The 61,127-nt window shown below is 35.1% G+C and overlaps 7 protein-coding genes and 1 long non-coding RNA gene across 13 annotated transcripts in view; 7 read left to right on the top strand and 1 right to left on the bottom strand.

Moving 5' to 3' along the window:
• The first annotated feature begins 1,693 nt into the window (after window positions 1-1,693).
• LOC125190936 (B3 domain-containing transcription repressor VAL1-like) lies at window positions 1,694-10,814 on the top strand. 4 transcript variants are annotated; one of them, XM_089059383.1, is made up of 15 exons: window positions 1,694-1,730; window positions 1,919-2,102; window positions 2,214-2,385; window positions 3,131-3,212; window positions 3,293-3,400; window positions 3,868-4,475; window positions 4,579-4,675; window positions 4,771-4,945; window positions 5,301-5,377; window positions 5,466-5,546; window positions 5,642-5,851; window positions 5,988-6,037; window positions 7,117-7,230; window positions 9,149-9,216; window positions 9,905-10,814. In XM_089059383.1, exons 3-15 carry the CDS (start codon window positions 2,273-2,275, stop codon window positions 10,519-10,521), a joined length of 2,400 nt encoding a protein of 799 aa, XP_088915509.1. In that variant the 5' UTR covers window positions 1,694-1,730; window positions 1,919-2,102; window positions 2,214-2,272; the 3' UTR covers window positions 10,522-10,814. The 4 variants fall into 4 exon arrangements, with proteins under 4 accessions (XP_088915509.1, XP_047944317.2, XP_047944318.2 ...); XM_089059384.1 differs by lacking the exon at window positions 1,694-1,730 and adding an exon at window positions 1,815-1,833; XM_048088360.2 differs by lacking the exon at window positions 1,694-1,730 and having other exon boundaries at window positions 1,759-2,102; window positions 2,229-2,385.
• Window positions 10,815-11,718: 904 nt separating this feature from the next.
• On the top strand, window positions 11,719-12,636 carry LOC148926434 (uncharacterized). Of its 2 annotated transcripts, XM_089058146.1 has the most exons (4): window positions 11,719-11,852; window positions 11,931-12,156; window positions 12,247-12,350; window positions 12,420-12,636. In XM_089058146.1, exons 1-4 carry the CDS (start codon window positions 11,719-11,721, stop codon window positions 12,634-12,636), a joined length of 681 nt encoding a protein of 226 aa, XP_088914272.1. The 2 variants fall into 2 exon arrangements, with proteins under 2 accessions (XP_088914272.1, XP_088914271.1); XM_089058145.1 differs by having other exon boundaries at window positions 11,719-12,156.
• A 5,327-nt stretch (window positions 12,637-17,963) lies between these two features.
• LOC125187481 (Insulinase (Peptidase family M16) family protein) lies at window positions 17,964-31,447 on the top strand. Its single transcript, XM_048084079.2, has 19 exons — window positions 17,964-18,448; window positions 18,568-18,643; window positions 19,311-19,357; window positions 20,963-21,075; window positions 21,391-21,464; window positions 21,581-21,676; window positions 21,773-21,892; window positions 22,442-22,675; window positions 23,617-23,765; window positions 24,555-24,711; window positions 25,344-25,496; window positions 26,505-26,884; window positions 27,003-27,152; window positions 27,604-27,786; window positions 28,988-29,191; window positions 29,296-29,402; window positions 29,620-29,773; window positions 30,005-30,126; window positions 30,917-31,447. The coding sequence occupies exons 1-19, from the start codon at window positions 18,002-18,004 to the stop codon at window positions 31,155-31,157; spliced, it is 3,207 nt and encodes a 1,068-aa protein (XP_047940036.2). The 5' UTR covers window positions 17,964-18,001; the 3' UTR covers window positions 31,158-31,447.
• A 4,103-nt stretch (window positions 31,448-35,550) lies between these two features.
• LOC125187482 (expansin-A4-like) lies at window positions 35,551-36,778 on the top strand. The gene is made up of 3 exons (XM_048084080.2): window positions 35,551-35,709; window positions 35,802-36,117; window positions 36,338-36,778. The coding sequence occupies exons 1-3, from the start codon at window positions 35,580-35,582 to the stop codon at window positions 36,639-36,641; spliced, it is 750 nt and encodes a 249-aa protein (XP_047940037.1). The 5' UTR covers window positions 35,551-35,579; the 3' UTR covers window positions 36,642-36,778.
• A 2,297-nt stretch (window positions 36,779-39,075) lies between these two features.
• Window positions 39,076-43,419, top strand: LOC125191023 (UDP-xylose transporter 3). Of its 2 annotated transcripts, none has more exons than XM_048088479.2 (9): window positions 39,076-39,265; window positions 39,479-39,548; window positions 39,623-39,780; window positions 40,857-41,041; window positions 41,597-41,664; window positions 42,125-42,257; window positions 42,463-42,624; window positions 42,720-42,992; window positions 43,082-43,419. In XM_048088479.2, exons 3-9 carry the CDS (start codon window positions 39,660-39,662, stop codon window positions 43,199-43,201), a joined length of 1,062 nt encoding a protein of 353 aa, XP_047944436.1. In that variant the 5' UTR covers window positions 39,076-39,265; window positions 39,479-39,548; window positions 39,623-39,659; the 3' UTR covers window positions 43,202-43,419. The 2 variants fall into 2 exon arrangements, with proteins under 2 accessions (XP_047944436.1, XP_047944437.1); XM_048088480.2 differs by having other exon boundaries at window positions 39,620-39,780.
• Window positions 43,420-44,143: 724 nt separating this feature from the next.
• Window positions 44,144-46,037, top strand: LOC125188170 (small ribosomal subunit protein eS26y-like). Its single transcript, XM_048084928.2, has 5 exons — window positions 44,144-44,274; window positions 44,373-44,465; window positions 45,011-45,095; window positions 45,219-45,352; window positions 45,808-46,037. The coding sequence occupies exons 1-5, from the start codon at window positions 44,272-44,274 to the stop codon at window positions 45,871-45,873; spliced, it is 381 nt and encodes a 126-aa protein (XP_047940885.1). The 5' UTR covers window positions 44,144-44,271; the 3' UTR covers window positions 45,874-46,037.
• Window positions 46,038-46,742: 705 nt separating this feature from the next.
• On the bottom strand, window positions 46,743-48,395 carry LOC125188171 (uncharacterized). Its single transcript, XR_016130419.1, has 2 exons — window positions 48,077-48,395; window positions 46,743-47,118 (listed from the first exon to the last, which is right to left on the bottom strand). It is a non-coding gene; the product is annotated as an uncharacterized LOC125188171 (long non-coding RNA).
• A 5,548-nt stretch (window positions 48,396-53,943) lies between these two features.
• Window positions 53,944-61,127, top strand: part of LOC125186680 (uncharacterized) — a 7,818-nt gene continuing 634 nt past the window's right edge. The window contains exons 1-8 of the mRNA XM_048083095.2: window positions 53,944-54,522; window positions 55,150-55,335; window positions 55,832-55,924; window positions 56,140-56,322; window positions 56,407-56,509; window positions 56,657-56,842; window positions 60,039-60,898; window positions 60,990-61,127. The exon at window positions 60,990-61,127 is cut by the window's right edge and continues 227 nt beyond it. Coding sequence (XP_047939052.1) covers window positions 54,307-54,522; window positions 55,150-55,335; window positions 55,832-55,924; window positions 56,140-56,322; window positions 56,407-56,509; window positions 56,657-56,842; window positions 60,039-60,898; window positions 60,990-61,127 — 1,965 coding nt within the window. The 5' untranslated portion in view covers window positions 53,944-54,306. The remainder of the gene's footprint in view (window positions 54,523-55,149; window positions 55,336-55,831; window positions 55,925-56,139; window positions 56,323-56,406; window positions 56,510-56,656; window positions 56,843-60,038; window positions 60,899-60,989) is intronic.

Raw genomic sequence — 61,127 nt, 5'->3', positions numbered from 1 at the left:
GTAGTCATTCTTACTGTGGACACGGGTTTTAAGAAATGTAAAGAATAGTGGATTAAAAAAGTTAGTAGAATACGAGACTCACTTTTTTATATTAATTTTATAATAAAATGTGAGTGAAATGAGTTAGCGGAATATGAGACCTACTTACCATTTATGGTAAAAATAAAGTGTGACTCTTATTCTTATTGTGGAACGTACCAAAATGATAAAGTGTGACTCTTATTGTGAGACGTAGGAAGTAGTTTTTTTAAAAAATTTGTTCTAGTAGTTTTTTAATATTTTAAATTGTATACTACTACTACTATTTTTTTTAAAAAAATTATCATTTTCTTGGAATTAATAAGTTGATTGTTTTGCTTAAGGAAAAAAAAGTTACTATAAATAGGCAGATTTTTAATGTTTTGTTATTTGAGCAAATCAAAATATAAGATGGTCAAATTTTCAGTTTTAATTAATCGAGTAAGAGATGTTATGGAATACCACACCCTCTTAGTGAGAATTCTAACCAATTTAATCAGCTCAGTATTAATCTTCTTGCAAATATACGCGACTATACTTTTCCTATGATATTTCTTGTAATTGAGTTGCATTATAGCCGTGCATTGATTTGCAATTAACCCGTCAAGTAAAATTATTTAACTTAGAAGAGCATGAGATAATACATATTCAATCATCCTTGATAAATATTTCATCGACATTTATGATAAATATAAAATCATAATTTTCATCTTTTGAAGCAAACGTGTACATATACCATTTTGTTTGAGATCAACTTCATCATCAAATAGACTTTCAAGTACTTCGACTACTAATGGCAGACTAGTAGAAGCATGAGCTATAGATAGATAAATCCTTGAAAAATTATTTTTGAGTCAGAGCAGACATTGAGTTTCAAAAGATGAAAATATCACAAAATCGTGCTATTCTCGTTGAACTCCGTGGGGTTCGCATCAGCGCAGTACGCTCACTTCGCACTACTTCCCACAGTTATATCATACTCCCACTGTCGCTGAAAATTTGTCACTTATTTCCATTTTCGTCCGTCCTAAAAGAATTGCCACCTTATCATCCCTGAAAATTTGTCACTTATTTTCATTTTCGTCCGTCCTTAAAAATTGTCACTTTTCACTTTTACCATTTTTAGTAGTGGATCTCACATTTCACTAATTCATTCATACTCACATTTTGTTATAAAACTAATATATAATAACTTTTTGAACTCATTTTTTATTACATTTCTTAAAATCCGCCGAGTCAAATGGTGAGTAATTCAAAGCATCGTCTAGTCGCCTAGAGTGCAATGCATGTCCACGAACAGTGTGACAAAATGTGCAAACGTGCGCGAATGGTGAAAGGGCAGTGAGCCCCACAACGACAGTGTGGGAAAACTTTCTCCATTTTTTGACTTGAATCAATTTTAGAACAACTTCCTCACTTTTTTGATCCCATAATTTTTGGCCTCATGTGAAAACTCAAAAATATAGCAATATCAAAACAAAACATTCGGATGATAAAGTTAGCAATGTAAATGTAAATCTCTAGAGTTTAATCAATAAACACTAAAAATGACTCCACCAGTTTGGTACACAATTGTTTTATGGGGTCAAACAATAATTACTGAATTTGACCTTGATTGACTTAATATTTACCCAATTGAATAGAGCAAATGGTAGAGAAATAGTAGAGAGAGAAAGAGTAGATCTTTAGCGAAATCCGAAGGAATAAAGAGGGTGAGTAGTGCTAGTGCATGTATTTTCTTTTCTGCATCTCATTCTCTTCAGGTCTTCCCCTTTTGCATTGCATGCACACGCCCTTTTCTCTCTCTAAATATATGTATGATGCATCTATACAAACAACACATATCGCCATCGCCGCCTATTTTATTACTAGATTTTAATTCAATTCTTTTCTCTGCCAGATTACCCTCTCTGGCCGGGGACCGCCGCCGCCTCTTGCTTTTACTCTGTTTTTTTGTTTAATCCCCTCCCAAAATCTCACTTTTAAAATCAGAGATTTGGAATTGGAGTTATTTCTGTGGGAAATTGGTCAGTTTGATTGGAGATGTTCGCATGCGGACGTTGAACTTGATAGATTTGAATAGGGTGAGTTCAAACCTGAAAGATGAACGAACACAATTATTCTTCTGTTTCTGATACATGAAATCTTGTGTTTGAGTTGTGGGTTGACTGAATTCCCTTTCCTTGCTGATTTAGGGTTTTGATTTTTAGTTGCTCTGATTGCCATTGGGGTTTAAGATTTGAATTTCCGAGGAATGGGGTCAAGGAATTGCATGAATGATGTGTGCCCTGAGCTGGCGTCGTCTGAGTGGAGGAAAGGTTGGACCTTGAAATCGGGTGGATTTGCTACTCTGTGTTACAGATGCGGGTAATTTTCTTGATTTTTTTTTGAAATTTGGGATTGCTTCTTATTTACCTGTTTTCCGATTGATTTGGGGATTGCAATTTGGTGGTGGGGATTTACTATATTTAAGATTTTTGGTTGTAAATTTTCTGTGATGATCAAGTGGTGCCACACAACAGTTAGTGCTTGAATGTAGGAAAATTCATCCATGATCACCGTTGAAAACCTCTGAAATTATGATGACTCAAGTCAAAAGGTGTTACAATGCATATTTCATATGTTCGTCTGACACTTTATTTTTGCTAAATAAGTTTTCAAGCCTTGATATAACCAATTTCTTATGGTGATTTCTTCTGTTAAAGACGTGCAACATTTATGATATAATTCTTCTACTAATACATTATACATACAGCATTTCTCAGGCACCGAAAAGCCTATTGCTTTTTCTTGCAAATAGTAGGGAGCACATTAAGCACCATACTTCATTTATCTCGAATAGCATCAGCTCTGTTTAGCTGATGCATTGATTATTTTAGTTGAAATTTCTTAATTGGCCCGTATATTACTTCTGTTCTTGGTTCAAAGATAACATATATTTTGCATCAGAGGATACTGGTAAATATATGTTTCTTAATATACTAATTTATTTGGAAATTGAACTTAATTGGAAGTTTCTTCCACTGTTTTTTTTCCTGATATGCGCATGCATCTTCTTTCCAACTGATCTTTTCTCACTTCACGGTTTGCATGGTGTGAATGTGGATTTCAGATCTGCCTATGAGAATTCGGTTTTCTGTGAAACATTCCACTTGGAGGAATCTGGTTGGAGGGAATGTCGGATATGTGGGAAGGTAAAACAATTTTGCATTGTCATCTTTTATTCGTCATATTTTTTTGAGTTTGTCTGACCATTATTATATGTTATTCTCAGAAAATCCACTGTGGGTGCATTGCTTCAAGATATGTACATGAATACATGGATTTTGGAGGTGTTGGGTGCATAACCTGTATAAAGCGTTTGGAAAAACAATCACTTCAGGTTATTGGCCGCTATGGCTTGCTATTTACAAGAACTGCATCATGAATGCATCAGTCTTGTAATGGAATTGGATGCTAACTGCTAGAAACTTGATTGACTTTGACGCAATCTTCTAGGAACTATAGTAATGAGTTTCACATTCTGTTTGTGAATGATTATCTATCCATTTTATCTCTCACTTTCCTCGTCTGGTGAGATAGACCACTCGAAGCTTGTTTTATTGTGTATGATGCATTTCTGCCTGTCAAATATTTGACGTTTCTTTATGTTTTCTTGTTTTTTTTGGTTTGCTATTTCCTTAAAATCCAAGGATTTGCATCTTGATGATTTATATTTTCATCTTGAGGTAGACCACTTGTATTTTATATTTTGTATATGAGTGAGTACTGGTGATTTATCATTTATTAGTTGCTTGTTACATCTTGTTTATTTGGTTTTCAGATTCTCATACCTATATATTTTTGCAGATTCCTAGTAATGTTTCGAATGGCACAGTTTCTACAAATGGGATTAAGGATGTTCATCCTGTAATTGTTGATAATCGAATTGATGACGACAAGTTTAGCAGTCGGAGACTACTGCAGTTGACAAAGGTTATAGGTGCAATTGATGGTTGTTCAGGTCTTGGGCAACTTACACATGACGATCCCTTGCTTAAAAACAGGCAAAGCAGCAAGTTCATTCCAAATCTCACTCAACAAAATTTGCCCTCTACATTCTTCAAGACAGATAATAGCAAGCCAAGAGAAGGGGTTCAGAATATCTATGAACCTCTAGCTCAGCCGTCTCTTAATTTCTCATTGACGACACCTTCAAGTAGTTCGGCCACTATTTTGCCTTTTCCTGCTGGGATTGCTGAAGGAAGCGAACAGTGCAAAGGTTCTTTACGTGAAGCACTCAATATTCTACTAAAATCTCCCAAACCTAGCCCCACTGTTGGGTCCGAGATGAATAAAGGAACTGTTTCACAAGTACGTGTTGCTAGGCCACCTGCTGAAGGGAGAGGTCGTAATCAGTTGCTTCCTCGGTATTGGCCAAGGATCACCGACCAAGAACTGCAGCAATTATCTGGAGAGTATCCACATGTGTTCTTATGCCATTTAAATTTTATGATTGTCCACCCAGTTTTAGATGTCTTCTTGATATATATCTGCAGTTTTTCCTTGACCAGTCTCTAGTTTAAAATCCAATATAGTACCTTTGTTTGAGAAAGTTCTGAGTGCCAGTGATGCTGGGAAAATTGGTCGCCTGGTCCTTCCTAAAGCTTGTGCTGAAGTACGCCCTTAATTTGCTTTCGCAAAAATGTTTCGTAGAACAGGTTGACCTAAAATTGGGGACCTCAATAACATCGAAGTTATATGATTTTGCAGGCATTTTTCCCTTTGATTAATCAGTCAGAAGGTATACCAATATTGATTCAAGACATGACGGGGAAAGAGTGGACTTTCCAATTCAGATTTTGGCCTAATAATAACAGCAGAATGTATGTATTGGAAGGTGTAACCCCTTGCATTCAAAATATGCAAGTACAAGCTGGTGACACAGGTATATGCTTTGTTTATGATTGTAACAGTTGATCTTTTACTGTATTTTTTTCTTACTATCTTGAACTCTTACATTCAAATCCTCTATAAGATGTGGCGTATCAATAAATATTTCTTCAAACTTCAAATGTTACTATTTCAAATTTCTTAGCATTTTTTCTTCTTTCATACATCCTTTATTAAATACCGTTGCCTTTTCTTGTCCCAATGGCATCACCTTCCTTAGTTATTTAGAATATCACCTTCCTTAGTTATTTGAAATTTGCATCTTAGCTGAGTGTTGAAAACCCACTTGTCCAGCATTATGTACTCCGTAAAAACTGACTTCCCTTCTCTTGCATGCTTCTTTTGACTAGTGACATTTAGTCACATAGAACCTGGTGGTAAATTTGTCATAGGCTGCCGAAAAGCCATAAACAATGGTGATACTCAGGTCATAAGTTTACGCATTACCTTCTTTTCCTCTACATTTCTCAATCATAATAAGCAGCTCATAGATGTTACTTTTGGCAAATAAGTAGGACTCCCAAACTATCGCCTCAACCAGTGGTGATTCACCCGGGGGAACATCATTTTCTGGCACTAATGGCAATCTGCTTTCGGTATGTGCTATTTGCAAATTTAACAAAATGCTTCACTTGATACATTTTGGTGCATATTCTAATCGAGATACCTTGCCTTGCCAAACAATGTCAAGAATGGAGGTAAAACTTCTGGTGATTCATTCCAGCAGTCCATATCGGAGAAGACGGCGAAGAACATTAAAAATAAGAGGCTTCTCATGCATACTGATGATGCCACGGAGCTGAGAATAACTTGGGAAGAAGCACAAGAGTTGCTTCGCCCATTTCCAACTGCTGAACCAACTGTTGTCGTAGTCGAGGACCATGAATTTGAAGAATTTGAAGTAAGTTTCAATTACCATCCTTCTCTTCTTTGAAATGTTGTTCACATTCATCACACACACACATACAGTAAATGCCACTGTTAGTATTCTTTTCTGATTATTGATACTGTTGTGCAATTGTTATTTGTTTGGTTAGGAACCTCCAATTTTTGGAAAGAGGACAATTTACACTTCCGGACCCTCTGAGTAAGTATCACAGAATTTTGATCTCGCATAACTTGTCAACAAACCTGAAATAACTGAACTTGGATAGATTCTACTTGAGTTTCTTGGGGATTCTATCTGCCTTTTGTTTTCATTATCCGGCCTCTAGAATGTCGCAAAGAATTGTGAGTATCTATTCTAGTTACAGGCTAGAAACTGAATTGTGAAATGTAGAAGAATCTTTCTACAATGTTGGCTCACCCTCAATGTTCTTGTTAATTTTTTCCTACTTAATGTCTTTTCAAGTTTGTTGCATTTTTCCCTTGGTTTTTTTTTAGTGAAGATGATAATATATTTTGATATTATGTAGAAATATAATTGATATTTTATCTAAGGTAGTACTCCCTCCGTTTCCTAAAAATAGAAACTTTGGAAACGACACGAGTATTAATGCAAAATTAGTAAACTAAGAGAGAGGAAGGGGAAAAAATGGGTAAAGTAAGAGAGAGGAAGATAAAGTGTAGTGGAAGTAGTGTAAGTGGATTGTGGGGTCCATTTCCTAAAATGGAAAGTTTCTATTTTTAGGAAACAGACCAAAAAGGAAAGAGTTTCTATTTTTTAGGAAATGTGGGTAGTTAATATTTAACGAGTTCTATTCTTTATCTTTTTTATTAGTGAAATCAAAGTAGGTGGATAACTTGTTACATAATATGCTGCTTACTACAAATAAGTTAATTGAATAGTTGACATGTCAGTTTTACATAGTTAAGATACATGATAATTTAGGCCTCAATCGGTTCAAAATTGATGATGCTTATGGGTTGTGAAATACTCTTTTTTTTGTGTTCTCCGGACATCCTCCAAATATAGAATCAAACACTACTTACACATTTTCAATCTCTCCACTCAAAGCAATTTTCTCGTCCAATGTTACAAATATCAGCTGGAAAGACACTCCTGAATCAAATTAAACGCAGATATTTCCCTATACACATTTCAAGAAGATCATCAATGACTGCTTTAAGTGGTTCGGATGTTATATAGGGCTTTGCTTGTATGACTAACTGCATGTTAGTTTGATTGTGGACCACATCATGCTTAATTTCAAGTAATCTTCTTAGGGAGCAGGGCCAACTGGCTCAGTGTGACAGTTGCTTGAAATGGCGAAGATTGCCTGTGCATGCTCTTCTTTCTGCAAAGTGGACATGCTCGGAGAATATATGGGATTTAAAAAGGTAACCACATCAAAATAAGTTAGAGCTAGTGTATCTGGAACTATATAACACATCTTAGAACTCCCATTTCCTTCATCATTTTGTTTATAAAAGTAAAAAAATCCTCACTTTTACATTTCATTTGACATCTAAGGAAAAAATTCTCTCAGTTTTTAACTAAAAAATATGTTTCTCTCCTGGCATGTTTACTGGACATGATTTGACATTAAGGTTAAAGTTTTCTCTCCTTTAAACCAAATGAGGATTTTCACTGCTACACAATCTCTCAAGAAATCAGTTCTCCAAAAATATGAACTAACTCTCTCTTGGTTTTCTGATACTGGAATTCTATACTAAGTGAAGTATTAGTGGCATAATTTTACTTACTTTCTGCTCTGTTTTACTTAAATAGAAAAGAATAAGTATGGTGGGTAAAAGTAACAAATAACTTTACAACCTTGTTAGTTATGGAATTGCAGAAAATTTATGGTCACAGTAGAAATTGAAACATGGTAAATATTGTATATATGGTAATTCACACTCAAAAAGTATTAAATCTGAGTTATTGAGTTATCCATGTACTGGTAGCCTGCTACTTAAGTAAGGAACAACTCTCCTGTTTCCAGATTCTATGATAGTTTTAGTGTGCATTAATAGGTGATCTGGTACGGTGTTCGCCTAAAGGATTGCTGCCTTGTGTTCAATAATTTGTTCCACTATTAATTTAGACACCATAAATATAATAACAAAATATTATAAAGAAAAATGTAATCCAACTTGGTCTAACGCACCTGTATTGGGTGTCACGCCCAAATGGAAAACAATCTAGAATTTCTTCAACAGAGTATTCTGGTGGATGCTGGACTCTCTTCTAACATCAATCTTGTGTATTGTAACATGAGATTTCTTATGCTGAACTCCCTCTTGCTTACACATTGGGCTCCTTATATTCAGGGTCAGAGCCAGGAATTCTACATGGGTGGGGCAAAAGTATACATAAATATTTTTCATACATTAAGAAGGGGCAAAAATAAGAATATTTGAAAAAAAATTAAAATTAACTATTTAGAATAGCATACATTAATTTTTTTTAGGTGGGGCATTTGCCCCTTGTGAAGGCCATATAGATCCGTCCCTGCTTATATTATCATTTTTTTCTTTTCTTTACTCCATTCATTGTAATGTGGATTGTGGGATCTCCTAATGTCTGGACTCCCCTCTTCCACAAATGTTCTCTTCCAAAGTCATGTTACATTATAGATCACATAAAATATAAACCGGCTCACCAAAACAATGAATACACTCTAGTCTGAGTATCACATCACAAGGACCTGAGTCAATACTAACACTAACAAAGAAAACCTTGATCAGTTCGGTGAACTATATCCCAATTATCTAGAGTCACACCTTCAAAGGGAAAGGTGTGTTTTCTAAGTACTCCGTAAATAGCCATGGCCCATGAACTTTTATATTCGTATATATTCTGACCTTGGCTCCAATTTCTTTCAAACGGTGTAACATAGATTCCAAGCTTGTGGTGTTCTTTATGGAATATTTCGGCATAAAGTACAATCTCCAGAAAGATAGGTAGTCCAAATTTCCTTCTTGAGCTATGGAATAATCTATTGCAGAATCAGGGCAACTACCTGGACATGCAGGGTAGAACACCGCCAGAAAATTTGCACAAGCACTATGTTGTAGACTTGTAGTAGCTATTGTAGACAGAGGATGTGTTTTCCTTTTCTGTCATGGATTTGTGAACTTCTCTGTAGGTTCTTTTAAGTTCATGGAGACCGCAGTGGCATGGTTTACATGGAAAATATAATAGTATATATTTTCGGCGTTATCTGTCCTGTGTTCAGCGAATTCTGCCCTTTAAGAGTTGCCAAAGAAATGGAATTGTTTGCTTATGGTTTTCTTTTATGGTGATCTGTTCCAGGTCTTCATGTCCTGCTCCAGAGGAGATACGACCCGGAGATCTGGAACCTTTTGTTCCTAGTTGCAAAGGTATGAACATCGCTTAATAACCTTGCAAAAAAGCTCGCTCATCTGTGCGCTTTTACATAGTTACCTACTAAGACCTAAGTGATGCTACCAAGTTCTAATGTGCTTGCTTGCTGCTTGGTGCCTTTCACGATGTGTGTGTACTTTCTTTAGTGTCTGCATGTGTTGCACGGGCAATTTGTAGCTTTTCCTTTCATATCTGAATAATTTCCCAAGAGTATCATGTTTCTTCTTGTTTTGATTTTGACTGAAGTGGCTTAGCATTTAGTTCTGTTAAAGACATGTTCACATCAATGAAAACCTGATGATTATGTTGGCGGTTTGCCACTTCTGAAAGAATTGAAATGTTTTATCCGATTCCACCAGTTTTTTTGAGAATTTTTATCTTTTGACATGTTGAGGAATGAGGATTTGAAGAAAACCAGTCATCGTTATTTGCCAGATTGGTCTAATGATTATACAGCTTCTTAAATTTTAAGCAATTTAGCTCTTCCGCTTCTTCATAAATAGCGAAAAGTTATAGTATCGGTGTCTGTACTGAGTTTATCCACCGGATAGAAAATCTCAATATGCGTCGGTCAGACCGTTTCTATCTCTTGTCATGGAGTCCTCTCCTCACTTCATTTTTTATCTTTGGCATATTTTGATGTTATAAAGAGATCATGCTTACAAAACTGCTGTTACTTTTCAGATTCCAAGAGAAGAAAAATTTCAGAAAAGAAGATGCCAAAAGTAGGGGAGCCTTCTGGCTTAGATGCATTGGCAACTGCTGCAGTTCTAGGAGACAACATAAGCGACGCAGCTGAGTGTTCGGTGGGGGCTACCACTAGGCATCCTCGCCATCGTCCGGGCTGCACTTGCATTGTCTGCATCCAACCTCCTAGCGGAAAGGGGAAGCACGATCCTACGTGCAAGTGCAACGTCTGTCTGACTGTAAGACGCCGCTTCGAGACACTGACGATGCGCAAGAAAAAAAGGCAATTGGAACGTGAAGCTGAAGTTTCCCAAGCCAAGGATAGGGCTTCCGTTAAGATTGAGCCAGCGAGGGAAGACATATCCGTAGACACGAAGGCAAACACAGTGGGGATGGAAGCCGACATGGAAGAAGCAAGCACAGGGCAGTTGGACCTCAACTGCGATCCTCACCGTGAAGACGAGATGCTTGCACAAACGGCCAAAATGAGCCTGACAACGCTGATGAATGCGGTCGCCGTACCGTTGGATACATATCTCGAGCCTACCAGCGTTCAGAAGCAAGAAAATATCACCTTCCTCTCTGCAGATACGGAGGGGAGACAACAACAGTAAAGAGTCACGTTATATTATTACTACTATTTGTGGTTATGAAAAACTTGAAACCCACAAAATTTTGTGTTTTTGGATTGCATGCATGTTTGAAAACCACAGAGTTGAGTTTTCTAGGTCATATTTGTTCATTTTAATCTATAGTGATATTGCAAATTTGAGAGATTTTTGGGTGATTAACCTTCCAAAGTTGAGTGATAATTTTGTGAAGACAAATTTGTCATTTTATCTATACGTACATATGTAACCATGATGAATTTTTTTACTAAGTGGAGTGGTATTTTATTCTTGTGCTATTAAGTGAAATGTAGGGTCCAAAGATTGGAAGCGATTAAAACAAGTTTTACGCGCAGAAATGAAGATATTTAGGTATGGTTGAATTGTAGTAGAGCAAATCCATTCTAAAATACGGCAACTATAATCAAGACAATAAAATCGTTGAGGCCGGCCGGACTTTGTTTTTTGAGATTTAGTTTAGTTTACATTTTGCGTGTTGCCATGATAGCGATCTTCTTTCTGTCTTATCACTTTTTTGTCTGCCAATCTATTCATTTCCAGCAAATGTTACGACCAAGTCTAATTAATTCGTCTCCGAACAAATAATCTACCATATCCATATATGTTCAGTTTGTATAAGGGTTATTTTTATACTTTAAAAGATGATAAATAATACTCATTAGATGGAGAAAAAGTGTCTTACCAATTAAATTGTGCTTCATTGTCCAAAATCTATCAATCGTTGCGAGTATGACAATTCCCTAACACGAGGCTTATAACAAAATGAGTAACATACTAACATGTCCTAGAAATCGGAGTTTTTAATGTTTGACTCATACTATCGTCTCTGTAGGACTGTTATGAGAAAAAAAATGTAGGATCATTAGGGGGAATTTTGGATGTAAGAGGGTACATTAAATTAAACGTACAATGATGGGAACATATAAGAAATAGTATATCACTCCAAGCAATAGAGCAGTGGATCCACTTGACAAGCACAAAGCAGACAAAAACACACAACCAATGCAAGCATTGGGCCTGCCCCCATTTCTGTATCTAGTTTCGATTTTAATTACCTTCCAAAAAATCCTACGTTACTATCAATTAAAATAAAGTTTACCGGCTTAGCATAATACTTAAACCATAAAATCCCATTTGAATCAACCATAGTTTATACCTGTAATAAAATCTAGGTAGTTGGAGATGGGAGATAAGGGAATAACACTAGCAAAGGCGAAGAAGGAGCTAGAAGACTTATACCTAGGCGTTCCAGATGAGTCCGTGAACCTCACTTTTCAAGACTTTGCTCAAGTGAGGCACCACCAAAACCAAAACCAAAACAATGCTGAAATCAAGAAACTATCTCCCTCTTCAACCATGTCACCCATCGCCGAGAAATCGAAATCTCCTCTCTCATCGCCCTTGTCCAAGCTTCCTAGCCTCGACTTCAGCAAGGGCTTTCCCAGCCCTCACCACCACCACAATCATCTGGATATTGATCAAAGAAGCATCATGTATGATGACATGAGCGTCGCTAATTATGGAGTGGAGAGAGGAGGAAGGCGCCGCCCCGGGATCCCCCACTCCAATATCTGCGCCCTTTGCTGCAACTACATATACATCTGCCGCCATCGTTGCCTCGTAAGTTATGCTATGTTATGTTATCTACATATACACTCACTACACTCCATTTTTGAATTAGCTAAATTTTAATTAGATTTAATTTGGCAGGTTTGTGGAAGAGTTTATTGCAGGCAGTGTGTGAACACTGGGATGGGGGACATGACAGAAGGTAGAAAGTGCACTGACTGTTTGGGGAGGAGATTCAGCCAAAGGTTTCCTATATTTCATGTGTATATTACCGCCGTCCATAAAAAATAGTCTTGACAGTGAAAATGTTGCAGGTACATACATAGGGCAGGTAACATAGGGTGGTGCATGGTGTATCCATCGGTGGTGAAGCAGCAAGAGCTCAAGTGGGCGGAGAGAGGAGCCAGGAGGAGCGGCGACAACATGAGATACAGCAACAGGCCACCCGGAACGCCGTCCAGGCACCATACTACTAACCCTCCTTCCTTCGTCATGAACTCCCCCATTAATCACCACCCTATGCCCTTTTAGCTCTTGTTTCATTTTTCTTCATTTTGGACTTTGTTTGGTGTTTCTTATTATGCTTTATTTGTTGTGTATTTAAGATCAACCAATTATATTCATATATATTATTTTTTTATTGTAATATTCATCAGAATTTGATAAACTGATTATATCGAGAATTTTACTCCAACTGTGCGACCGGTCAAAGCTATCTCATTTCAGCAGTCACAGCTGCATCGCAACCTTTTAAGTTTTATTCAGTTGCATTTTGCGCTACAATTGTTAAACTTTAAAACTTAATGCTCCTCTCTGAAAATTTATCATTGATTTCCATTTTCGTCTGTTCTTAAAAATTTGTCACCTTTCATTTTTATCATTTTTGGTAGTGGACCTCCACATTCCACTAACTCATTCCTACTCACATTTTATTATAAAACTAATATATAAAAGTATGGATGTATTCATATTATTACTCTAAATCTTACTTAAACATAACACAAATCTGAACCACTCATTTTTGTTATTTAACGGCCGAGATTGTAGGATATATCATTCATTTTAATTCATTAAAAAATAATCAAAAGGTTATTTTATACCCATGATTCTCTCCCACTTTGTACGTGTATTTCTGGAAATAATTTTGCTGATTTTGTTCCCATCAATAATCACAATCCTTGATAACACAATCGTTAATAACAAACTTCACGCAAGACGACGATCTTCACACAAATTTTGATTTTTCCTACAATCAACGCTTCTTTGAGGAGTTTTTTTGGTGTCGACGATGGAAGAATGTAATTGCGTTGTAGTATTATCAGTTTGTAATCGTCATGAACTCGCCACCATTGTCATCGTTTTTTTACATCAGTTTGTAATCGTTCGTAACTCCCGTCAGTTGAGTTTTGTTTATAGTGTGAGATGTCGAATCTGCAGGCATTGATGTACGAAATGTTTAACTTAACGTACATTGCACAACCACCTCGTTTGTCATCATTTTTATCTCTTAATGTTGCATCGTTTTAGTTCCTTTAATATCGGCTGATAACACGATTTCCCTAGGGTGTATTAGTTTGCGGGGCTAGGGTGTAGTATTTATGCAATCCCGTATTGTAAGTGATGTACGTATTTCCACTGATAATGTATATGAACAAAAAATGTAGCATTCTGAATCCATAATGTAGTATCGTTTTTTATTCCTGTATGCCGGAAGTGAACACCATTTCCCAAGGGTTTAGTAGTCCATGTGGGCTAGGGTGTGTACGCGTAATGTGTAATAATGCACAGTCCAAATGGTAAATAATGTACGCATAATGTTTAATAATGTACATCTCGAATGGTGAATAATGTACGTGTTTTACGAAATAATGTACCAGTAATTGCGTTTAATGTAGATGCTTAACCGTGAATAATGTACAGATATAGTAATATAAGTTTTATTGTTTTGAATTATTAATCAACTCATAAATTCACGGTTATCAGTCGATCCAAGAAAGTTAAAACCATACCTTTTGGGTTTAGCAATCCAGTTAGCTAGATTGTAGTATGCACACATTCACATACTGTAAGTAATGTACGATACATGTGTTATAATGTATATGATACCATAATGTAACATTTGTTATCCAAAATGTAGCGGCGTTTTAGTTCTGTAAAGGCCGGAAGTTAACACCTTTTTCCTAGGGTTTAGTAGTCCATGGGGCTAGGGTGTAGTATCCACACATTCAGACACTGTAAGAAATGTACGATATATGTGTTATAATGTATATGACACCATAATGTGACATTTGTTATCCAGAATGTAGCGTCGTTTTATTTCTGTAAAGACCGGAAGTTAACATCTTTTCCCTAGGGTTTAGTAGTCCATGGGGCTAGGGTGTAGTATCCACACATTCACACACAGTAAGTAATGTACGATATATGTGTTATAATGTATATGACACCATATTGTAGCATTTGTTATCCAGAATGTAACGTCGTTTTAGTTCTGTAAAGGCCGAAAGTTAACACATTTTCCCTAGGGTTTTGTAGTCCATGGGGCTAGGGTGTAGTATCCACACATTCACACACTGTAAGTAATGTACGATATATGTGTTATAATGTATATGACACCATAATGTAGCATTTGTTATCCAGAATGTAGTGTCGTTTTATTTCTGTAAAGGCCGGAAGTTAACATCTTTTCCCTGGGGCTAGGGTGTAGTATCCACACATTCACACACTGTAAGTAATGTACGATATATATGTTATAATTTATATGACACCATAATGTAGCATTTGTTATCCAGAATGTAGTGTCGTTTTATTTTTGTAAAGACCGGAAGTTAACACCCTTTCCCTATGATTTAGTAGTCCATGTGGCTAGGGTGTAGTATCCACACATTCACATACTGTAAGTAATGTACGGTATGTGTTATAATGTATATTAAGTACATGTTCATAACATCGATAATAGAAGTATCAATATTGTACATTAAGTACAGGTTCACTTACATCATTAATATGTGTACATTAAGTACATGGTCACGTACATCATTAATGTGTGTACATTAACTACAAGGTCACGTACATCGACAACAATTGAACATTAAGTACAGATTCACGTACATTGACAGCAGGTTAATAACCAAACAACACAACTTATTGCCAAAATATCAATCTTTCATCCAACACAAACATAAAAACCAATGTATTGACAACCACATTGTGTCGCAAAACATAATCCAGCAAAAAACTAATGAAATCCATGACTACAATACATACTGCTAAATGTTTCATAAACCATATTCTTCAAACCACCTCTCGAAGTTGAATTTTTACGGCCTTCCTGTCTAATGCCACTTCACATAGGTCTGGTTCACTGAAGCCTTGGTGTTGTGATTAAAAGTGAGCAGGGTACGCAAGTTTTATCCTGATGCAATGGACATCTCCTCCTCAAAGTCCTCATCCACAAGATTTATTTGCCGCTTCGAACCTATTCAAAAACATTGGGATTGAGGGGAACCTATTCAAAAACATTGGGATTGAGGGGATTAGACTATAAGAAACATCATAAGAAAGTACATCGACTAATAATGTAGACAGCCAACTATAGGTAATGTAAAAATCAAATTGGTCAATGTACATCAGAGAATATAGAATATACCACAACTTACAAACTTGTTGAACACCTCTATAATAGTGAAAAAAACATAAAATAACATTGCTCATCAAAATATTAAACAGAAAACAGTGTGCCATAGCAACATCATTTGGTGTACCAAATTAGTTTGAATTTATGTACATAAATGCATGAATAATGTATTCAAACATGATGTAAAACTCAACCAACATGATGTACCAACAAGTATTGCATAAAATCAGAATATCTCATGTACTTACAATATGTGAATGTGTGGATACTACACCCTAGCCCTATAGACTACTAAACCCTAGGGAAAAGGTGTTAACTTCCGCCCTTTACAGAATTAAAACGATGCTACATCTGTAAAACAAATCAACTACAATTATTCTCTGAATCCCCATTCGAGTCAGCAACAAACCCTCGAGAACATTTGATGTATAATGTATCAGTTTTGGTATACGAATGAACATAATGTTCTAGGTAATGTACTTATTTTACTGGGTAATGTACATAATGTAATGGGCAATGTACATAATGTATAATGTTAATAATGTGATGTATAATGCCCAGAACGTCATACTACATAGAAACCTATTCTAAAATCATGGACACCTATTCATTATGTAATGTACGATTTACTCTATAATGATGTATAAGAGGTGATGACTACTGTAATGTACACCCCAAATAAAATATTATCGGTCGTTTGTTGTTCACCAGTTTCTACTTCAAATTCGTCTTCTCTGTTACCGTATCATTGTAGTTTACAGAAAAGAGAGGGGAAAAAAAGAGCATTAGAAACTTCCCCAAAAATCTACAACAACAACAACAATCTAGCAAAACATAAAACCAAAATCCATCATCTTATAATCGAACCCATAATGATAAAAGGTAAACAAAACACAACTACTGTACGAAATACAAAATGGAATTTTAGAGCGACAATGATTAAAAGCAATCCACAAATTTAACGAATCAGACTACGATTCACCCAAAAACCCTACATAAAAATAGATAAAACCAAACAAGTCGATTGGTAAGAAATAATGTACAAAAATAATTGAAAACTATTTGTCAGGTCCAGAATCGATTCGAAGATGATCGAAATGGTTTTGTTTTGGCCAATACCTCGTCGTCAAGTGAGAGCAACTTGATGGTGGTAACAAAACGACTTCTTCTTCGTCGGCTTCACTGTTAGAAACGATCGGATTGTAGATGGGGCGACGGAGGTTAGGGTTTTTGGGACAAAAATCGTCTGATGAGGGAGAAGAGAAAAGAGGCGTAATGGTGAGAGAGAGAGAGAGAGAGAAAGAGAGTGACAGAGAAAATGAATCGTTCATGATATTAAATTCTGGATTTTTAGCATTAGCGGTTTCAACAAATGTCACGCCTACCGAATTTGCCCTTAATGTACCGAAAACCTAATATAATGTACCGAATGTCATTAAATCATGGTCATTAGATTACTACATCAGACGGATTGAATTAGTGCTATGTTTAAACACTTATAGGTCATTAGGACCTAAATGCGCCCCTATAAAAGTATGACTCACAAACCACTAACTTTTTCAACCCTTTTATATTCCATTTCTTAAAACTCGTGCCGAGTCAAATAGTGAAATTATGGGGGACGGGGGGAGTAATTTCTTGTCAGCTTGATTTTATAAAAGAAAAAATGGACTTTTACGGACTCATGAGCGGCCGTTTTGTAAATAGGTCCGCGTCCGATGTTACGTGTTTATTCGGAAATTGGACTAACAATTCAATTATGAAATTTAGAGATTTGAAATTGAATGGAGTTCAAAATTAAAGATTTTAATTTTATCATATCTTCAATTTCGTGGTACCAAACGGAGCTGTAGACTATTAGGTCATCCACAACTCTGTCTCTTATCCATCTCTTTTTTTTCACTATCCATGAACTTGCAAGGGGGCAAGTGGAATGCGCCATATGGATGAGATGGCTCGCCATATTTCTCTCTGGAAGTAGACACTCCACGAGATTTTTCATCCGCAACACCATCTCGTCGTTGTTTCGTCGCGAGACGAGCTCGAGACAACGATGAGCTGCGTTGTGGACGCCTTTGAATAAAATAGTTATTGTGCAAAATGACAAAAGCAAATACTAGTATAATTGGAGTTCCTCTTAGTAGCTGGAATTATAAAATTTTATTGGTATAAAATTAAAATATATACAAAGAGAAAAGGAAAAAGAATAAAAAATAGAAATAAGATGGATTTGTAGAACGCACAAAAGAATTGTATGAGGCGATGCTCTTCTGCTCCGCTGCTCCCATCACCACACGCCTTTATATAAACTCCCAACATCGCTGCCGCAGTTACTTATTCAAAAAATTCATCACTGCCAATTCCCCTAGATTCAATTTCTCCCCTCTCTCATCGCCTCTCCGTGCAATGGCGGTCGGAACCTGCGCTATCTCCTCCGACGATGTCATCGTCAAGTCCCCAACTGACCGACGCCTCTACAGATTCATACAGCTCCCTAACGGTCTCTGCGCTCTGCTCGTCCACGACCCCGAGATTTACTCAGGCGAACCTTCTGGAGACGGAAAAACGGAAGACGAAGATGAAGAGGATGATGAGGATGAGGACGACGAGGAAGATGAAGAAGATGATGAGTACTCTGAAGAAGAAGGAGAAGACAGCGACGAGGATGATGAAACTGAGGAAGTGAAGAAAGGACCAACGCAGAAGAAGGTCAGTGTTTGTAATGGATGGTTTCGAATTTGAATCTGAAGTGTTGCAGTTTTACTTATCGGCTTGTGCCGTTGCTGGTCTAATGAAGGTTTAATTGTCTTTTGATTGTTTGTTTGCAGGCAGCGGCGGCAATGTGTGTAGGCATTGGGAGTTTTTCGGATCCTTATGAAGCACAGGGGCTGGCGCACTTTCTAGGTTACTTTTCGCAATTCTTTGCATTTGAATTGATTATTAGGAAGGAGTTAAGCAAAGAATACATTGGTTTTGATATGATAACTAATTATAAGATTGACAGCTTACTCTTTTGAACCTTCAACTTATTCAGATAGGATACTGTTGGGAAAGTGGTAGTAACTGAAAAGATGGCAAATTCAAAGCTAGTAAAATGCTTATAGTAGCAATAACTACTACCTCCACCCAAAAAACGTATAGTTCAGTTTTTGGTATCCCCAAAAATATAACACTTTCCTTTTTACCCTTCACTCTACTTTATATTTCAACCTCTACTCTAGAAGTCAGTAAACCGATGTCCTTAAACTTATGCTCATAATATCATATGATGTGAGTTATGCTCTTGTTTTATACTGGATGGAAATAAAAGTACAATTGTACAGGTTTCCCCATTGATTTTCAAATATTGTATATTTGGAGAGTTCTAAGATGGATTAAGGGAAAAGCAAAAATGGTATGAGTAAAGTAAGGTCACAATCTGTACTTCTTAATGTACTTCGTAATCTAGTGCATGGACTGACGATGGTTGTGCAAAGGGTTCTTTTTTTATAGCATAGATTAGAACAATTTCTTAACTGGGCATATTTAGAGCGGCAAATAGGAGAAACTTATTTCTCATATTTTATTGCAGAGCACATGCTTTTTATGGGGAGTACCGATTTTCCAGATGAAAATGAGGTTTGTGAATTGAATTTTACCTTATAAGTGACTTTACATGTTGGATAAAAAGTTTTGCAATTTGTAGTTGTTGAACCTCCCACATACCTCTCAATTAGGCAAAGGAAAGTAAATCCTGAAACCTTAGGCATGCATTGCGAGGACCACTATCCAGTAATTTGCTATGCTTTTTTGCATACCATTGTGAATTTGGGATCCAGCTCTTCCTCAATTGCTAATACACTTGGTTGCTATTTTCACTATCATAAAAGAGGATTTCGAATTGTCCAGATAACTAGTTGTATGAGAACTGATCATTTGCCAACTGTTGCTGTTCCTGACCCTAGCCACCTCAGATACTGTATCCGAAAACAAAATCTGTTCCGCATGGCCTTCTCTCTTCCGCTTAAATTACCACCGTTTTCTTTGTGAAAATGTCCTCTTAAAATGCTTTATATGGTTCAGACCTTCCTTTCCACCTGATCTACAGCTCTCTTCATTCAGCTCCACATATGCCAGCAGGTGGAACAGATCGAGCAGAGGAATGTGTAGGTTGTTTGCTAAATAGAAACATAGGTAAACTCAGGGGCAAAGCAATGTAGTGTGGTGAGGGTTAAGATTAAATTAAAACTATACTTGTAAAAAGGTACTCCCTCCGTCCCCGATTAAGAGTCACACTTTGACCGGGCACGAGTTTTAAGAAAAGTAAAGAAAAGTTGGTTGAAAAAGTTAGTGGAATGTGGGACCCATTTTTTTATATTGGTTTTATAATAAAATGTGAGTGAATTGAGTGAGTGGAATGTGGGACCTACTTACTATTTATGGTAAAAATGAAGTGTGACTCTTAATTGGGGACGGACCGAAATGGAAAAGTGTGACTCTTAATCGGGGACGGAGGGAGTATTATTTAATAAGTTAAATTTTTTAGTGCCAGTTTAGTAATTTTAAGTTAAGATTATAGTAATTTGTAAAAATATACTGTATTATTATTCAATTAGTTAAATTTGACAGTTACAAATTTTTCCATGTCGGAGCTTTAAACCTATGACTGATTCATTTATATATCTTTGTTCTAAGGTTAATATCAAGAATGTATAATAAAAATATGATTTTTAGAGATTTGTTAAATTTCTATAAGTTGATTTTAATATTTGTATTGATTTCAAAAGACATGTTGTAAGTAGGCTATGAAATGTTATCTTAGGCATCGGGACCCCATTGTAAAAGGTCTGGCTCCGCCACAGGGTAAACTTGTTGAGATAATGGTATGGAACACATGCATACATTATTGGTTTGTCTTTAGTTTTGTTCACCAAGTAATACGACGTAACCGTTTTTAGCAAAAGTTATAGTGACAAATATTTCATATGAATTCCCAAAATATGACATGGTACCAACTTTGGGTTCTATCACTACCTCACTATTCTAAGCCATTTTAAATCATCATGAACGTACAGATTAACTCACTATTCTAAGCCATTCTAAGCCATTGTAGCGTGGAACATTTTGTTTTGGGATTTTTTCTGTTCTGTATCAATCAATACCTTTTTATTAAGGGATCTTAGGTCTCTTCTTATGTACTCAAGACAAAAAATTAGCTTCTCGATTGACTCTTCTCTTGTCTAGTATGACAGTTACTTGTCTAAGCATGGAGGCTCATCAAATGCGTATACAGAAACTGAGCATACCTGCTATCATTTTGAGGTTAAGAGGGAGTTTCTTAAGGGTGCGTTGACAAGGTAAACTTCAAGAGCTCTTGCACTATTACATGTTTCTTGGTTTTCCTTGAACAACACAGACTAGTCTTCTTTTATGTAGTGGATAGGATGGATCATCAATTAATTGGTTCCCGTTCCACATTTACATTCATTGAAGTACAAGATACTTCTAAAATATTGCCGTTTATTTGCTTAAAAATTCTACATTGCAGTTTTAATAGCTTATAAGAGGGTCACTGATCATCACATCTATGAGGCATATTTAAGTTTCTCCTTTGGTATGTTGGTTAACGAAAGATTGACAGTATGATTGTTCTTGTTTTGTTTGATTTTCAGGTTTTCTCAATTCTTTTCTTCTCCTTTGGTTAAAGCTGAAGCCATGGAAAGAGAAGTATTAGCTGTAGATTCAGGTTGATGCATATCTTGTATCCTGAAAATGATTCTTACTCACAATTCCATTGACATCTTTATCTTCCTTTGAAGCTCAATTCGTTTTGTTTTGTTTTAATCAGTTAATTTGTTGCAGAATTTAATCAAGTTTTACAAAATGATTCATGCCGCCTGCAACAACTGCAATGCCATACATCAGCCCCTGGTCATCCTTTCAATCGGTTCTTTTGGGGTACATTCACATGCTATTAGTTGTCATTTTACTCTACACTAAGCTTTTTTTGTGGTTATATATTGGTTGACAGAATTCCCAGTTCAATCTTTTTAGGGAGTAAGAAGAGCTTGGCTGATGCCGTGGAGAAAGGTGTTGATTTAAGAGAACGTATTCTGAAACTATACCATGATAGTTACCATGGTGGATCAATGAAACTAGTAGTCATTGGTGGAGGTAAGTTTTCTCATTTTGTTTCACATTAACTGCAATTTATGTGGGTGATATGCTGTCTGTCAAGGTGTTGATGATATACTGTTGCAATGTTGATTTGCTGTTTTGCACTTTCGTGTTACTTGAATGGTTTTGTATTTTTCTGTGAGAATAATCTCATATAACAATTTTTGAAATGGTTAAAACTCGTGTATCTAAGAACAAACTGAGAAATGCTAATAAACAGTATGGGGGAGGGGGGGATGAGTCTCCTGTTTGAACCAAATGGGATCAGCATATGATCTTTGCTTTATTCGGAAGAGAATGATGCGATTGTGAATTTTTTTGAGATTTGTTGATCATTAAGGGTTTATTTCGGATTCTTAGTACCATGATGGAATTTAAGTGGGTTTGAGTCCTTGACTATGGACTACAAATACAATGATTGACAAAGTATTTTCTAAATGGGGTTATAATAAAGCATTTTCATTTGCTATTATGGAAGCAGAATCTTGTGTGAGAGTTAGTAAGTGTCTGTTATCTTCTTTTAACTATTATATCCATTTCCTGCAGAGCCCCTTGAAGAACTTGAAAGTTGGGTCGTTGAGTTATTTAGCAGTGTTAAGAAAGGCCTTCAGGCTAAGCCTGAGATGGGTTTAGATATTTCTATTTGGAGAACTGGCAAACTTTACTGGTTGGAGGCAGTTAAAGACGTCCATGTCCTTGATTTATCTTGGATATTGCCTTCATTGAGGAAAGATTACATGAAGAAAGCTGAAGATTACCTTGCCCATCTGCTTGGACATGGTAAGATGGTCTTTTGCTGTCTACCTTATTATGGTTGATTTTTGCTCTTTAAGAGTAAGAAATGATGACTTTGCATGACCTTTCTTTTGTATATTCCAGTTTGAGTCCCTTGAATTCTTGATATGAATAAAATGTTTGTACTCGTAGACTCTAAAAATGAAGCAGCTTGATACTATTTTGATGGTGCAAGTTGTTCTTTTCGTCAAAAGTTACTTTTTGCCATGAATTCTTTTCTTTTTTTTGGTTGCAGCATGCCTGTAAAGTTTCCATTAACCAACCAATCTCAAACACTTTTATTTCTTGACCTTGAAATTTCTTAATTTATAATATTGATGAGATCCGCATGTTAATAGCTTCAAATAGGGCACTGCAGGAGTAGTAATTTACTTAATTGACAACTGAGGTTGCTACCTTGTCTTTGAAAGACAGTAGAGATGTAGATTGTTGGCCAGGGTTTGACTTATTGAAACAGAATAACCTGAAGATGTGACTCATGTAGTCATGTGAGAACTGAATAAAATTTTGTGCACAGCACATGTAGTTTCAAAGAATCTCGCATGGCTTTCTGTTGAAGATGTCTTTCCCTGATCTTTCTTACTACATGGATCGCCTTATCTAGACCCTTTTTACTGCCTTGTCATGTTTGTCATCTCTCCTCTTTCATTGACTTTACATATTGCTTCTCAGCCAATGGGATGGTCTTACCTTACGATGGAATTTAGTAAATCAGGTGGTAGACAAGTTGTTAGCGTTTTATTATTGCATATCTATCTCGATATGCAAAGACCAAGAGACTGTGAATCGCATAGGCTTGTTATTTTGTGTACATAGATTGTTCATTCCCTAGTTTTTGAGTGCGCCTATTGCTTATTAATGCATTAATATTCTTATGGTTGGGAATTGTGTTCTGACATGTTAGGGTACTAATAACATGATTGCAGAGGGCAGAGGAAGTATACATTTTCTCTTGAAAGCTAGAGGCTGGGTAACTTCTATATCTGCTGGTGTTAGTGACGAAGGGATGCATCGCTCCTCCATAGCATACATCTTTGGCATGTCTATACACCTCACAGACGACGGCCTGGAGAATGTAAATTTATCTTTCCCTACTTTTTACAATGAACAATGATTCAGAAAAATACAAGTTAACGAATATGTTTTCTTGAAATGGTACAGTTTTGAATTATATGATTATATCCTAAAATCCATAGTTTTATGTGTTTCGTCTTTCGAAAACTGCAATAAGAAAGGACAAAAAGTGAAAAATAACCTCCTTCAGAATATAGTCATTTTTTTTTCTTAAGTACCCTTGTTTAACTGCACCACTTCCTCACTCTCCATTTCTATTTAAAAGTAACACCACTCTTGCATCTTCGTTTTAAACTTTTACTCAATTCAAATTAACATTCTAATGTTAAATGGAGCAATAGGTATTCTTTGAATATATAGTTGTAATTGTAACTGTTAATTGGATTTGTTTTAAATATTTCAATTGGGGAACCTCCTATAGAGACTATGAACCATGCTTCTTTGCTCATACAATAATGGTTCCTTTATGCCAATGCTTCTTTTGTGTTAATGCTTTTTATGTATTACGATAATGCTTCTTTTTATGAATATTACTACTGTTGGTCACACAAAGATCAATGGTCTAAATTGGTTTTAAGTACAAGGAGAAAAGTTTTTATTTGATCATCTCCTATGTATATTTAAAATATCCAAAGAGCTTATTTATTTTTTAGTATAAACCTGTTGCATCTCATGATGTTCTCTTATGCTCTCTATTATTGTCTTTACAATGCCTTTTGTTTTTCATCATCTGTTCTAGTCCTGGAAACTGCTTGTCCTTTAGTATTTTCTTTTGATGTCTATGATGTAGATCTTTGAAATCATTGGGTTCATCTATCAATATATCAAACTGTTGCATCAAGATTCTCCTCAAGAATGGATATTTAAAGAACTCCAGGATATTGGACATATGGAGTTCAGATTTGCAGAGGAGCAACCTCAAGATGATTATGCTGCCGAACTTGCTGGTATTTAATGTTTATAATCTATGTAGTTTCTAGAGTTTTATGTTTACAATGTCCCTCTAGCGTTTGATTGGTATACTACGAAATTTCTGCTCAGCAGTTGGCTGCTAATAAAAAATTAATACCGAAGGCCACCATCTATCAACTAGGAATGCTATGCTTTATTCATAAAGTTGACCCATGATCCAAGACATAACCAACACCTTGCCAATGATAAACCGGAATAATAGAATTAACATATGCCGAAACATTGGCTGCAGCCTTCTGCGCCTTCCTCTGCATACACACACAAGAGCTGTTAGGTACTATTAATGATGCTTTAACATATAATGCTGAATGCTGAATGCTTTATTTTTATTAGGATAAAGTATCCTGTATATTCTGTCCTGAAGTTGCTAAATACTTAAACTGTACTTTATTTGTTATGTTCATTTGAGTTGAAATGCATGTAATTTTCCACGCGGAGGAGTTCTATTTTGGAAAAGATTCCAATTCCATGCCATGAAAACATGGATGGTATCAGTTCTCAATGAAATTATTTATTTGTTCTGTTCAGGTTTACCAAAGTAGATTATTTTTGGCTTTTTTGATTGTTTAACTGTGGGAAGATAAACTGATACCATATATTATTGCAGCGAATTTGCTTGTCTTTCCTCCCAAGCATGTTATCTATGGTGACTATGCATATGAAGTCTGGGATGCTGAGATGATAAAATATATTCTGGAATTCTTCAATCCTGGAAACATGAGAGCTGATATTCTGACCAAGTCTTTGAAGAAGTCGCATGGTAGTAATCTCGTTCACATTATTGTTGCTGTATTAATTTTGATATTTGATTATGTGCTTTGTGATTCCCCAAATAGTTGTGTATATAAACACACACACAGAGTAGAAAACAAAAAATCATGGTGATTCTAGGAAGTTGATGGATAAGACATGGGGTGGATCAAGGTGGTTGTTTGACCTGTGTGAAATTGCATCTATCACTCTAAGTCTCCAGTGGTTTGACAATAAAAAATCATAGTGATTCTAGGAAATTGCATCTATCACTCAAAAATCTCCCTTAATTGTTGATTTAAGTAGATTTATCGACAAAGTAGATGAATATGGATTGCTGCTTCTGTCATACTAATTTTATATTGATTTGGTTTTAAATTGTCATTTGAAAGAAATGCTAACACTGGTGGACTAAGCCAGTGTATAGGAGAAAATAAGTTACTTCTGTAAATCAAGCAATAACTTGTCTAGTAAACATTAAATATCTGGTCATAAGCTTTGTGAATGTGACGTACTTCTTCATATCTTTGTTAATGATGCTCATCAGTCAATTGACCTAGGGCATAGACTTTGGCATGTGACATTAGATTGAATTACCTATTTTTACATTATGCTGCTATTTTCAGTTCACACTACATATAATTGTTTCACATCCATGCCATGTCAGAAATTGCTAAAAGGGTATGCCTCTGATAAATCGTACAACCTGTCTATAAAAAAATAATCTTGGTTGTGGACGACACGAGTTATAATGCAAATTTGGTTAATTAAGAGAGATAGAGAGAAAAAGTGGTTGAAATGTTGATAGTGAAAATTGGGACCTCCCCATTACAGAGAAAACTTACTATTAGATAGATCTTAATTTTGGTGGACGGTACAAAATGGAAAAAGAAGACTATTTTTCTTGGATGGAGGTAGTATATGTTTTCTTAACGGCGCATATGGATCAAGGATCACTTTGTCGATGCCAACTTTTTACTGGAAAAGTTGCCCTCCTTAACTTTCTACTGGATTTCAGATATCCAACAAGAGCCATGGTTTGGATCCCGATATCTCGAGGAAGATATTCCACTTCATTTGATGGAGCTATGGAAGGATCCTCCAAAAATAGATTCCTCCTTGCATCTACCCTCAAAGAATGACTTCATTCCATGTGATTTTTCCCTGCGTGTTGAGAAGGAATCTTGCCAATCAACAGATTCCGCATCTCCAAGATGTATACTTGACGAACCTTATATGAAGTTGTGGTATAAGGCTGACCAGACTTTTAAACTTCCTCGTGCTAATACATATTTCCGCATCACCTTAAAAGGAGGATACAGTAATATGAGGAACGCTTTATTGACCGAGTTATTCATATTGCTCCTTAAAGATGAGCTTAATGAGATTATATACCAGGTCCTTTCTTTTACTCTTTTTAATGATATGTTATACAGTAGTTGTTTTGGTTTCTCTGTTGTAAATTGTTGGTCTAATAAATAATTAGAAGGCTGAAAGCTTAATTACTTTATTTCAGGCTAGTGTTGCAAAATTGGAGAGCTCAGTTTCTCTCTATGGCGATAAGCTAGAGCTGAAGCTTTATGGTTTTAATGACAAGCTTTCAGTTCTCTTGTCAAAAGTTCTGGCAACAGTTAAGTCATTCTTGCCAAAGGATGACCGCTTCAGGGTACGTACTATATTTACTTTTTTGAAGAATGATAAACCAGTAAGAGAGAAAATAACATCCTACTCCTGTATTTGAAATGCTGAGACAGATCTTAAGACTTCTTATTTTTTTAATTAAAAAGAAGTTACTAGTATATGCTATGCTAAGGATGGATAATTTTGATGAAAATGTACTCTCTCATGTTTCGCGTTATATGTCCCATATATATAAACAACACTTCATCCTCTTTTTACTTTAATTTAAAATTAAAGTCTTGCGGAGTGGATTGCGGTGGAGATTATTTGAGATCTCTCCCTCTTACAAAGGAAGGTCCAGTATGTTGATCTCCAAAAGGGACACCATTTCATCCTCTATAGTCTATACATAAGTGATATTCTGAAATTTTAGCTACTGTTAATTTTCTATATCATCTTCGTATTTTTTGTGGAAGCTTACATCAGCTTTGTAACAGGTTGTTAAAGAAGATATGGAGAGATCTTTGAGAAACACCAACATGAAGCCTCTAAGTCATGCTTCCTATTTAAGATTGCAAGTTTTATGTCAAAGTTTCTGGGATGCAGATGAAAAGTTGTGCTTGTTAAATGACTTGTCTATAGCAGATTTGAGGGCTTTTGTTCCTGAACTTCTTTCCCAGGTTGGTAACAAGTTATGATAGTTGCATAACTCTATCTGAGTAAATGACTTGGATTTGGTACCATGGATTTTATATGCGGCCTTTATTATCTTGAATGATAAATTGGGGAAATATTTGGGAATTGGGACCTTGTGCAACCCTACTGAGGTTCAGAAGTTTTTTGAAAAGAGTTCTATTTTCCACACTATAGGAAGACTAAAATCTATAATTTCAGACATTTAATTGGGAATCATCGTTTCATTACTAGATTGGAAATGATTATCACAACATTAATCTAAGCAGTGTTAAGAGCATCACAAGTTTAAATGCTCTTGGAAACTTGATGCCTTTGTATGCTTCTCTGGAAACCATCTGTGCTAACATAAATGGGTTCACTTGATTCAAATCCAACACCTGAAATGTTTACATCAGAGGGCGAACCAGGAGTGTGTGTTGGTGTGGGTGTGTTTCAGTTGTATATATAGTACACTGGTAATTGTGAAAAACAATTTACTCCTGTGCTTGGTATTTTTTGCTTGAAGGTGTTTTTATGCAAATCAAGCCTCATTACTATTTATTGCCTCACCGTACCTTTCTCCAGTTTTACTCAACAATATTTTTGCATTATGATAACTGTGTATGAGAAAGAGAATATACTCAAAGTACACATGCATTCTGCATGTATTTTAAAGCCAATAAGATTTGACCTATCCTCTATATCTGCAAACATGTTAGTAAGCTGACAGTGTTGGTTAAGTCAAAAGAGTGCATCTGTAATGAGTATTTTGGAGATAAAATTTGAATTATAAATGTAGCAGAAAGGAAATAAGGCCAGGACAGTTGAAAAACATGTTGCTCTGTTGACTCACGTCATGAATACCAGCATCACATGGAACCTAAACTACCATCACTGGAAAATTAAAACTTGGTGGGTGTGGCAATTAGATATCTCTTTATCGTTAACAAAATAGCTTGAATTCAGTTCTTGCCTCCCAGTTACATGGAACAAATGCACTGATTTGAAAACTATAATCTTCTTTCCCTTCTTCGTCCAAGATATATATGATTAAATATTAAGACCGTGATTGACACTCCTAAGGATTGAGAATTTGGATTGGGAACACTTGCAACAATTTTTGTAATTTGTGCATGCAATTGTTTATTCTCGAAGTGGTGATCCACTAAAGTTGTCTATACTCAATTCTATTTGCTTTTTTTGCAGCTATATATCGAGGGTCTTTGCCATGGAAATTTGCTGGAAGAGGAAGCTCATCGATTGTCAGAGATATTTAAAAGCAATTTCTTTGTGCAGCCACTTCCATATGATTTTAGGCATAAGGAGATTGTGATGTGCCTTCCTTCAAGTGCCGACCTTGTTAGATATGTCAAAGTGAAAAATAAGCTAGAAACAAACTCTGTGGTTGAGGTATCAAAAAAGCAACTTGAGTAAGCTTTGTTATATACTGTTAATGGCTGCTTAAAACTTACATTTTCTCTTTTTATTTCCTTCCTTTCTTTTGTATTTTGCAGCTTTATTTCCAGATTGAACCCGAAGAAGGAACAACATTGATTAAATTAAAAGCACTCACAGACCTTTTTGACGAAATAGTTGAAGAACCACTTTTTAATCAACTCAGGTATGTAATGGACTGAACATATAACAAGTAGTATGAATATGATAGTTGTAATATTGTATACCTCCACTCATTATTGGCAAAAAAATTTGAATAACGTGCGAACATACCGCGAACAACAACAGTACTTGTACTTCAATCACGCAAAAATACACTTGCAAAAGGATTCACTAGCAGTCTCAGCTGTCTCGGGCAATAACTTAATTTATTGTTTATACAGGACGAAGGAACAACTTGGTTATGTTGTTGACTGTAGCCCTCGAGTAACGTACCGCATACTAGGGTTTTGTTTTCGTGTTCAGTCTTCAGAGTATGATCCTGTCCACTTGCAAGGGAGGATCGAGAACTTCATAAACAGCTTAGAAGAGTTGTTGGTAAGTAACCAGCCATAAATTCTTAGTCTAAGCTGATTTAGACAACAATACATGGACTACAATTAAGTTTCCTTGAGAAGACACGAACTTATTATTTGGATTTTATGGTGCATCTTTCCTATCTGACTATCATTTCCATGCCTTGTTAACAATTTAAAATCTGCATCTGATATATTTTACTCTCAAGGCTTACTTATCGAGAATATGTTTCTAATGTTGCTTATGTTGCAGAATGGACTTGACCATGATTCCTTCGAGAATTATAGAAATGGTTTAATGGGGAAACTTCTTGAAAAGGATCCATCTCTTTCATATGAAACAAACCGTTATTGGGGTCAAATAGTCGATAAAAGGTAACCCATTACATCCTGCAGAAATTACTGTGCATCTCTAGGTAGTGAAGTGAAATGCTTGAGTGGGTGGCCAACTGAATCTTGAATATTAGTACATCATTTTTTTTTTGTGCAACACCCAATTGCCAATTTTGATTGTACTATCCAAAAAGCCCATGTCAAGAACTTTCTAATATCACCACTATATTTTTGGTATTCTCATCGGATGTGGGTTCGGAAAAGTCACATACAAATGTGTGCATCAGTGCGTGACATTTCCCACCAGTGCGGATATCAAGAAATATGTACAATTAGAAAACCCTCAATGTGGGGACCTTCCAACAATACCTTCGCTTTAACTATTGATTGTTGGATGAAAAATTGGTGGTCTGGGCTTCTGCAGGTGTTTGCCCTTGCATGATTTGAAGTTAGGATTTTTGACATTGTGTATGACATGGGGCTTTGAAAGCTCTGGTTGTCCAACCATGAGGCCCTTTTAGCCTATTGATGTTCTGCTGCATCCTGAATGTGATAGTAGGGATCCTAGATGCATGCTGTAGCATGTAGACTGATGTTAATGTCAGTTTGAGATGTAGGTTTGATTGAATAGTCAATTTAGACTCATTTCAATTTTTTATGGTGTTTCCGCACATATTCTTTTCATACTTTATAGTTTAGTTTATATGCTGAATATCGTTATCTGCATGTCATATCGATCTAGAACAAGCTTCATTACTAGGTAGGACATCATAGTAACTGAAAGCATGAGGGAAAATCAACTGCATTAACGACCTCTGACATTGGCTCTCAGGTATATGTTCGACTTATCTGAAAAGGAAGCTGAGGAACTGAAGGACATCAAAAAGGAAGATATCATCGAGTGGTATCGCACTTATTTAAGACAACCCTCGCCCAAGTGTCGGAGGCTTGCGATCCATGTGTGGGGCTGCAACACTGATCAGAAGGATGCAGATACACAAACTGGAGCTCAAGTAATTAAAGACCTCGAAGAATTTAAGAAGTTGTCTCAATATTATCCGAGCCTCTGCTGAAAAAAAATCAGTGTTGAACATTTTCAAATTTTGCCAATAAAAACGATCAGCATATGAGATGATTGTTGATCATCAAACAAAGGTGAGTTACATGTAGTTTACCAAACTGAGTATAAGATTGAAAGTTGGTGCTGTGATGATTGGGTTTGTCATTGTTAGGTTATGATTATACTGCAATATTTAAAAACTTTTGCCGAAAATTGTTAGGTTATGATTACACTTGATTGTTTAAAATATGTTACCAAAAGAAAAGACTATTTCTGTTCTATATGAGGAGCTATTTATGTGAACCATTATGATCTTACATGTTGATTATAGCTTCGTAAGTAATTCATAAAATAGATGTTAAAATGCGTGTAAGAGTAGGTCCTATATGTACTATGCTTTTTATTTTTAGTTAAAATGAGTAGGTCCTATATTTTTAATGCATCTGCCATATGTCTTGCACCGGAAGTTCATGCATAAAATTACATGGCACGAAATGTGGTGTTGTCGTTAGGTGACTGAAAAACGTGTGGCATGTGAAGTGATAACATGGTAGGTCAAAACTATAAATATTATTTATCACCCTTCACCTTTGATTCTTCCAAACAAAACTATATTTGTCTACGATGTAAACCAAATGGAAAAACGTTTCTTAGATATAAAGCGGCAGCGTACCTACGCCCATTGAAATTTGACAAATATTGGAGGTAGGGGTGGGTCGATACGATATATCGTATCGAAAATGTTGTATCGTGTTTCGTATCGAAAATGTCGATATGAAAGAATTTTATATCGTTATCGTATCGAAAGTTTCGATATATCGAACTTTCAATATGGATAATATCAATATCGTTATCGTATCGAATACCTATATATCGAAAAATATAATTTCAAAACTGAAAAATAACACAAAAATTAATAAAACTTCTACACAATAAAATGTATAGTATTCTTATGAGTAAAGGTCAAATGTGGTCCCTAACATATGACCGTTTTATCAATTTGGTCTTTAACATTATCATTTTGATTTTTTGGTCCCTCACAAATAAACTCGGACCCGAATCGGTCCTCACTTAACAGAACCGTCAAAAAATAGACGGTGATTGCAATTTGACTATATTAAATTACTAATGGTAATTAATTATACCTAATAATTTTTAATTACTATTAAATTACAAATTATTCATTTCATTTTGCAACTGATACTATCTTTTTTTCAATTTTGCTAATAGGAAAAGAATTATAATTAGGTATAACTAATTACCATTAGTAATTTAATATAGTCAAATTGCGGTCATCGTCTATTTTTTGACGGTTCTATTAAGTGAGGACCGATTCGGATCTGAGTTTATTTGTGAGAGACCAAATAATCAAAAAGATAATGTTAAGGACCAAATTGATAGAAATGACCATATGTTAGGGACCACATTTGGCCTTTACTCTATTCTTATTAGGGTTTCATATATATATTTTCTAAATATATGAATGAATTAAATGGATTTATATATATTTATAATTTTAAACTTCAATATGCATTGAATTTCAATATGTTTCGATATATTCGACATAAAATGATATATCGCGATATAAGGAAATTCATATCGTTATCGTATCGGAAACTTACGATACTGTATCGTATCGAAAATTACGATATACTAAAAATTCGATAATTTTTCGATATTTTTCAATACGATACGTATATCATTTTTTCGGTATTTTTCCCCATCCCTAATTGGAGGTGAACATAAAAATCGTTGTCTTAGAATGAATGCTTCTTTTACCCTCTTACATTCACAAATCAATATTGCGTTTGCATAAAAGTATGCTCTTTCCGTCCGCCATTTATAGTCTCATTTTGACTCCGGTACGGTTTTTAAGAAATTGTTTGACTTTGTGAAGTAAAATAGAAAAATGAGTTGATAGAAAATGTGTCCCATTTTTATATATTGGTTTTATAATTGAATATGAGTGTAATGAGTTAAATGAATGGTGAGTCTCCTTACCAGTACTATCTCTAGCACCCCGTACCCGACTGGGTAGGGGTCTCTCCTTGAGGTACCCATTTGAGTGGCTTAAGGAGTTGGGTTGGTTGTCCTCTCCCGATCCATCCAGTTGAGTGGCTTGATATGATCCTCATTCTTGATTTGCGATTCAACGATGGATCAACCTGAAATGCGGCAGAAGTCTTGATATGTGTGATGAATGATGCCACAAATGGGATGGAGGAACCATCTTATAAGTCGTGGATGGAATGATTGACGCCATAAACAAGTGTGAAAGTTCGTTTGATAAGTCAAGTAAAAGTCGTTTTAAGAGAGAACGCATAAGAGATAAACTCACCAAAAATATTATTGATAAAGGCTCTATCTTTTTTTTATCCAAAAATAAGGCTTTTACGTAGACAAAGAAAATCTAAAACATAAGGAAAACAAAAAAAACTACAACGAAACTATAATTGGTAGAAGAAAAGAATATCATAGTCAATTAATACATTTACATTTACTTATTCTTTGCCAAATATTTCATATATTCTTCAAATTCTGGCTCACTTGCATATAATTAAATTATTGCAACTTTGGGCTACTCGAATTTTCATTTCTAAATATCATCTTGCGTAATTCTAGAGCTCTACTTCATGAATAAATCACGTTACACATCTTTAAATTTTTTTCGCTATATCTCTTGTAGTCAGTCCAACATGCACTTTATTGAATCTTGAATTATTGACCATTGGTTTGCAATTGCATCATGGCTCTCTTTGAGTGCGAAAGTTTGGACTTGATTTTGAGCACTATCTTCGAGCTATAGTCATCTTCGACTCTAGCCTCTTCATTCTTGAATCTGTCACGAACAAGTGTGGCTAAAATTTGTTGCATCCTCCGTGTCATAGCTCTCGTGACCGGTCTTCCTATGTTCTTCAATGGGTCTTTGCCATAACGCAGCGCATCCACGGCAGGTCATATAGACAAAATTTCCACTCAGAAAATAGATAGTTTTGTAGGGACTCGAACACCCATTACTTATTAACGTATTAAAAAAAAAACATAAATATATGCAATCACTATTCTGACTGAATTAAATTTCTATCTTTTATTGATCATATGAGATTTGATTAAAAGCGTGTGTAAAAAAGTTCGTGAGGGAAGGGCTTGACAATATACGGATGTCCAAGGAGGTTATATAAACATACATAGTGACAGACTCCTATATTCCTTTCGTTATAGGAGTATTATTTTTGAATAAGTTGATATAAGAAAAAAATGATGCAAATATTTTTTATTTTTCTTCGTTGTAATAAAAATAAAATCTCCATGTTCTGTGAAAACAGCATAAGATTGGTATGGCGCTTTCATAATACTAGTAAAAGTATGTTCCTACTTTATGTTTTATGCCGACAGGAGTGATTTTTATAGTTTCATATAATTTGGATATGAATTTAGTCCGTGATTTTAGCATAAAATCCAAAAGTTGCACTGCGTAAGTCGCGTGACAATATATATTTTGTGAGTGAAATAAGTGTTTGTTTAACTAACATGAATACATGATATGTATGACCACTACTAATCAACACCGACATATTCGTGAAAATAGAGGCATTCCATTTTCATAATAAACCGATAATAATAATAATAATAATAATAATAATAATAATAATAATAATAATAATAATAATAATAATAATAATAATAATAATAATAATAATATATGGAATATAGTATATGCAATTTACGTGCGTACTAATTAGTATAGTAGTTGTAATAAATTTAGGAATATATTTCTAAACATTGAAGAATTAGAATCTTGAAACTTCATATATGTAGAAATTAAGAATAACATCTATTAAAAATCACAAATGGCCTACTTTAAAACAAATAAATGTATTATCATAATAAAAATTTAAACAAATATCCTCATCTGATTAAACACTAATGAAAGTAACCCATTTTAGCAGATAAAAGTACAATGACCTAGTATTAGTTTAAAACGGATCGCGTATAACATAGATTTTGAAGTGGACTTAATTAATTCACTAAAATACTTTGAGACGACTAATTAAATTATAGTATTATGTTTAAAATATATAACATATGGTTCTAAAATGTAAATAAAAAAGATGCATGTGATGAGGACCTACTGCACAGAGCAGTAGGTGCGTGGCACCTCAACCAAAGCCAATCCATGTGCATATCATACTATTACCATTTATGCCCTATTTTCTCATTCACAATTTCTCTGCCAAATTAATATTTTGCCCTTTATTATTCAGAACACATCATATGCATAATAAAATCGAATAATACAATGATAATAAATGCATCATTAAATGAGTTCGTATAACAAATTGGCCTGCATCATCGTGTTCGTCTCCTAGTAGTACTATCTATATATGTCCACCCTTTTCTTTGCTCACTCCAACTTTTAAAAATCGTGACAAACATGTTTGTTATTGCACCAATCATTTCTTTCCTAATTCTTCACATACTTCTTCCTGTTGAGGCTGATTACGGAGGCTGGCAAAATGCTCATGCCACTTTTTACGGCGGTGGCGACGCATCCGGCACCATGGGTTCGAATTTACACCTAACACGATATAATACATAAAGAGAAATGTTATACTACATATCTTATCTTATGCAGTATTAATATGAATGCATGCAGAAGGGGCGTGTGGGTACGGGAATCTGTACAGCCAGGGTTATGGTACCAACACGGCGGCACTGAGCACGGCGCTTTTCAATGACGGGTTGTCATGTGGCGCGTGCTTTGAAATGCAGTGCAACAAGGACGATCCTAGGTATTGTTTGCCCGGCACCGTCACCGTGACCGCCACCAACTTCTGCCCTCCAAACTTTGCATTGCCCAACGACAACGGCGGGTGGTGCAATCCCCCTCTTCAGCACTTCGACATGGCAGAGCCCGCCTACCTCCAGATCGCCCAGTACAGAGCTGGCATTGTCCCCGTCACCTTTAGAAGGTCTCCCTTTTCACCATTACTCAATATTAGTATCATATTGTCTGCTTTGAGTTAAATCCTTATGGTTTTATTTTTAGGATATTTTTCAAAAATCCACCTACTAATAGAGTTAGGATATCACACTTATGTATTACTTGCAACTTTACTTAATTTCATACTAGAACACGATGTGAGATTTGGTTTGTAGTCGAATAAGTATTAATGATGATTGTAATTGTAGGGTGCCTTGTGTAAAGAAAGGCGGGATTAGATTCACTTTGAACGGACACTCTTACTTCAACTTGGTTTTGATCACCAATGTTGCGGGAGCAGGAGACATCCGTGCAGTCTCGATCAAAGGGTCGAGAACAGGGTGGCAGTCAATGTCAAGGAATTGGGGGCAGAATTGGCAGAGTAACTCGGTGCTCAACGGTCAGAGCCTCTCCTTTCAGGTCACCGCCAGTGATGGTAGGACCGTCACTAGCTACGACGTCGCGCCTTCTAATTGGGAGTTTGGTAAAACTTATGAAGGCGGCCAGTTCTAAAACTTCAAGCATTAAATTGCGCCAATTTTAATTTTGCTTACCTTTGTATCATTGGTTTTAATTGATGCAACTAAATACAACACTTAATTTGTAACAAATGTTGGTTCTATATCGATATATGTTGAGTTTTCAATTAAGTGACAAAAATCTACTATACTAATTAATGTCTTTTTACGTACGAATGGAGTGTATGGGTTTCAATCCCATTAGAAGCGAACATTTTAAATAAATAAGTACAATTAATTTTACTAGGAGATAATAAATTTATATCCAGTGATGTAATATTGTATATGCAAAAAATTATAGTAAATCCGACTATTATTTTATCTGATTAGTGTTCATGCTGATGTCAATGTGGATTACTAGATAGCTGGGAAACTAAATTGTAAAGGGATCAGATGAGTGACACTATTCGTGCTGATGTCAATGTGGATTATCACCAATTGTGCAATTTCTATTGAATCAAGAGATTTGTGTACTGAGTAGAGAGAATAATTGCACTTGTATTGAATTGGATAATAGTTATATTTTGATCACTCATGTTTAGGGACAATATGACAAAATTAATATAAAATGTGTATTCTTATCATGTACTACTATTATTTATTTATCTATCTATTCCATCATATGTTACTCAAAGAAAGTAATCCTTAACTTGTGTTTTTTTAATTGATCTCGATTGATCTTATTCCCTTTTGCATTGCAATAACCCCTTCAAGTTAAATAATGAGGTTACGATATTTAACTTGTCTAGCACATTTCCAAAATTCTTAGGATCCACATGTTTGCTAGTTGATCATGTGAAGGTAGGAAATGAAATCCGACAATTATGGCTTAAATTTTCTTTTGTTTGTCAACTTCCACTTGTCTGGCTCTATTATGTTGAATCGGATTTTTTGAGATACTAATTGCAGTCTTATTGTCACAGAAAAAATTGACTGGCTCGCACCAAATGAATCCAATTCTTCCATTAACTTCCTCAACCATAACACTCCATTCAACTCACTCTTGATTTCTCTAAATTTTCCTTTTGCACTTGAAAGAGCGACAACCTTCTTTTTTTTTCTCCAAGTAACAAAGTTTTCACCAACGAAGGTGAAATATCCTGACGTGGATCTTCTGTTTATAACGTTTGTGTAGCTGTGAATGTCTAAATGGCCATTTTTCTTAAACATAATTCCATAACTTAACGTCCGTTTCAAATGTCTCATAATTCTAAAAGCAGCTTCAAGATGGCATATCTACATGAATTGACTAACAACTCCGACTACATAGGCAATATTAGGTCTAGTATGAGATAAAAAAATTAACTTTCATACCAATCGGTGATATCTTTCTGAGTCTGCCAATTCAGCTTCATCTACAATCTTTAGATCATGGTTCAACATCATAGGAGTCTCTATTGGCTTGCAGTCAATTCTTCCAATGCTAGTAGACCTAAATTGTTTTATTGTGAGTAATAAAGACCTCTTTTAGACCTAATCACTTCAACTCTAGGGAAATACTTCATGAATTCCAAGGATTTATTTTTCTTCAATCATTTTATTTCATTTCGATCATTCCCTTTAATGATTATATAACCGACATAGATTAATTATCATACTAGTAAACTTACCTCACTTTTTCAAGAAAAGTGTGGTTTGAGTTGTTTTGGCGATAGTCATATGTTTTTCATGTCTTCGACGAATCTTCCAAATAATGCCCTTAAAAGACTGCTTTAACTCACATATTATCTTAAAATAAAGCATCTCCATCTATAAACTCACTAGAGTGATCCGATGAAATTTCCATGTAGACTTCTTTACTCAACTATCCATGTAGACTTCTATACTCAAGTCACCATACAAGAATGCGTTGGTGATCCAAAAGGAACCTAATTACCTTAAGTCATTTAGGTGAAGTGGAGCCCTATAATTCTAACTACAAACACAAAATTCGGTTTTTAGAAACAAAAAGGGAGGTGACTCATATCTCATCCCCCCATTCTCCACTTCGCCGGTTTATAAAATCTTTCTAAACAATATTCTTAGACCAGTTTACAAGACCATTAACTTTATTATAGCATTGTTCACTTGTAATCAATTTTCAGTGCTAATGCACACACCTCTATGCTTGAAGGTTGCAACACTCTAAGCAGTCCAGCACCCCTAATGATGTTCTTATATTAACTAGAAAAAAAATTTAAATATTTGAAGGTGCCAGCTTGTGAATTTAACTTGGACGGTAAGTAAGAGTGTTTGCTTCTATAAGATTTGGATTACATTTATAGAACATTATCAAATTGTAATCAAATTCAAACAAATAGGGTCGGTTTATTCGGTGTCGGAGCCCCATTTCCCTGGCCGGGTCGGCAAAGTCAATTCTCCTCGACCTCAACCACTAATCTCACTTTTAAGTTGTAATCACTCGCTTAATTTTGAAGTACTGTCAAATTACAGCAACACTAAAATAACATTTTTACTGGGAAATTCAATTATTATAATATTTTCCAGTTCTGATCCTCACACGTTTTATTTAGAGCATCACATTCCGGTTGGGGAATAGACTGATCGGATTTCAGATACTACTACTTTTTTACCTGCTCTACTTCATCTATTTCAGTGATCTGAAACTCGGCTTCTCAGGTATACCTTTTTAGTATGCCTAAAGAATATTTTTTTGTATGTATAGGTGTAGTGTATGTTGTATAAGCATTGTGCGGTTTGATATGACCAATTGGTGGTGAAATGGAGCAGATCTAGGGTTTGGAGTAGCTGATTTTCTTTCTACTGATTTTGATGTTGATGTTTTTGTTGAAATTGTGCACGTTTTTATTTGAAATGCTGTTGCTTCTGCAGCGGAGCTGGATTTGGCGATTTGGCGTCAGTGTTCTGTTTCTGCTGAGTTAAGTTGGACGATTCTAATGAGGTATGTGAATGTTGCTTTTTTTTTTTGCTTTAAGTGATTAGTTTGAAGGAAGTATGATGTGTGTTTGATAGTAGATATTGAGATACTACGATAAGATAGTGGAGTGTGAAGATGAGTGAAGGCAAGAAGTATCAGCTGGGGACGATTGGAGCGTTGAGTCTTTCAGTGGTTTCATCTGTTTCGATTGTGATATGCAACAAGGCACTCATTAGCACTCTTGGCTTCACTTTTGGTGAGATTTCGATGGACCTGATTTATCAACTTATTGTTGAAGTGAGCTTTGCTGCGCTGCTATGCCTATCCAATATACTCTCTTCTTTATGTTCTGTTCTAGCTTATATTCAGAAGTTGCTTCGATTTTCTAGGCAATTGATATGCGGTACACTATCTATGTAGTTAAATTGCAGTTTATTATGAGAGTGTAGTCAAACTCAAATATTTCAGTTTGTGAAAAGAAGATAGGTAGTCTTTTTACTTATTCAACTTGTCCAGATAACTTTGGTTTCGTATTCCACATTTCTCTTTTCGTGGTTCGGACGAGGTATCCTGTAAATTTCTTAAAACAATCACATGTTTGGATAAGAAAATATGATTTGAACTCCCTGCCGTAATTTAGTCTGATTTAAGAACACTAAATTATGTAGACATTGTGATGGTACTTTCTCTTTTAACTTATTTCAAACTTAGCAAAGAATGCCCACCTAATGCTTGGGTAACTACAAAAGGATGTACCCAATTTTGCTTTCCATCATTTATGACATGTGACACCTAATGTGGCAGTTCCTAATTTTAAGTGTAGCAAATCTGTTATTAATAGCGAAAGAGCAAATTTCACACTTGTTGCTTCTTCAAGTTATTGGAGGATATTAAACATATAAGGATAGCATTTGCAATTAAAGGTGTGCTCTTTAGCTGTCTTTCTTAAAACATCTTGCCACACTTGAGAATGGAGCTCATTCTAATTTATTGGTTATTGCATGAAATTCGTTGACATTGAGATTTGGACCGACTGAAACTCTCTTTTGATGAAATGTTTTTGAACCATTATACTAATACCACGATCTTGACTATCTATTATTGCATGTGGGCATTTCATTTTTGAAGTCACTTATATTGTGTGATTGATTGAAATTTTTCTGATGATTTGTACTTTTAGTTACAGAGAATACACATTGGTATTTGAATTTTTTTTATCCTTCTAGTTGTTTTTTCCTGCAACCTGCTTGCTCTAGCCATCGAAGTCTAGTTTCACTTTTAGGCTCTTGAATTCTCTAACTTTTGTTTTCTCCTGTTATTTTACTTTTGCAGCTACAACTCTTACTAGCTGGCATCTTCTTGTTACTTTTTGCTCTCTTCACATTGCTCTATGGATGAAATGGTTTGAACACAAGCCTTTTGATTCAAGAGCAGTCATGGGATTTGGAATTCTTAATGGAACATCCATTGGACTTCTAAATCTTAGCCTGGGTTTCAACTCCGTTGGTTTCTATCAGGTTAGTTTATGTTTAAAAAATTCAAGTTCTGTTATGCAATTTAGGATACTAATGAGTTTTGTTTGTATGCGGAAATCCCTCAAGATAAGATAATCCTGTTATAAAAATAGTTTTTCATGTGCAGAATAAGTAGTCACTATCCCATGTTAAGCGAAGTGCAAAAGAAAAAGTTTGAACTCTTTCTTCAGTACAGATAATAGCTATGCCCTTAAGGACAACCTTCAGTTTCTGTGGATCACATTAGGTTGTCCACATAAGAGATTGTACCACAGTCTAGTTCATTCAGTTGCATGAAATAGAATATAACTTGGGTTGGGGCAAACAGATCTTATTATAGGTGCTTATGAGTATAAGTAGATTACAATGAACTGTATTTGATATCTTTGCAGTTAAAGAACATAGTCCCTTCAGTTTCCATTCTGCTAGTGGTTGATAGTTACTTTTGGAAGCTAATCTAACAAACATAACTTTTTTATATTTGTACCTTCCCTCTATTTTCTCTAACCTATTTCAAAATAGGTTAAGTTCTTATAATCTGTGGCTTATGCTTTTCAGATGACAAAATTGGCAATTATCCCATGTACTGTCCTTTTAGAGACTCTTTTCTTCAGAAAATTGTTCAGGTTAGATCTTTAAATCTCTCTTCCAGTTGCTTAGTTTGTACTTTATGTGTGATATGAACTATACAACCATTTCAAACCCTTTCTTTTACTATCAAGTCACTTTTTACCTTTCTTTACAGTGTACTGTACACTTCATATCAAAGAATAGAAAGAATTATCATAAATTATAGAATTCCTTGTTGGATCATAGATATATTGGTAGTTTACAGGTAAAACAAAAATACTATTTCCTGGTCATCAACACAAATAAGTATTTTTCAGAAGATTATAATTGCTGGCTGGCATTTGTCTATTTTGAACCTGTTTTGATTCCCTCCAATATATTTAGTATGGATTGACCATATAGTCTCTATTTCCTTGTTGACTATGCACAAGATATACTTCTTTCGATAATTCTGGTTTAGTTCCTAACTTCCTATGGGAATTTGCTGCTAATATATTTTTTTACCTCTGTTTGCAGTAGGAATATCCAAATTTCACTAGTTGTTCTTCTCTTGGGTGTTGGGATTGCAACTGTGACTGATTTGCAGCTTAATGTCCTGGGTTCCGTCTTGTCCCTGCTTGCAATTGTAACAACTTGTGTTGCACAAATTGTATCCTCAGCTATTTTATTGCAGTTTTATTCTCATGAGGTCTCCTCATGGATATTTGATATAAAAAGGCAACTATAATTTGGTTATTCTTGAGTCTTCTCCGGCTCTAGTAGCAATCCGAATCATTTATTTCCTTTTTTGGCTTATTGATTTGTCAGCAGTTTTAATTTTGAGTTTTTGGGACCCTAACATGATACACCATTAGATGACAAATACCATCCAGAAGAAGTTCAAGGTTTCTTCAACCCAACTTCTGTATCAATCTTGTCCCTATCAGGCAATCACTCTTTTCATAACTGGACCGTTTGTGGATGGGCTTCTGACTAAGCAGAATGTATTTGCTTTCAACTATACTCCTCAAGTTCTGGTAAGAACTGAAACTCTTCCCTTATGACAGGCAATCTGTTTTATTTGTTTGATAATATTCAGCACGTAACTCTGTTTTATGTTCCCTTATGACAGGCATTTATCGTCCTATCCTGTTTAATATCAGTTTCTGTGAACTTCAGCACCTTTCTTGTAATTGGAAAGACATCACCAGTTACTTATCAGGTCCTAGGGCATTTGAAAACGTGCCTTGTTTTAGGCTTTGGTTATGTTCTTCTACGAGACCCCTTTAGCTGGCGGAACATTTTAGGAATCTTGATTGCTATAGTGGGGATGGTACTGTACTCGTATTGTTGCTCTATCGAGAGCCAGCAAAAGGCCAGTGCTGAAGCAGCACAAATTTCCCAGGTACTCATTTTTTCTCTCTTGTCTGTGTGTGTGTGTGTGAAATGTGCTGAAAGCTGATTTTGCTGACTATCCTGTTTGTGTGTGAGAAGGCCAAGGAAGCCGAATCCGATCCCCTAATAAGTGCTGAAAACGGTAGTGGAATTCTCACTGAGGGGGTTGGTGGTGCAAGGGCTCCGGGATGGAACTCAAACAAGGACCTGCGTGCGTGAAACTTAGGCAGCATCGACTCGATTAAATGGTCTTCATGTAAGCTACTGTGGCAGCGATGAAGATGTTGCTGCAAGGCACCACCATACGTTGTATTTTAATAGATTGGAACTTTATATCTACCTGTAGTAGAGAGCTGAATGAGTTTTGTATACTCTTTCCGGTTAAACAGTTTTGTATACTCTTCTAGGTGTGCCAATACAGAATAGATTCTCTTTCATTCATCAGCTTCCAAGCTACTGTTGCCCTAATTCTCACTTTCATTGTATAATGTTAAATGAGTATTTTGTAGTAGCTTCGTTTCATTTTTTGATTGGTAAAAAGGAAGTCCCTCGAGTCTAATATTTCATGTTTATTCACAAAATGGCTATTGTGGGAAGATGCAATTGTTGTTGTACCTTGATATGTGATGGCTTAAATTTGTCCCAAATATCTTTTAAATTGGTTTAATTTTGTAAATCTGGTTTCTCCAACATTAAATAACAAATTATATACCTACACTACACCATCCAAAAAAAAGTATTTGTTTCTATTTCGGTCTATTTGCAAGATTAGTCTTCTAAAAATAAAAATTTCCTTTCATTTTATTACTCCTCCGTCCCCATTAATTGGCACAATTTGACTTGCTCGAATTTTAAGAAATACAGTATAAACTAGGTGGAAATAGTTAGTAGAATATGAGTCATAAGTGAAATGGGTTAATGGAATGTGTAGTGTATTCTCGAATTTAGTAAAAAAAAAAGAAAAAAAAAAAGAAAATTGGTGCCAATTAACAAGGAATGGATAAATATCTCATTAAAATCCAGTTTTTATCTTTCTATCTCCTATTTTACCGGTACCCCTTTTATATATATTGACATTTTTAGTCGATCATAAAAAATAAAAATAAAAAAAGAGCGTAAATTTCAAAATTAAAATAGAAGAAGCATCGTTGGGCTTCTTTCTAAGGGCCCAATCTGGAGGTCCATGATATCAACCATATAAACCCTCACGTTCTACCTCCCATAGAGTATTAACCCTAAATCCTGAGTGAGCGCCTCCGCTTCCAGAGAGAAAAACCAATCAGCCGAAGATGGTAGAGATTCGCTAATTCCTGTTTATCATTCTCACTAACTTTTCTGCAATTGTCTTCCGCCCTTCAAGGTGTTAAATTTATGTTTTCCATTGTTGTAGACATTCAAGAGAAGGAACGGTGGGCGCAACAAGCATGGCCGCGGCCACGTCAAATTCATCCGCTGCTCCAACTGTGGAAAGTGCTGCCCCAAGGTTTTTTTTTTTTGTATAGATTTTCGTTCTCAGATTTCGAGATCTTCTTATTTGCTCTGGGTTTCGTTTATTTTTGTATGCTAATAATTTGAATTGGAAGGTTGGTTTTATTGAGTGTGATGCGTATTTCTTTGTTGTGCTATTGGTCTTTTCTAATTTGTTTGGAATTTTTTGCGTGTGTATTCATATGATGGTTGAAGTGGTAATATCCGTAGTTCAATAAACATCCACTATTATATAGGGCATGCCACAAAATATTTACTGTTCAGATCTGAATTTTTATGCAAAAGCCATATACTATTATTATGTTATGTAGATTTTATTTATGGTGACTTTTAGTCACGGTCTGTATTCGAATCCTCCTGATATTAATCATGAAGGTCTCATTTTACATTTGGTTACAAAAAGTATTTGCCTTATATAGGATGTTCTATGCATATGAAGATGTAAGTATGAATTGCTTTTGGTTGCTTAAAATTTTAAAGCTTGATTAGCAGCACGTATTAGTATCAGAGAAACTGTATTTATGCCGAGTTTTACATTAGGACAAGGCAATCAAGAGATTCCAAGTCAGAAACATTGTTGAGCAAGCAGCTGTCAGGGATATCCAGGAAGCTTGTGCTTTTGATGGTAAGCTTTTCTATGTCCTTGTTTAAGTTTGTTATTGGAGTAATCTAATCACACTCCCATATGTTTCTGTGAGAGTGCCCAAAAATTAAAGCAGTTGCTGTTATGCATTTTTGTTCGATACAGGATACACCCTTCCTAAGCTGTACGTGAAGGTGAACTACTGTGTTTCATGCGCCATTCACTCGAAGGTGGTGAGGGTCCGCTCTGTTACTGACAGGAGAAACCGTGAGCCACCACAGCGTTTCAGGCGCCCAAGGGTTAGTTTCCATTACATATCTTCAGCCTACTAATTGTATTCAGGCTTGCTCACATTTTATTTACCTAGCTCAACTCCATGTCTCATTTGTATTTTGTGTCTTATGTGATTATCCTTATTTTTTGTCCTGCGTACTTTCTATTTGCTCCTTTTAGCTTTTATGTGGCGTGGTTCATGTTACAAATAACAATATTTATGTCTTTTTTGTAATACAAAGAAAATTGAGAATTAGATTAGAACCATTCAGTCAATCACTGTATGTATGAAGTTTACATGAGCCATTCTCAATGCTCTGTTACTTCTGTATCATATATTAATCTCATCCTTGTTGGGGGTAGTGTAATTTCTTTGTCTAATTATGCTTCTAACTTATACAATATGGTTTTGATCTTTTTTTTTCCCATAGTTTGAACATCTTTTGATTACTTATATCCTGGCTGTTTTCTATGTTGACAGGATGACCTTCCTAAACCAGGACAGCCTCCTCGTGTTGGTGGTCCACCAGCTGCTGCCCGCACCTAATTATTTTGCTTGCTTATTTGCTGATAGACTTCAATGCATTTGTGTTTTTTATGTAGTCTTGTGGAGACATCTGATCAATGATTGATCTGCAACTTAAGTTTTGAATTATTTTAAGTTTTGTTACAATGAGACTTTTTATATGAGCAATCCGCACTGTTTTATGACATACTACTTAATATACTGTGTGTTAGCATGGTTTGATTACGCAAATCTTTTTATCTCTAGTTATTTCAAAGAATCTGATTGATAAAAACTGCTATAAGGTTAATTGTAAAGTAATCTTCATATGGTTCTGGTATCTGAGATTTTTGATGTGATTGCTATTCAAGTTATGCTTGATCGATACATTGTTCCATAAGGTCTTTCTAGTTTTAAGATACTAGTAGTATATAAGGGCTCGTTTGATTGCCCTGATAGGTCAATGTGTGATATGGGTGTTGTACACGATTTTGTGAGATAATGTGGATATAGGGTTATCTCATCTTGGTGTTTGGTTGCCCTGATAAGCTTCGCTTTATAGTTTATATGGTTTTTGATTGGACTTACAGAAACTAATGATAAGAACGCGGAATGACACTTGTATCCCTCAATATTTTTGCTACTGACCAATGTATCCCTGGAAATCTACCTTATACACGCCCAAAATCAAAATGGCGTCCAACCAAAATTCTCGCGCCTATAATCGTCTATATTCGTTGATGCTGCATTTGGAGAGCAAGTAACGCGGATATCAGCCATTCCCAAGCTGTAAACATTGTTTTTGGCCTTGAATTATAAATAAAAAAAATCTTGTTTAACAAGTGCTATGGAAATATGAACATTGTTGGACACTAATAATTTGAATTCAAAAATATAGATACACTCAAATATAAAAAAGCTGCTCATGGAATTCAAAGAAAATAGTATCATCTCAAAATTTATCCAAACAAAATGGGCAAAACTCATGGTTTTGTAACATTCGGCAAAAGATTCAAAATTATCTAAAACTCAATCAGTTCTGAGAAGACATGAGCAGATTCAGAAGCATAAACGCAGAAGATGTCGATTATGCAGCAGCTGATGGTTTTGTTGCAGTAGAAAGTTTAGAACTCTTCTTGGCCAAACTCTCACTGCTCCTATCCCTCTGTTCCTTCATGCGAGTCGCAAGAAGCTTCTGGTACTCAGCAGCTTATGACTTGGCCTTGACGATCCTCTTCTTCTTGTCAGCGATTCTAGCTCTCTTTCTCTGAGTCGCAAGACTAAAATCTATACAAACTTCAGCATTTGAATCAACAAGCTACATAATCAAGCCCATATCATCAATGGATTACTAGCACCAGCAACTATTAGAGCAATGGTGTAGAATGTGTATTAAAAAAAAAATATGAATAAAAAAAAACTACAATATGAGTTCAAATTCATTGTATAGCATATTTTTGGGTCATTAATTTTAGAAAAGAGAGATAAGACGCAAAAGCCCCAAAGCTTCAATCTAGCTAAACAAAGCATAAAAGCAACCAAGCTGTAAAATCTATTTCAAAAACCTATCTGTAACACACACAGGTTGATCCAATTGACGTACATGGGCAGGTATTGAATCTAAAACTTCGGACTATCTTAGTCGGTCCCAACGTTTACGTATCCGTGTTTGCGGGCAAAGAAGTGTGATCATAAAGGAGATGAGCAACAAGTTTATTTAATAGTTTCGTATAATCTCTTCTAACAAAATCAAAATGGTTGTCATTTCATTCTGTCGACCAGATCCCTGATAAATCCAAACATAAATTTGAGGCTCAGAAAGACATCAAACATTTGCTTTTAAGGCTAACATACAATGATCGAATATCAGTCATGAAGGCCGGGAAACACAAGGATTGCATACTGGATTCGAACTTAATTTCCTCAATAACGCAAATAAAAGCGACGCAGATACCTGGTTCACAAAGCTCCGGAAAAAATATGTAAACGGTGCTGAAAAAATGCTTGGAGAAAATTGAATCAATGAAACAATACATTCACCAAAACACAACAGACAATAATTTGGGAGAAAATTGACAAAATTTTATAGGATGTACTTAATTTTAACTGTAATTAGGCCATGGATTCGATAATCCCCAACAAGAATGGAGCTACTCGGGATTGGTGACACTGCTGAAATTGGGTCTGAATTCATCAACCCACAGAAACCCAACAATGAAAAAAGGGAATTCACATATCGACAAACCTTCAGCCGACCTTCAGCCGACGGTGGTCGGTGGTTAAACAGAAAAATTTCGCGCCGACAGAAAATTGTTGCTAAGCAAAACGACAAGCTAGGCTCGTAAAAAACTATGCGTGTCCCAGATTGACGACAATGGCGAGGGGTGTTTTAGACAAAGGAGTGCGGTAGCAGGCAGCAATCTGGTTCTCCGAGGTAGCGCATATCGGAGGCTTCAGCTTGGGTAGAGGTATAAGCATTTGGGAGGGATGTATCTTAATTGAAACCGGGTTAGAGCTTGTATACCGGGTTATCGTATAAGTATATCAGGGCAACCAAAAACTAGATAAAACCTATATCTGACGCCTTATCTAGGCATATCAGGGCAATCAAACGCCCCCTAAAGGTGGTGTTCGTTTTTCAAGTTAAATAATACTAAGATATAATCTAAGACTGAGTTGTGAAATTATTTTAGTCATAGGGTTAGCTGTGACTAATCACTGTATGTATGAAGTTTACATGAGCCATTCTCAATGCTCTGTTACTTCTGGATCATATATTTAATTTCGTATAAAATTTTGCAAAATTGTACACCCCCAAAATTTCTTAAGTTATGTTTAGTTTTCTAGATGAAATAGTATCAAGATATAATTTCAAATGAAGTGATTATTTAATGGATTGAGTTGTAAGATTCAATCTCATGAATCAAATACATTATATATTTATATATTTAATCTCGAACATCTCCATAGGTTACTCATGGATTCCATTTGTTGCCTGTGGATACTTATTTCTACTTCATGGGAATAAATCAGTTTCGAAACTAGCTTACTAATCCTATTCAAAAGTTATTTTCCCCATCTTTTTAGTCATTAATTTTGGAATAGCTATAGCTAGGGCATTTGAAGTTTTTTTCCAAGAGGCCAACGAAGTATTTTGACATTTTTCTCTAGTGTTCTTTTCGTACTTATAACTTTTTCTTGAGTTACTTTAAGAAAGAGAATTTATGAATAACACGTTAAATTTAGAAATATTCTGTAGACCTCTTTTTAAGCAAAAACATATATGGCGATCGATCTAGCATTGTTGGCCAAATTGCGCGTGTGAGTCTGAGTCTGAGTCTGAGTTTGAGTCTGAGTCTGATTTAGGATAGAAGATAGCCATATTGAGCTACCATGTTGGGCTTGGGTCATTAGGGTTTAGTAATTATAATGAAAGCCCAGATTTCTAAGTATATTAAATCTAATTTATATTATTAAAAGGATGCAATAAATATTCTATCACATTCTAAGTTTCCGCACACCATTTTTAGTTTAATATTTTTGTGAACATCTTAATATTATCGTGTATACTTTATTTAGGATATTTCTTTAGTCTCTTTTTTTATATTCATATATTTTCAATATTATAAATATTAATAGTACTCCTTTTTATATAGTAGTACTTTATTTTGTAAGTTTTGAGACAATTACTTCCTTTTTTATGCATAGCATATAGAAAATTGTCAACGTCAAGTGCTCTATATATCAATGGAATATATTTTTTTAAATTGATAAACGAGACTATTCCTTGATAGTTTAAAGTCATGGCGATCCATCTAAGAAAATTACTAGTCATTTAGCGTTTCCTAAAAACTAGTATCAAACATTATATATAAAATAAAATTAAATATTCTAATTTTTTTTAAAATTCGACACCGGCTTCCTTAAATTTTTAGTTCCATCCATGATATATCTAAGGGCATCAAAACATAACACTCGATACAATCATAAACTTGAAGTGATAAAATGTCCTACAAAAGAAGTACATTCATGGATATTTAGGTACTCCATTGGTAATAAAATCATGGTTAATACTTAATAGTACTATATTTTTGTCAGAAGAAGAATTTGTATTGATAATAATATAAAGAGATCAAATCGAGATACGAGGTATAAGCAATGTTTTAAACACCGGACCAGTGAACGAACCGATGAAACTGTTTCACTGATCGAAGCTACTAGTTCATAGTTCAGCCGATCTAATCGGTTGAATCGCTGATTGAACTCTTATACTGTTGCAAATACATACTATAATTAAATATGCTACAATTACAAAATATATAAAATTTACATATAATTAATAATATATCAAAAAATATTAACCTTATACTATATAATTAGTTGTAAATAAAAATATTAAAAATTAATAAATCATAAATTTTCCAAAAAAATTAGTCGGTAAATAAAATTATATATATGAATATAAAGTTCATTTTAACTAAAAAAACGTATTGGATGAAATAAAATTATAATATGAAATAAAACATGAATTATTAGTTATTTTAAGTATATATATATATATATTAATATCAATAATAAGTGTATATAAATTAAATATATACAATAAAAATATTAATATCTGGTATCAATAAATTATACTCCCTCCGTCCCATGAAAATATGGCAAATGGGGATGGCACGCGAATTAAGATAAAATTGGTAAAGTAAGAGATATGAGGAGAATGATATGGTAAAGTAACAGAGAGGAAGAGAATTGTAGTTAAAGTAGTGTTAGTGGATAGTGGGACCCACATTATTAAATTGATATAACTTTTCAAAAATGAAATGCACATATTTTTGTGGAACGAATGAAAATGGAAAGTGCACATATTTTTATGGGACGAAGGGAGTAGTAATTAATAATATTAAAACTATTAAACTATATAACTATACACTCCTATATTGTAAAATATTGGTGATTGTTAAAATATACTTAAAATATAGGAAATATATATTATAATTAATAATTTCTTAAAATATATAAAATTAAAAAATTATTAGTTTTGGTGGATAAAAAATTTCATATTTAATGTATAAGTATAATTAATGTTTATAATATTTCAAAATGACCATGTGGTGGAGTGGTAAAGGTGTTGGTATTTAGAGATGAGGTCACGAGTTCATGGTTAAACAGGCCCGACAGGCCCGTTTCGTCGGTCCACGACAGTTTAACATGATAGTGATTCTAGGGGTGAACCAGACCGGACTACCTACCGATTCATGGTTAAACTGACACGGTCCGGTCTAGTTTTTAAAACACTGGTAAATGTGGTTAATTGGAGAGAGAAAGAGTGAGTGTAAGTAGAAAATAGATAGAGAAAGTTACCAAAAATAGAGACATACTAGTAGATTTTGATTGGAATAAACTGAAAAGAAAATATGTCATATTAGTTGAGCGAGGAAAGTAGTATTATATGCTTTTTAACAATGACAAATAGTCTGTAAAGTCATGAACTTTCAAAATAGTTTTTTTTTTTTTTCGTGAACTTTAAATGTTGCATGAAAAGTCATGAACTTTATAAGACTGTGTAAATTTCTCATCCGATTCGACCCGATATATTTCCGATACAAACTTGTCCTACGTGGCGCCGGAGGCGTGACTTGGCAACTCCACTAATTCTGATTTTTATATCTTCTATCTTTGCAATCTCTAACCTCATACTTATCACAAACATGCAAGTAGCATAAATGAAAACATACAAATCGAATTGATCATACAAATCGAATTCAACTTAAAAGTAGCATTAATTCCACAATTCGAATTAACCCAAAATTTGTCATTTGCCAAGTCACGTCCTAGCGCTCCACGTATAATAAGTTTGTGTTGGAAATCTATCAGGTCAGATCTGATGAAAAATTTACACAGTCTAATAAAGTTCATGACTTTTTATTCAACATTAAAATTCACGAAAAAACTAAATCATTTTGAAAGTTCATGACTTTACAGACAACATGTCATTTTTTACAATAGAATTGAATTAGGATTTTATATCGCAGCCATTCCATATCGACTATTAACATTTGACTATAGGAGTATAACTTTCTCGTCAATAAATATTGTATTTTATCAAAATATTCAATATTAATTATTATATTTTAATAATAAATTAATATTGCATATATAAATAATCAAAATATTTAGTATTAAATGTTTTGTTTTAATAAATAACTATATAAAAATATGATACACATTTCACTTAATTCTAACAATTTTTTGTTGACTTTCTTTATTATTTTTAATTAAAAGACTGAATTATATAAAATGGACATGAACTTGTAACTGTTGATCTTTATAGCCTAAGTTTTGCACTTTGCACGTTTGAGATGTTTTTGCTCATTTTCAACAATTTTATAGACTAAAATGCCCCTGAAATCCACGAGGGACATTTTTGTACATTATGTTTGACATTTATCTTATTCTATCTTATGACAAATATCATTTTCATTCATCCGTTTAGATAAATTACAACAAAAAAGCACTGAATAGTGACGGAATTAGTGAAGGCGAACGATAGCTCAACAACCAGTGACAGATAAATGGCTGGAAAACGTTTCTTTCCTATTTTTTGTTATCTTTCCTTTTTTCGATTGTTTATTTAGTTCTCATCTTCTTATTCTTTTTTACTTCCTATCTTATATCTTTAGTCTTATTTTTTTCTTTTTCTCTTCTGTTCTGTAATAGTACATATCTATAATCTCAACGAATTATTCAAATTGAGATAATGGTTGCAGGTGGCAAAAATTTTAATACTACAATCGTCGGTGTTACGAAATGGTTTGTCTAGAAATAATAGTAGATTTAAAGTGACAAATCCTATGGTATGACTATGCTTGAGAAAAAAAAAAAAAGTTGGTGGTGGGTGTAATTTTTTGCGGTGGACTCTGAGATAGATAGTGCCCAAGCCAAGCGATGGAAATAGAAGTTGAAAATGAAAGTTGTCATCAAAATTGATGCAAAGATTGTTTGGTCGTTTTAGTTGCTTTTTAATTTTTAATTTTTTTTTTTGGCATTTTGACATTATTAATTAGCTTGTTTTATTAAGTTGTATTTTCTGCAATGTAGTTGACTAGCTTGTGAAGCAGTTTGTTATGTATTGTTGAATCCTATGAAGAGGTTATGAATTTTTGTTGTGGTGTAAAATTTTAGTCAATTACAAGTTGAAAAATGAATTGGTTGCTGGAATAAATGCCCATAATTAAAAGGCATTAAATCGATGTTGGAAGTTTGCATTGACCTATAACAGAGTATCAATTGGAATACCAAAATATCAAATGTCAAATAACGATCATAAAATTATATAAAGTTTAAAAGAAAAAGAAAAGTTAAAATAAAGATAAGAAGAAAGAAAAATACATCTATTGAAGATAAGAAAAAAAAGAGAAATACACCGTTAAAATATTTATTGAAAAGGTGAATTGTAATGATATTTGTCAAATGAGTAAAATAATGTACAACATGATCTTAGGGATTCGGAGACAATTTTAGTTTGCAAATTTATTTAAAAAGTGTAAAATGAGACATTTAAATTGCAAATTTATAAAAAAAGTGTAAAAGCATCTCAAGACTATAATTTTACTCATATGTATAATCTCTTGGATGGATCCCTGCTGTGGTCGTAAATACTAGTCCATGTATCTTTATTTTACTTTATATATTAAAATTTTAAAATAGAATTTAATTATGAAAATAGTAATTACGATTATCATTCTTGAAAAATGGATAAATATCCTATGATTTATACATGGTGAAATTCAATTAATACATGGTGAAATTGGAATTTCCAATTTAGAAAAATAAGAAAGATTTTGTAGTATAAAAAGGAAAAGTCTGAAAACTATGTGTTTGAGCTGGGTATTTTATTTTCAAGAATGATAATTACAATTAATATTTTTATAGCTGGACTCTATGATAATTTTTAATATTTAAACTTCCATAAGTGCTGCGTTTTGAGTGTTAGTTGGTGCGTTTAGTGTGGACCCATCCCCATAAGCTATAATCAAACGAGTATTAAACTAATGAAAACGGTGTAATCAATTATTTAGTCTGAATCCAATCGCTCTGCCGCGCCACAAAATAGATTTGTTGGGCATTAAAATAGTAGGAGTAACATATAGATACACAATAGAGACACACAGGTGGTTTTGCATAATAGCAGAATCAGAGTTGGAAGCAGAAGAAAACGAGGATAAACACCTTCCCATTTTTGTCTTCTTCTCCCCTTCCTTGAAAGAGACCTTTATTTGTATATGTATATGAATCAATACAGCGCGGATCGTTCCAATCGCAATAAATCTTTCTCAAAACCCCTAATTAAACCCCCTTTCCCTTCTACATTCCTCTCTCACTTCCATTTTACATCTATAGCGCCGCTGCTGCTGATTCGAACCCATCGTTGCCGTTTCACTTTGTTGTTTGAAAGACTAACTCTCACTCTCAATGGGCGAGCTAGGCAGCCAAGATTCCGGTTTTGGGTTTTTCAACTCTTATGCGGCGCCTGATCCGGCGTCTTTCAAGGAGGAGTGCTTGTCGGCGGCGGAGGATGCCGCCCGGAATGTGCTCAATTGCATTCATCCTACGCTCGACTCGGAGGAGGAAAGAAGAGACATCATTGATTATATGCAGAGACTCATCAAAAGCCATGTTAATTCTGAGGTGGTCAATTTTTTATTTTTTTTATTTTTTTTAAATCTGATTTCATTTTTGCATTCTTGACAGCTTTTGTGTGCATGGCTGATCGACTGGGGGAGGTGTGATTGTGATAATCATTTACTTTTTGAGGGATTATTGTTTGATTATTTGTTGTGTGTGAGAAATGGTGGTAAATCTACTTTTGAATAAGTGAACTTTAGATTTTGTTGTCAGGCATTGCATGTTGATAATCTAACGAGTGTGGAACTATTTATTTGCTAGTTAAAATCAAGAATGATGTGTTTTGGGTTACTTGTGTTCTTTCACCAAATTCTATGAAAATTGTTATGGCATGTTTTCTGAGCACTCTTCTTTTTGGTATCTCATGGATGAATGAGTTTCCTGATAATGACCACTCAATTGTATTCCCATTATGCATTGTATGTGAGTTTCTATAGCTCTCAAAGGATATATATGTATTTCTTAGTTCATTTTCATTCCATGAGTGTGTGATTGTAAGTATGATACAGGTACTAAATATTGGATCTCAATTCAGTGATATCATAGTTTTTACTTTTAATATCTAACCTTTTATTTTACTGATTATTTGCAATTTAAAAAGTGTTATTTTCTGGTCTTTACATCTCACAGGTGTTTCCCTATGGGTCCGTGCCACTCAAAACATATTTGCCTGATGGGGATATTGATTTAACTGTTACTAACGGTACTAGAACTGATGAATCCATGGCCCGTGATGTTCTTGCTCTTCTACAAAGGGAAGAGAAAAATGTTAATGCTGAGTTCAAAGTTAAGAATATACAGTTTATTGATGCTGAGGTAATTCTCATTCTAATTTATTTTTTGTAAAACCTTCTTTATGATCAGCTGTTAGTTACGGCTTTTAAAACTTCATCAATATTTTTTTTATTGTTCTTTTTATAGCGGGTGTTTCTATTCTTCCATATTATACATGTGAGTCACATGACGTTCTCAATGTACATTTTTGTTAGCTTCTGTTCAGAACTCTGTACCCAACTAAGACAGAATATATAAAACTATGGGCATCTTGTGATGCTCTGGGTGAAGCAAGTTTTCTGTTTCTGGGATTTTATAGGGCGGTCCTTATTCTTCTCCCTCTTTCTCTTTATAAGATTTACTTACTTCGATTATGGTTTGGTGATTAAAAGAATGTGGACATGGTGATATGGTGGTAAGGAACGAAGGTTTTTCTTCTGAAGGAAGTCACTTACCCAAATTTGCAGTGGTGGACACTATTTATCTATGATTGTCCCATGACATTTTGAAGTACTTATGTTTTTGCTTCTGATGGCAGGTTAAAATTCTGAAATTCCTTGTGGGGGACACAGTTTTAGATGTATCCTTCAATCAATTGGGTGGGCTTTCTACTCTTTGTTTCCTGGAGCAGGTAGCAAACAGAGCACCCATTTTTTTTTTACATTTTACTCCCAGAATTTGGTAACACTGTATTTTTAATGCACACATTATGCCATCAAGTGGTGAACTAATCCTCCTATTTAGGAGGTTTATATCACCACTTGAGCATACTCTCTTGCATTGCGAATACCTAAAGTTACATTACATTCTAATCACAAATTTTCTTCAATTTATTTCTTAATACAGGTTGATCGCCTTATTGGGAGAAATCATCTCTTCAAGCGCAGTATTATCTTGATCAAGGCGTGGTGCTATTATGAGAGTCGTATCCTTGGCGCTCACCATGGGTTAATTTCTACATATGCTCTGGAAACACTTGTCCTGTACATATTCCATTTGTACCATTCATCCTTATGGGGACCATTAGTGGTAACTGCTGTGGTTGTGCATTGTAATCTTCAATTGCAATCAAATGCTTGCATTTATCTGTTTCTTATGATTGTTTTCGTGTAGGTTCTGTACAGATTTTTGGAGTATTATAGTAAATTTGATTGGGAGAACTATTGCATCAGCTTGAAAGGACCAGTTTGCAAGTCTTCACTCCCTGATATAGTGGGTAAGCAATGTGCTTCAATAATATTACAATGTTCTAAGGTTCACAGTATTGGAACCTTTGTATCTCTTTGTGTATATTCTGGCTCCTACATGTTTGGTATTGTTTTAGTTCCATTTTTGTGAATAATCTATTTGATTTTATTTGCAGTGAAAGTGCCAGAAAATGGAAGTACTGATCTGATGTTTGGTGATGAATTTTTGGAGAACTGCCTGGATATGTTTTCAGTCTCATTAAGGGAACTTGAAGGAAGACCTAAAGCATTTCAGCCGAAACATCTTAATATCATAGACACACTGAAGGAAAACAATAATCTCGGGCGCAGTGTGCACATAGGTAAGGATAATTATATTAATTGCTCTCTGTTGGGATACAACTTTTGCAACCCTGATTGACTGTTTAATAGGTTCTTACTATAAGTTGGACCTAATATATACCAATGTCTTTTAGGAAATGGAATGTGCTGCCATTGCCTTAGTTAATATACTAGAAACTTCATCCATCTCTTACATGTTTCAATCTCTGCAACGGGAAGCACCAATTCCTCTTCTTAGGGATGTGTTTGACAACCATAGCCATATACTTTGATATGTTGTTTCCATGCAATTGCATATATGCTCGAGTACATGTGCTAATTTAGCGTAATAGTATATTCCTCATGCAATACTTAATGCAATCTTTTCATCTCCATTAACTATTCAATATATCATTCATTTGTCTCTAGTATCTACTAATGGGTAATGTTGTATCAAATATTTCATATATGCTAGATTAGTTATCGTGTAACTTTTATTTAATCAATATTAAAAATTGTTATATACTAATATATACATATTGGTAATGTAATTTATAAAAACATCAAACTCTCCCTCAATCCCGCTCAAAGGGACACATTATTAAAAATGAAATCATCACACTTTCCACCTTATTATCTCTCATACTTTATTCTTCTTCACTTAACACACTAAACAACATTGCATAAAATCTCATGCTGAAACTAAATGTTCCACTTCGATTAAGACGGATGAAGTATTAATGAATGCACGATATATTATCATATTATGATATAAATGTATCTAAAATTTAAACATTTCTAAAGTGTTCTATATTTGTTGATGAACATGTTATAGCCATGTAACAATTTGTTTTATTGCTTGTTCATTATGTGGCGAACCCCAGGTGCCCGGGGCTCCATTGGAATCACCCCGGGGTGGCTGCACTAAGTGATGATAATCATGGGGCGAGCCTTTGGGGCGACTAGGGTTATATAATTTTCAAATCCTAAACCTTAATCCTTGAAATCGGATCAAATCTTTTTTCTAACTAGATCTCAAATATAATTAATGTTCAAAGATATTTTTCTTTTAACCCTTATCATAATCCCGTTAAGTCGCCAAAAACATCTCCAAAATTAATGACTCTCGCATTCCTCCAAATAATGAATGTTCCAACTCTTCTCTTCTCAAGTAAACTAATTGTTCATTCTTCAATTCTTCTACTATAATCTACTCCCTCCGTATGTGAAATGTTTTCCAATTTTGCCATTTTGGTTCGTACGTGAAAAGTTGTTCACTTTGCTTTTTTCTATTTTTGGTAAAAGGACCCTACTTTCCACTAACTCTTTACACTCACATTCTATTATAAAACTTATATATAAATGTGGGATCCTCATTCCACTAACTTTTTCAACCCACCTTTCTTCATATTTCTTAAAATTCGTGTCGAGTCAAACTTGGATAATATTTCATGGACGGAGGGAGTATTTAATATTCCTTCTTCAATTCAAATTCCTCGTGAATATCACGGGAATAATAACCCACACATGTTAGTGCGCTCCGATTCGGCATGCGCCTCGTCACCCTGCAACCTATTTTTATCTAATCGCTCACTCCTAACTACACTGCATGCATCTATATAAATAAATAAATATAATTGTATCCCACATCGGTGTAAAGACCGTTCCGAAACCACTATAAGTCTAATAGCCACTCTTTCCATCACCAATTGGTTTTAGGATGAAACCCTATATATTTCTATTATAGTGCGCTCCGATTCGTGATGTGCCTCGTCGCCCTGCAACCCATTTCTACCTAATCCCATTTTTACCTAATCACCCTGGTCCGCCCCCGCTCTCCTAACTACACTGCATGCATCGATATAAATAAATAAATATAACGGGATCCCACATCGGTGTAAAGAGAGTACTAAAACCACTAAAGTCTATTGAGCCACTATTTCTATCACTAATTCGTTTTAGGATGGAACCTAGTAGATTTCTATTATGGTATCAGAGTGGTGACTGTTAGCTAAATTTAACCAAGTATAACTAATCCAGTCCAGTTCGATAGAGGTTAGGAATTCGATAGAGGGGAGGGCTGGTCCAATCCGATCTGAAAAAGTCCAACCCCTCCAAGGTTCACCTTGAAGGGTTTGTGGGAGGGCGTTGGAAAATGAAACGAAAATTACAATATCCCACATTGGTGTAAAGAGATAATTGAAACCAATTTATAAGTATCATGGGCTACTCCTCCTATCACTAATTGGTTTTAGGATGAAACCCTATGGAATTTTATCAACTTCGATTGAGACGGAGGGAGTATTAATGAGTGCACGATATAGAATCTTATTATGATATAAAAAATATCTAAAAGTTAAACACTTCGAAAATGTTCTGCATTTGTTTATGAACATGTTATAACCATGTAACGATTTATTTAATTGCTTGTTCATGCCTGTGACGAGCCCTGGGCGCCTGTGGATCCATTGAAATCACCCCGGGATGGCTGGGCTGAGCAATATTCATGCGGTGGGCCTTAATATTCATGGGGTGAGCCTTGGGGGCGGCTGCAGTGATATAAATTTTCAAATCCTAAACCTTAATCAAATCCTTTTTTTTCTTCTAACATAACTCAAAAATAATTAATGTTCAAATCTTATCAGATCTCCTTTTAACTCTGATCATAATTCCCTTAAGTCGCCAAAATATCTCCAAAATAATAACTCTCGCATTCCTCCAAAAATAATAATTGTCGCGTGCACCCCACTGCCCCGCATCCCAATTTTTACCTAATCACCTCTGGTGCGTCCCGCGCTCCTAACAACACTGCCTATGTCTATATACTTTATATGTTACCAACTATGTCAAATGTATTTATTAACTGTTCAATTTTGTCTAATGCTACCTGTCATTAACTAAAACTGGGTACTTTATCATAGCGAATCAAATTAAATTTAAATTCGTAAAAAAGTATTATGATCCCAATATATTTCTATTTCCTGCTTTAACTTCTACTTTAATGTTGGATACTTAAAAGATGTTGTTTATAATTATTACTCTATAGTAATAGTAGTGGATACTGGATAGTAATAGTTGTCATAATAATAATTAAAAAAGTAGGCCAAATGGGTTATCTCACTTATCTGCAATCTGTGAGACAGCCGCATTCTTGTATTTACCCGCACGTTACTCTTGTTGTAATATTCTCATACTATTTTTTTCTTTCGATTTTGATTTTCTTTTATTGCCCTCTAGGAAATTTCTACCGTATACGTAGTGCTTTCAATTATGGGGCTCGCAGGCTTAGTCAAGTTCTTTCGCTGCCAGTTGATAAGGTTGCTGATGGGATACATAAATTCTTCTCAAATGCTATTGCTTGGCACGGGAATGACAGCAAAAATTTTATTCAAGACTTGGCCTTAGAATTTGGTCATGAAGAGTCCTCAACTGCCTCACTATCATCACCTGCTAATCTGATGTCTGAGGAAAATATGCTTCTAAGATTATCTATAAATGATAATGATCCTGTTGAGACTGAATCTCCTTTGAAGATGGCATCTGAAGGCTGGTACCGACCAGAATTCAATTTTCGCGAACCTATATCCTCTCGTTCCAAATCTGGAAATTCCACTTCTCAGGAGTATGGAACCAAGTCATGGTTGGAAGACCAAAGGGAACATGGAGAGGTGAATTATAGGTATAAATGGTCCATGGATAGCTCATGGGCCAATTTAAGCTCACATGCCTCCAACGCTTACAATGTGGATGATACGTCCCTTGATTACAAGGATGTGGACATAACTAGCGTGGGAGAGTCGGAAGCAGTCAATGCATTGGCTGATCTTACCGGAGACTATGACAGCCATATAAGGAGTCTTTTATATGGTCAGTTATGCCTTGGGTTTTCTTTGTTCCCACTAGCGTATCATCATTCGGCAATACCTTCTTGGGCTAACAACAGGAAGCCATGGGAGATTGTTTATCAATCAATGCCGTTGTGGTGGAGTCAAGTCTCCCAAATGACGTTACAGCCTGTCCCGACTGAACAGAGTAACTGCTGGGCTGCTTATTCTGCACCTCCTGCTTATGGAAGTGGCCCTTACTTTCCCGTTATGGTATTCCTCATTTATGACCTTGTCTCATGCTCTTGATTTCTTAGTTTCAGCTGAATGTTTTGGTCGTAGTCTTACCCTTTATGTCGTGCAGAATGGTTTTCATGGGATGAGATATCCACAGCCACAGGGGGAGAGCAGAAGTAGAGTTTCAGACTTTCCTGATCAGTTTCACAGACATGGACAAAGTGTCGGCATGTCTAATGCTTCCGCTGTGAACAAAACTGAAAAT

Source organism: Salvia hispanica, chromosome 5, assembly GCF_029641045.1.
Source record: "Salvia hispanica isolate PSC_SH4W2 chromosome 5, Shi_PSC_v1, whole genome shotgun sequence".
Lineage (NCBI taxonomy): Eukaryota > Viridiplantae > Streptophyta > Magnoliopsida > Lamiales > Lamiaceae > Salvia > Salvia hispanica.
The sequence above is the reverse complement of the archived record's forward strand: the minus strand, read 5'-3'. Positions and strand labels throughout refer to the sequence as shown.

Excerpts from the sequence above, each read along its gene's own strand:
- LOC125190936 (XM_089059383.1), top strand. The coding sequence starts at position 2,273 with ATGGGGTCAAGGAATTGCATGAATGATGTGTGCCCTGAGCTGGCGTCG. Across the intron at positions 3,401-3,867 it reads TGGAAAAACAATCACTTCAG|ATTCCTAGTAATGTTTCGAA; the intron begins GTTATTGGCCGC and ends ATATTTTTGCAG. Across the intron at positions 4,946-5,300 it reads AGTACAAGCTGGTGACACAG|TGACATTTAGTCACATAGAA; the intron begins GTATATGCTTTG and ends TCTTTTGACTAG.
- LOC148926434 (XM_089058145.1), top strand. The coding sequence starts at position 11,719 with ATGGGAGATAAGGGAATAACACTAGCAAAGGCGAAGAAGGAGCTAGAA. Across the intron at positions 12,157-12,246 it reads TCTGCCGCCATCGTTGCCTC|GTTTGTGGAAGAGTTTATTG; the intron begins GTAAGTTATGCT and ends TTAATTTGGCAG. Across the intron at positions 12,351-12,419 it reads GGGAGGAGATTCAGCCAAAG|GTACATACATAGGGCAGGTA; the intron begins GTTTCCTATATT and ends AAAATGTTGCAG.
- LOC125187481 (XM_048084079.2), top strand. The coding sequence starts at position 18,002 with ATGCTCTTCTGCTCCGCTGCTCCCATCACCACACGCCTTTATATAAAC. Across the intron at positions 25,497-26,504 it reads GTCTTTGAAGAAGTCGCATG|ATATCCAACAAGAGCCATGG; the intron begins GTAGTAATCTCG and ends ACTGGATTTCAG. Across the intron at positions 27,153-27,603 it reads CAAAGGATGACCGCTTCAGG|GTTGTTAAAGAAGATATGGA; the intron begins GTACGTACTATA and ends GCTTTGTAACAG.
- LOC125187482 (XM_048084080.2), top strand. The coding sequence starts at position 35,580 with ATGTTTGTTATTGCACCAATCATTTCTTTCCTAATTCTTCACATACTT. Across the intron at positions 35,710-35,801 it reads CGACGCATCCGGCACCATGG|AAGGGGCGTGTGGGTACGGG; the intron begins GTTCGAATTTAC and ends GAATGCATGCAG. Across the intron at positions 36,118-36,337 it reads GTCCCCGTCACCTTTAGAAG|GGTGCCTTGTGTAAAGAAAG; the intron begins GTCTCCCTTTTC and ends TTGTAATTGTAG.
- LOC125191023 (XM_048088479.2), top strand. The coding sequence starts at position 39,660 with ATGAGTGAAGGCAAGAAGTATCAGCTGGGGACGATTGGAGCGTTGAGT. Across the intron at positions 39,781-40,856 it reads CACTCTTGGCTTCACTTTTG|CTACAACTCTTACTAGCTGG; the intron begins GTGAGATTTCGA and ends TTACTTTTGCAG. Across the intron at positions 42,993-43,081 it reads AAGCAGCACAAATTTCCCAG|GCCAAGGAAGCCGAATCCGA; the intron begins GTACTCATTTTT and ends GTGTGTGAGAAG.
- LOC125188170 (XM_048084928.2), top strand. Across the intron at positions 44,466-45,010 it reads GTGGAAAGTGCTGCCCCAAG|GACAAGGCAATCAAGAGATT; the intron begins GTTTTTTTTTTT and ends GTTTTACATTAG. Across the intron at positions 45,096-45,218 it reads GGAAGCTTGTGCTTTTGATG|GATACACCCTTCCTAAGCTG; the intron begins GTAAGCTTTTCT and ends TGTTCGATACAG.